Source organism: Lithobates pipiens, unplaced genomic scaffold (genome assembly GCF_037356315.1).
Source record: "Lithobates pipiens isolate NorthernLeopardFrog02 unplaced genomic scaffold, aLitPip1_a1.2 Scaffold_18, whole genome shotgun sequence".
NCBI lineage: Eukaryota > Metazoa > Chordata > Amphibia > Anura > Ranidae > Lithobates > Lithobates pipiens.
Window position 1 is genome coordinate 276,905,273 of NW_027507758.1, and position 72,089 is coordinate 276,977,361.

Consider the following 72,089-nt stretch of genomic DNA (forward strand, 5'->3'; position numbering starts at 1 on the left):
CACTCACAATTTAGCAAACATTGTTGAACAGTGGGGGGGGGGGGGGGGCATTCTTATGCCGCGCAAACACGACTTAACTAACTGGCAGAAAAGGTCTGACGGTCTTCCCGACGGACTTTCAATGGAGTTACGACGGACTTCCGAACCAACGGACTTGCCCACATGTGAACAGACTAAAGTCCGTTCGAAAGTCTGTTTGTTTTGAATGTGATGATGTACGACAAGACTAAAAAAGGAAGTTTAATAGCCAGTAGCCAATATCTGCCCTTGCATCATATTTGGTCCGTTGGACCAGCATACAGACGAACGGTTTTCCAGATAGGAATTGAGTTCGTCAGACAGATTTGAAACATCTTCTATTTCTACATGAAGACAGAACCGAAAAAGAGGGGTCAAAAATAAAAAACACCACATCCCAATAGCGAAATAGCAAAAAATGAATATGAAGATGCACATACATGAAAACAACCACAAATAAATACAAAAACAATAACAATAACAAAAACAAAAAAAAATAAAGAACCTTACCAGAGCCATTTATATATATATATATATATATATATATATATATATATATATATATATATATATATATATATGTATATATATATTTTTGGTTTAAAAAAAAACAACTAGAATATTCCCAGACTTAATGAAAAGCCAACCCTTTGTGTCTTCTCCTTTTGTATCGATATGCAGACAGGGACTAAAATGAATGAATTTTTCTAAATAGAAAAAAATAATAATAATGAAAATATTTTGCATATATATAAATATAAACATTTCCCTTTATATCCATGAACCTCAAAATAAATCAAATTAATGAATACCTTCAATATTCTCGGTTTAATTGAATCAATTTGTTCATAATGGTGGCATCTCTTCCTTTAAAGGGCGATCGAGACCCAATTCATATTTTTCTTCAGAAATTACCAAGCTGCGGAGCTATATGGCTCCAAAAACCCATAAAGGACTTCCTGAGCCTAAAAATAAAATAAAAAAACATGGCATATAATGCGATCATCTTTAAGAAGTAGCCACTAATCTGTTAATCAAACCAGGGGCCATTATGTTCTTACCTATTTTAATGATTTTGGGCCAAGAGGTAACGATTCTCCTCTGTATTTTCATTAGTGCTTTGGACAGAAAATGACGGACGCCACTTCCGTTTTATAGCCCTGCCCTGTCCGGATGTTCATAGGGGACTCAAACGCGCATGCGCGAAGATCTTCATGGCGTCGCCCGGTGGATGATGCAAATTGCATACATCCACCCAGGCGGCCATTTTTATTTACCAAAATCGCCCTGATCTTACTAAAACCAAGAGGGCAGGACTGGGTGACGCAGATTGCATGCAACCTCAGGCAACCATCTTGGGAATTACTTTGCCATGAGTGCAGTAAAGGGCGGGTGGCTAGGGTTTTTCTTTTCCTTATTTAAAAAAGAAAACCAAAACTAACTAAAAGACTAGAAAATTAACAAAACAAAAATAAATCTCCCCAATCGCAAAAGCACACTGGAGTACTCCATAGATAAGGGCAACACATAGAACAGGCTATTGATTAAAACCATATGTGTCCTTTGCGTCCATACATATCAGAAAGGAGAAATTTAACCACTACCTAGGGAGGCTTAAATGATAAATTTTGTGTATTAAACAAATTGTTTTACTAGTCATATTATAAAAATTATTATTATGAACTTGAAAAATTTACATATAAGTATGAATTTATTCTCTGGGATTATTCTAATTTGATTGAATTAAATAGATTAAACACATTTATGCTCTGGTTCTTATTCATGCAAATTCATAATTCTATTGAATTTTTAACAATAATTGTACAATTACTTCGATGCGTATCATATACTTAATCAAATCTATAAATTATAATCTGAATTATCATAATTATCAAATCCATGAAAAACAAAACAAAAAAAAACACCAAACCACTAGAATTTCATTTTTAGATTCCAATGAGTATTGTAGACTTTTGGATGTATATACATTGCTATAATCTACAAAAATGGCTTAAAACTTAAAGCGTCATTTAGACCTGGGTATTTTAAAGCACCCAAATATGAGATCCATTTTTCTTCGCACTGGAAGAGAACCTTATCGAAATCCCCTCCCCTTTCATTAGGGGGGATATGTTCAAGAGCGAAGAAATGCATCATTGCGTCGTCAAAGGAGTGACATGGACCTATCTGACGACTGATTGGCGTATCCGTCCTTTTCTTCAGCACCAGGGAGACATGAACCCTGATGCGGTGAAAGAATGGGCGTTTTGTTTTTCCTATGTAGAATGCATCACACCCACACTCATCGGGTATACCACCCCAACCGACTGACATGTTGCCAAAAATTTAGGGGCATACAGGCATCCGTAGTCCTCCCCAACGGATGCCTGCATGCCTCTAAATTTGCGCGTTGGAGTCCCCTATGAACGTCTGCGGCGTGGCGATGACGTCAGACGTCGCCGCGCCCGACAGGGCTATAAAACGGAAGTGGCTTCCGTCATTTTCTGTCCAAAGCACTAATGAAAAGACAGAGGAGGATCATTACCTCTTGGCCCAAAATCATTAAAAACGGTAAGAACTTAATGGCCCCTGGTTTGATTAACGGATTAGTGGCTACTTCTTAAAGATGATCGCATTATATGTCACGTTTTTTATTTTATTTTTAGGCTCAGGAAGTTCTTTATGGGTTTTTGGAGCCGTATAGCTCCGCACCTTGGTTTTTCTGAAGAAAAATATTAAATGGATCTCTATCACCCTTTAAAGGAAGAGATGCCACCATTATGAACAAATTGATTCAATTAAACCGAGAATACTGAAGGTATTCATTAATTTGATTTATTTTGAGGTTCATGGATATAGAGGGAAATGTTTATATTTATATATATGCAAAATATTTTCATTATTATGATTTTTTTCTATTTAGAAAAATTCATTAAACTTAGTCCCTGTCTGCATATCGATACAAAAGGAGAAGACACAAAGGGTTGGCTTTTCATTAAGTCTGGGGATATTCTAGTTGCTTTTTTTAAACCCAATATATATATATATATATATATATATATATATATATATATATATATAATTGGCTCTGTTAATGTTCTTTTGTTTTTTGTTTTTGTTATTGTTATTGTTTTTTATGTTTATTTGTGGTTGTTTTCATGTATGTGCATTTTCATAATTTATATCAATTTAAGTAACGATAAGTACCATAAACATGTTGAATAATTTTGTGATTTATTGATTGAGCATTCACTGAACCTTTTGTTGCTTATAGCTTTATAATCGAAACACAATATCTCCTGAAGAAGCTCCATAGAGCGAAACATGTTGAGAGAAGAGTGGTATTATTGATATATATCCATGTTTGAAAATGTGACAGTAGATTTTGTAAATTTAGAATTGTCTCATGTATTTTTTAAATAAATGTTGTAATATAATAAAATTTATATATGATATTTTTTTAAAACAATGCTATTTGTGTCTATACATTCAAATATAACAAATACCTAAAAAGTCCTGAGGTTTGTGACCTCAAGCCCCTTTTTCGCCCTTTTTTTGCATGTTCTATTTCTAGGTCCGTCTGAACTTTTTAAAGAAAAACGATCGTACTATCCAACACACGATCGGACTATCCAACGGAATGATTCCGTCTGACCTATTCTGCCAGAAAGTCCGGTCGCGTGTACGCAGCATTGGGATATTGTGAACACATAATTAAAAGAATTGCCATTTTAGAAGGGATGGAAAGAAAGGAGGGAGCTCACATCCTCACATACTGCACCAGATTCACACAGTTCAAACAATGATTAGACATTCAGTAGATCATAGCAGTGGTACACTATTTAGGGGCAGGTCCAGCAGTAAGATTTTAGTGATTGTCCACCATTTCTGTGCCCCAGGTGTCTATCCTTCCCGACCATATTTTGTCAAATTTGCCAGGACAGTTTTGATTGGCATAAATAAGCTTATAGAGTGGCAGTAGCGAGTTCAGTGTCAGGTGTCATGAGGACACCCTGGGGGGTGTAGCTTCTTTCCAATGTAGGAATATCTCTCTGCGGGCATAAAAAGTAGCGTAACTCAGAAAGAGTCTGGGCCACTCATCACCTGACCCCGCCCCCCTCTGATGCAAGGGGAAACCCAGGCTTCCCCAGTGATGTATGGATGACCCCACCCCCTCTGATGTAATGCAGGTTGTCGTTACATCAGAGGAGGGTGGGGTCACCCGCACGTCACTGGGGAAGCCTGGGTTTCCCCTTGCGTCAGAGGGGGGTGGGGTTAGGTGACAGGTGGCCCGTCCTCCTCAGCTAAAACCTGTCAGGCTGCCGAGATTCCCACTGTGTCTTCGGTGGAGACAGGATGGATGCGCTGTGCTGGACCCTCGGGAGAGGTCACCCATCGCTGCACCCCGGAGAAGAGATCAGGCATCGCTGGACCATAGAGAAGAGATCAGCCATCGCTGGATAGCAAGAGTGAATTACCACCACTGGAATCTTTTTTTTTTTTTTTTTTTTTTTTAATAAAGGACTTTTCCCAATGGTGTGCGTGTGTTTTTTAACAATTTTTTACACTTTCTTTGTGAAATGGTAGGGGTACTTTTGTACCCCCTTACCATTTCAAACAGGGGGGGCCGGGATCTGGGGGTCCCCTTGTTAAAGGGGGCTTCCAGATTCTTATAAGCCCCCCGCCCGCAGAACCCCACAACCACTGGCTAGGGTTGTGAGGATGAGGCCCTTGTCCCCATCAACATGGGGACATGGTGCTTTGAGGGGTCACAGACCCCAAAGCATCCTCCCAATGTTGAGGGCATGTGGCCTGGTACAGTTCAGGAGGTGGGGCACTCTCTCGTCCCCCCTCTTTTCCTGTGGCCTGCCAGGTTGTGTGCTAGGATAAAGGGTCTGGTGTGGATTTTTGGGGGGGAACTCCATGCCCTTTTTTTTTTTTTGACGCGGGATTCCCCTTAAATTACACTTTGTGCAGGGACAGGTCTAAGCACAGGAAATATGTGCCCCTTTACAGGCATACTATAGACACCACCCAGGTATGAAATTTAAAGGAATATTACACTTTTATTGTTTCACTTTAAGAATTATTAAAATCACTGCTCCCGAAAAAACTGCAGTTTTTAAAAGTTTTTTTTGCATTAATACATGTCCCCTGGGGACAGACCCAGGTCCCCAAAAACTTTTTATGAAAAGAACTTGCATATAAGCCTTTACAATTAGCACTTTAGATTTCTCCCATAGACTTTTACAGGGTGTTCCGCAGCTCTTTGAATTTGCCGTGAACACCCCAAATTGTTTGCTGTTTGGCGAACAGGCAATGTTCGAGTCGAACATGAGTTCGACTCAAACTCAAATCTCATCCCTATTTGGCAGTAAGTAGTCCCTCCACAGAGTCTGATTTCAGTATGAGCTGCACTGGGAACTGTTTCCTATACGCATGGCGAAGCTGGTAATATCGAAACAGCATCCATCCCGGCAATGAGTAGGCATTTTTAAGATCAGAAAAGTTTCTCAGTTTACCCCCTGTAACTATATGTTTCAATTTGACTATACCCTTCTTTGCCCAGATTTGGGGTTCTGGAACTGTGTCCATGTGTGATAGGTTGGGATTTCCCGAGAGAGGGATGTGGGGAGAGAACGTCTCAGGGGAGCTAAAGCATACCCTGGCTTTATTCCATATATTAATGGTTGTGCACATCAGCTCCATGTTACCAGGGTGAGATCTCGACCCCCTGAATACTATGTTGCTAAGGGAGGAGTATTAATCCATTATGGCTGCCTCCAGGGTCACTGCAAGGTTGTCCCGTGGTTGGGAGAACCACCATCTGACTGTCACAAGGACAGTGCCCCAGAAGTGGATCTGAAAATCTGGCAGGGATAGGCCTCCCTGGGTGACCAACAACTGAAGGGTGGCAATGGCCAGCCTTGAGGGCCTTCCATTCCAAACAAAGGAAGATATTATACTTTTTATTTTGGCGAAGAATGAGGCTGGGGGGATCAGAGGGGCAATTCGAAAAAGGTATGGGAATTTGGGGAGATAGACCATCTTGACTAGATTTACCCTACCTATTGGCGATAGGGGAAGGGTCCTCCAGGCTGCACATTTCTGTAAGAAGTTTTTTAGTAATGGTTAAAGATTCAACTTGTGGTATGAGGATAACGGAGTCCCAATCCTTACTCCTAGGTATTTGAATTCAGATGCCCAGTTTAAGGGGGTACCTGTTGGTGGGTGATGGCCCAATGCAGTTAGTGAAAAGAGGATGGATTTCCCCAATTAACTTTAATGCCCGAAAATGAGACAAATTTGTCTATTTTTTGGAGTGCTGACGGGAGGGAGGAGATATCTTGAAGAAAGAGGAGGGTACCATTGGCATATAAGGATATTTTATCTGTTATTACACCGACTTGGATTCCCTTTACCAAAGGGGCGGATCTGATGCGAGCTGCCATGGGTTCCATGGCTAGCGCAAATAATCCAGGGGATAGTGGGGAGACTTGTCTGGTGCCCCTAGACAGGGGAAATGGCATGAATTGTGTATTATTTGTTCGTATATGGGCCATAGGGTTGTGGTATATCATTTGGACCCAGCTGATAAAATGAGGGCCAAACCCGAATTTATGAAGGACCGCCCAGAGGTAGCACCACTCAAAAGCTTTTTCGGCGTCTAGAGAGGTGACTACTTCCGGGCTGTCCCCGCCCACTCTGGAGAGATGTGTAAGGAGGCGTTGAATGTTTGTCTCTGTCCCTCTGCCCGGCATAAATCCGGACTAATCTGCGTGGACCAATGCCGTAATAACAGTGTTCAGTCGGCCGGCCAGCACCTTGGCCAACAGCTTGGCATCCACATTAAGGAGGGAGATTGAGCAGTACGGGGAACACTGTTCGGGGGGGTTTGCCGGGTTTAAGGATGACCACTATAACAGCCTCGGCCATTGTCGGAGGCAGCAGCCCCCCCCTCCATGGCTTTTTGAAGCACTAATTTAAACAATGGTAGTATTTCCTCTGCATACGTTTTAAAGAATTCAGCAGGTATTCCATCCGGGCCTGGCGTTTTTGCTATTTTGTAAGGAGACTACTGCCCTCTGTAACTCCTCCAGCCGGATAGGGCCATCTAAAGCTTCTCTAAATGTGGGTGTCAGGCAGGGGAGCTCCACCCGATCAAGGTATGTCGTCAGCTCTTCCTCTGTGCACCCAATTCAAGAACCATACAGGTCTCGATAGAACGAGGCAAATCTGTCATTAATGGATGAGGGATCTGTAAGAGTCGTGCCATCCAAATCGCATATATGTTCGAGATCGTCACCGGGGAGGAGCTCTTCCTCACCAGCCATGCCAGCATACTACCAGTCTTTTCCCTGTGTTAAAAGATCCTTTGGGACTGATGTAGAAATTTAGTTTCGGTGGCTGATAATCGCAGCAGGAGAACATCCCTCAACACTGCCTGGAAGTTAGAATATGCCCTTGGAGTCCCCGACTCAGAGTATTCCTCCTCTAATGCTGCCACCCTTTCCTCAGCCTTTCGGGTCTCCTCCCTCAGATCCTTACGGATCTTGCGTATATGTGACTGCAAGCTACCCCTAGTAAAGGCCCTAAATGTGTCCCAAGATGTGATTAGGGACACAGATTGATCCAATTCCCGCCAATACTGCATCGCCTCAGACCTATATGGTTCAGATATTCTGGAGTCAGCCAACCAGAACCTGGACAATCTCCACAAACTCTCCCCCGGTGTACTGGACACGCTCAGCTTCAAAGCAAGTGGGGTGTGATCATATATGTCACGGGGGAGAATGGTGATATCCCTGACCCTGGGTAAGACAGACCCCCCTGCATAGGCAAGGTCTATGTTTGAGAGGGTTTTGTGCGAAGCTGAGGGGCATGTATAGGCCCTCCGAGAGGGGTTACGCCATTTTGTGCTTTTTTTGGACAAGGAAGTGAGCCAAATGAAGAAAGAAGGTCTGTGTGCTCGATTCAAAAAATTGTTTATAGACATATACATGGTCTACTGGTCACATGTGTTGAATTCCTCTGAGATCCATGCCTCATTCATTTTTAGAAATGTGAAGTAGTTAACACTGTCATGAGCTAGGCGAGTACGCTTATCGGTCACGATCCCCCCTGCTGCACTGAACGTCCTTTCGGACAGGACACTGGACGAGGGGCAAGCCAACAGTTCGATTGCAAATTGGGCAAGCTCTGGCCAGAGGTCAAGCCTTCCCACCCAGTAGTCCAGGGGTTCATCACTCCTCAGAGCGTCCACATCGGCCGTTAACCCGATGTAGTCGGTCACCTGACGGTCTAGGCGTTCCCTGATGCTGGATCCGGATGACACCTGTCGATGGGTCGGCTGAAAGAATGACCTCATATCCGAAGTCACCAACACATCTTCAAACTGGCCTCTTCTTGCAGGCGCTGTTGGATTGGTACCCGCAACTCCTTCTCTGGGAGTGGGAATTGCTCCTCTGCCAGCGCACGCAAAAGCAGAATGCAGCATTTCTCGAAGCAAGGCCTGGAAGTGCTCCATTCTGACAGCCGTTGGGCAAGAGGGTTATCCGGCGTCATCATTTTTTTTACGCTCGAACATTAGGCCCACAGAAGCCTGCCTTTTTGCAGAAAAACGTGAGCTTGGCGTGATGGAAGGTGGAGTGGAGGACAATTGTGAGGAGAGAGGAGAAGGAGAAGTAGAAGGCGAGGCTGGACGATGAGAGCCTGGAGTGTGGCTTTGTGTGTTCCGTTGCTCCCACTGGGCTCGGTGATGGCTGCTCATGTGCCTTCTTAAGGCGGTCGTCCCTAGGTGAGTGTTGGGCTTACCGCGACTAATGCGTTGACTGCAAAGATTGCAGATGGCAACGCTATTGTCAGCAGCGGACACGTTAAAAAAGCCCACACTGCGGAGCCATGTGCCGGTGTCCTGGGAGCGCCAGATGTGACCGTACATGGTCGATCACTCGCTCCTGATACATTTGCAGTCTGCTTTGTCCATCCTGTGCAATGTAAGTTATTCCTGCTTCTCCTCCCTATCTGCTGGTCCATATCTCCCTCTGAACTCCCCTCCTCTTCCTCTCTTGTGGGCACCCACGTGACATCACTAGACATGTCATCATCAACGTCACCTTCCCCACCGCTATAAGTAGAGATCTCGGAGTAGGCAGCAACACCGGGGACCAACCTCCTCCTTGGGCTGATCTGGGTACTGTCGTCAGACTGCTGAGTGGCGGTTGTTGCTACCTTCTCTTCCTGATCCAATACCAAGAGTGGCTGCGCATCAGAAATGTCTTGATATGGATCGGAAAATAATTCCTGTGACTCAAGCGGAAGGTATGTGGTGGTGGTGGTGGTGGTGTTGTTGATGGTAGTGTCTTTGGGGGTGCACATAGCAGAGAGTGAAGAAGAGGGTGCAGATCGAGAGGATGAGGAGGGTGCAGAAGAGTAAGGCTGAGTGAGCCACTCAACCAAGTCTGGTGCGTCCTTTAAAGTAATTGAACGCACCTTCTGCAACTTCCCACTTTGGCTCAAGCCTGTTGCTCCTGCCCTCCCCCTACCACCCCTGCGGACCCTGTGACAAAACTCTCAGTCCCTATACTGATAAAGGACTACTGCAGCAGTAGGGCAGCAGTCAGCAGTAGTGCACCTCAACCCTATGTATTGTGGACCTATACCAGTCCTTAAGGAATAGCAGACTGTACCTCACTCAACCCTATGTACTGTAGTACCCTAGACCTTACCAGTCCTTATAAGGACCTTTGCGGAACAAGTAGGTTGTGAATGATTAGCAGACTGTACCTCAGTCCCTAAACTGATAAAGGACTACTGCAGCAGTAGGGCAGCAGTCAGCAGTAGTGCACCTCAACCCTATGTATTGTGGACCTATACCAGTCCTTAAGGGATAGCAGACTGTACCTCACTCAACCCTATGTACTGTAGTACCCTATACCTTACCAGTCCTTATAAGGACCTTTGTGGAACAAGTAGGTTGTGAATGATTAGCAGACTGTACCTCAGTCCCTGTACTGATAAAGGACTACTGTAGCAGAAGGGCAGCAGTCAAGTATAATATTCTTTCTATATTTGGAAGAAAGAATATTATACATGTACAAGCCTATTACCATACCAGTCCTGAAAAGGTTTTGTGGACCTAATAGTAACAGCTACTGATTAAACTGACTGTCCCTCACTGCCTCACACACAGCTTGCTGCCTGTCCCTATATAAAATGACAAAACAGAGGCTCCTGGAACAATAACTTGAATAGCACTTTTGTGGACCTAATAGTAACAGCTAATGATTAAACTGACTGTCCCTGCAGCACACAGCGTCCTGTCCCTTTCTCTACACTGACAAAAGACACTCAGGCTGCTGCAACAATCACTAGCACAGCACTGCCTCAAACCTATATCCTGAACTACACCTAACACCTATACCATGATACCAGTCCTTAAAAGAACTTTTGTGGCAATAATAGATAGCGATTTGGGTCACTGAAGTCTCTCTCTGCTCCACACAGCAACCTCTCCCTATAGTGACAGAAGAAAGAATGTAAAATGGCCACCGGATCGGGTCTATTTATAAGTTAGGGGGAATTTCAAACTGTCCATGTGCTGTAATGTCTCAATTGGCTGTCCTGTACCCCATGATGGATGTGTCATCATAGGTCAAAGTTCTTTTACACAGTAAACACGGAAGTCCGCCGGGCGAACGGCGGCAATAGTCCGCCGATCGGGTGGACGGCGAACAGCCGAAATTCACTGCGAAATGACCGCCGGGCGAACCATTCGGCCATCCCTACTGGGGACCCACATGGTTAAAGGATTGGCCAAGTTGGCCAGTTAAAGAATTCCACAGTACACAAAACCAGAAGTAAATATATATAATTATGACATCTGTGTTGTTACAGGTGATATAGGCAGAGTACATTAATGTAATTTTGCATTCTTTGATGCTATGCTTTATCTTTTTGCACTTATATAAGAGAAATTGGGCAGAGACAGACACAAGGATACCTGTACATGAGAGTACACGTGAGAAAGCTTTACAGGCAGTGAGCATCCCTTTTTTGTCTGTACATACAGTGGATATAGAAAGAATCACCCCCTTTAAAATATTCATATTGTGTTGCTTTGCGGCCTGAAATGAAGACAGACACAATTTTTTTTTAATCCAGTTGTATTTACTCGGTGCAACTTATAACGTCCAAGTGAAAGATATAACACCAACATGTCAGAAAAAAAGCAAAAATAGAATCACTGATTTGGAAAAAGGATCACCCCCCTTGTGACAGTACTTTGTTGAACCACCTTTTTCTTTAATTACAGCCTTTAGGCTGTAGGGATACAGTGCCTTGTAAAAGTATTCACCCCCTTGGCTTTTACCTATTTTGTTACATTACAACCTTTAGTTCAATGTTTTTTTTTTTTGTAATCTGAATTATATGTGATGGATCAGAACACAATAGTCTAAGTTGGTGAAGTAAATTTTAAAAATTATACATAAAACTATTTTTTTAGAAATAAAAAACTGATAATTGGCATGTGCGTATGTATTTATCCACTTTGTTATGAAGTCCATAAAAAGCTCTGGTGCAACCAATCACCTTCAGAAGTCACATAATTAGGAAAATGCTGTCCACCTGTGTGCAATCTAAGTGTCACATGATCTGTCATTGCATTTACACACCTTTTTGAAAGGCCCCAGAGGCTGCAACACCTAAGCAAGAGGCACCACTAACCAAATACTGCCATGAAGACCAAGGAACTCCAAACAAGTAAGAGATAATGTTGTTGAGAAGTGCAAGTCAGGGTTGGGTTATAAAAAAAATATCCAAATCGTTGATGATCCCAAGGAGCACCATCAAATCTATTATAACCAAATGGAAAGAACATAGCACAACAGCAAACCTGCCAAGAGACTGCCGCACATTAAAACTCACGGCCCGGGCAAGGAGGGCATTAATCAGAGAGGCTGCACAGAGACCTAAGCTAACCCTGGAGGACCTGCAGAGTTCCACAGCAGAGACTGGAGTATCTGTACATAGGACTACAATAAGCCATGCACTCCATAGAGTTGGGCTTTATGGCAGAATGGCCAGAAGAAAGCCATTACTTTCCGTCTGATGAGACCAAAATTGAAACATGGTGTTGGCAGCATCATGCTGTGGGGATGTTTTTCAGCAGCCAGCACTTTGAAACTGGTCAGAATTGAGGGAAAGATGGATGGTGCTAAATACAGGGATATTCTTGAGCAAAACCTGTACCACTCTATGTGTGATTCGAGGCTAGGATGGACATTCACCTTTCCCCTAGGACAATGACCCCATACTGCTAACACAACACTTAAGTGGTTCAAGGGGAAATATGTAAATGTGTTGGAATGGCCTAGTCAAAGCCCAGACCTCAATCCAATATCCAAAGGGACTTGGAGCTGTGATTGCTACAAAAGGTGGCTCTACAAAGTATTGACTTGGGGGGGGGGGGGGGTGAATAGTTATGCACATTGACTTTTTCTGTTATTTTGTCCTATTTTTGTTGTTTGCTTCACAATAAAAAAAAACATCTTTAAAGTTGTGGGTATGTTCTGTAAATTAAATTATGCCAATCCTCAAACAATCCATGTTAATTCCAGGTTGTGAGACAACAAAACAACTAAGCTATGCAAGTACATTCACCTTTTTCTCCTGCAAAATTCAGCCAAATTCTTGAGGAAAACCTGTTGCCCTCTGCCAGAAAGTTGTCAATGGGAAGAAGGTTTACCTTCCAACATGACAATGATCCAAAGCACACAGCAAAATTAACCACACAGTGGTGGAGGGAGAGAAGGTGAATGCAATTGCATGGCTTAGTCAGAGCCAAAACCTGACCCCACTGAAAATCAAATGACTTGAAGACTGCAGTCCACAAATGGTCCCTATCAAAATAAACTGAACTTGAGCATTTATGCAAAGAAGAGTGGCCAAATATTGCAAAGTCTAGATTTGAAACATTAGTAGAGACATATCCCAACAGACTAAAGGTTGTAATTAAAGTAAAAGGTGGTTCAACAAAATACTGACACAAAGGGGGTGATACTTTTTCCAACTCAATGATTCTGTTTTGAATTTTCTTTTTCTGACATGTTGGTGTTATATCTTTTACTTGGGTGTTTTACGTTGCACTAATAAATACAGCTGGATAAGCACAAACTGTGTTTGTCTTCATTTCAGGCTGCAAAGCAATATAATTATTTTAAAGGGGTGATTCTTTTCTATACCCACTGTATATCTAAATGATGTTTACTGACTCATAGAAAACAGTCTTAAAATTCAATTCTAATAGGCAGAAAGACACAGAGTTTAAAAACAGCAACTACCCTGGTGCCATATTGTTTTTTAATATTATTTGGTGCCATATATCTGACCAAAGTGTTTTTTTTAATTATCAACACTCAAAATTTTCTGTCCCTTACTTTGTAAATATATGATCCAAGTATCTGCCAAGTCAGACAACAGCCCAATTTATTTAATAACACTAGTTCTGACATATTTAGTAGACAGCCTTCACTGGTAATGTTAGATGAAAACAAACACATTCCTTTGTGTTTAGCAAATATTGTGGAGACATTTACAAATGTAGCTCTTTAGATAAATGAACCTAAGAAAGCAATATGTGTCTGGAGCTAAGGGACAAAGTAAAATGCTATTTGTATGCATGTCTAAAACAATAGCATGGGGGCGTGGCTACCGCGCGCTGGTGGATGGCAGCATAGGAGAAGAGCTCTGCTCCAGCGACCGGATCTGATCCTCATTGTGGACTCCCTGAGCCGGCGAACATACGTTACCTTACTCCGGAAAGCCTCCTCACCCTCCGGAGATGCCAACAAAGCGGAGAGGGTCCGGGCAGCCCAAAAAACTGCCGGATTTCTTCCCGCCCGCGGCCCGCGAATCTGGCCAAGATGGCCCCGGCGGCATCACGCGCTCCTCCCCGGGTCGTTCTTTGGCCTCCTCGGGGAGCCCGACACCCTTAGACGGACAAGGAAGGAGATCGCCAGGGACGTCCACACCGATCAGCAGCAGCCCAGCGAAGTCCAGACCAAGACTCTCAGGAGAAGCATTTCAGGTGAGCGCTGAACAAAACTCCTCTGCTGATACCAGAGAACTGCATGGATACATAGCTGAGTTCCCTGCCACTAACCAGCCTGTCTCTGAATCTACCCTGAAGGACATGTTAGTTTCTCTGCGTGCCTCACTTCAAAGACTTTATGCAATGTGTCAGCAACTTTAAAGCCGAAGTGGGTGTATTGGGAGGCAGGTTAGATCATGTTGAGCAGAAAATGGGGGACTTTGCGGTTGCTCATAACAATCTGGTTGATGCGCACAACGATCAGTCTGAGGACATTGCTTGGCTCAAATCCAAGATGGCCGACCTGGAAGACAGGTCCAGGCGCAATAACATAAAAGTCAGAGGGATCCCTGAAACTGTCCTCCCTGCCCAGTTGGCCCAATACATCCAGGACCTCATGAGAACCCTGCTGCCCGATCTGTCGGATCAGGATGTGACTATTGATCGTATCCATAGACTGCCTAAGCCATCCCACTTGCCTGACAATATTCCGCGGGACGTTCTCCTGCGGATTCACTTTTTCCATGCCAAGGAGCAACTGCTTTCGGCGTTCAGGAAGGAGACCCGGCTCCCAGAGAGATTCTCCCACCTGCAGCTGTTCGCTGATCTCTCCCAGTTTACCCTTCAGAGACGCAAAGCTCTTCTTCCTGTCACTAAAGCACTGCGGAACCATGGAATTCCATACCGATGGGGATATCCTCTGAAGCTTCTTATTACCCATGAAGGTAAATCCTCGGTGGTCTCTACACTGCAAGAAGGGCTAGATCTACTTCGTTCCCTCGACATCATCCCTGAGGAGCCGGTGGTTCCGTCGGCATCGTCTCCTCCCGGTTGGCTGGAGAATCAGGGAGACTGGCAGGTGGTTCAGCGGAGACGCCGGAAGAAAACCAAAGCAAGAATCCCCTGAGAACTTTGCTGCAACCTACTACTTGATTTTGCTTTCCCGGTCGCTGGAGGTCATCCAGCGCTCTTTTTTTCCTCCTTTACCCCCCAAGTAAATGGGCATTTATAGTGCCTTCGGATCTCACCAGAGATTCCCTTTTTTATTGACCTCTGTTCTGTTTTTTTGGTTCTTGTTTTATTGTTTTTATTCACTGCACTGTTGCAGCCCTACCTCGGTCTGTCATCACTCGCATGGCTTTGCATCGTCTAGCTCTGACCCATGTGTGCCCTACCCAGCCTGCCCTTGGAAGCCTGTCTCACCGGGAGCCCCGAGGTTCCATTGTGTCCCTGGTTGCCTCCCCTTTCATTTGCACCTAAGTGCTGCCTCCAATGCCGCTTAATTTTGTCTCTTTTAATGTTCACGGCCTCAACCATCCAGTCAAGCGGAATTCCCTGTGGAAGGAAGCTCAGAAGTTGGATGCGGACGTTCTTTGTGTTCAGGAGACTCACTTTCTCGACAAAGCCAATCCATACTTCCTGCACAGGAACTACCCGTACATTTTCCTGGCCTCTGCCTCCGAGAAGAAAAGAGGGGTGGCTATTGCTATAAGGGACTCGGTAGCTTTCTCCCTCACTGACGCTATTATGGACCCTGATGGGAGGTATTTGATACTACTAGCTGTACTGAACAATAGGCCTTACACCATAGTTAATCTGTATGCCCCCAATGTGCATCAGCTGAGGTTTCTGAACAGACTTTTTTGTAAAATTAACAAATGCCGTAAGGGGTCTCTAGTGGTTTGTGGGGACTTCAACGTAATGGTCGACTACGCCCTGGACACCACGTCCAGGGCGAGTCGGCCTTTGCAGAGGCTCCAACCTCTACTTGCTGCTGAAGATGTTTTTGATGCATGGAGATGTCAACATGCGAGTGAAAGGGACTTCACATTTCACTCTGCGAGACACAACACCTACTCTAGGATAGATTTGATCCTAGTAGACAGGTTGCTGTTGCAGGCAGTGTCTTCCTCCACCATCCACGATATTTCTTGGTCGGACCATGCTCCTGTTTCTATTGAGGTGGTGGAGGAACACACCCCGCGCTCCGCCTTTGTTTGGAGGGCAAATTCCCAACTCTTTCAAAATCCCTCGCATGTTGCCACTATTTCCAAAAATCTGACGGAATTTTTTAAACTGAATGCCCATTCTGTACAGAGTCCCACTACCCTCTGGTGTGCCCACAAGGCCTTTATGCGGGGCATAATGCTCCAAATCTCATCCAGGGATAAAAAGGCTAGAACCCAAAAGCTGAATGACGTTCTGGCGGATATTCGGTCTTTGGAATCTTCCAACAAGTTGGCGCCGGACTCCAACACGGCTCACAGGCTTACTCAGCTCCGTGTTGAAATTTGCCGCCTGTTACTGGCCAGGTATGATAAATATGTATATGCATTAAAGCTGTCACACTACTCTTCCAGTAACCGTGCTGGAAAATACCTTGCCAATAGAGTAAGGGCTGCTAGAATTAAAGCTAAGATCCCCTATGTTTACCACCCCTTGGATAAACAGAAAAGGATTAACCCGCAAGAGATTGCGGATGCCTTCGCTGCTTATTACTCCTCTTTGTACAACTTGAAGCTTGATTCCAAGACGTCCCAGCCCATGATAGAAAGTATACAATCCTTCCTTTCCTCTATCAATCTACCCTCCCTTACGGAAGACCAATTGGCGCCCCTAAACCTACCGATCTCACCTGCGGAAATTACAAAATGCCTCCAATCCCTACCTTTGGGCAAATCCCCGGGACCAGACGGCCTGACTAATGATTACTTTCGTACGTTTGCAGACCTTCTGTCTCCGGTGCTTTCGGAAATCTATGCGGAAGCGTTTTCATCTGCCTCCTTTCCCCCGGAGATGCTTAGAGCCTATGTGGTTACGATTCCCAAGCCTGGTAAAGAACCTAACACCCCCACCAACTTTAGGCCCATATCCCTTCTAAACACCGACGTCAAAATCTACGCTAAAATTCTTGCCCAAAGACTCCTCCCCCTAATCCCCCAGCTGATCCACCCGGATCAGTCGGGATTTACTCCCGGCAGGCAAGCCTCAGACGCCACTAGACGTGTCCTAGGAGTCCTTCAATTTGCAGAGGCCCGTCTAACGCCTTCTCTGCTCCTCTCCTTGGATGCAGAGAAGGCGTTCGACCGGATCCATTGGGGATACATGGACGAGGTCCTTCGGAAGTTTGGCTTCAGTGGACCGTTCTTGTCAGCCATCCTTGCCCTATACTCGGCTCCCTCAGCGCAGGTCTTCACCTCCAATATGCTATCATCGCCCTTCGCCATTTCTAATGGCGCCAGGCAAGGCTGCCCACTGTCCCCTACAATTTTTAATCTTCTTATTGAACCGCTGGCAGAAAAAATTTGCTCCCATCCCCTAATCACAGGCGTATCTACACAGGAGGGCCCTCACAAAATCAACCTCTTCGCGGATGATATCATTCTTTTTTTGACCTCCCCAACCTCCTCCCTACCACAGGCCCATCAGATACTCCATGAGTTTAGCTCAATCTCCTACTATAAGGTGAATTTCTCTAAGTCAGTAATACTAGATACAGGCCTCGGCTCTTCTCTCCGAGCAAGACTGATGGCCACATTTCCATACAAATGGAGTGACTCCACCATCCCGTACCTGGGCATACACTTAAGCAAATCTGCGTGCCGACTAGCGGAGGCTAACTTCCCTCCTCTCATTGACAAACTCACGACAGAGGCCAACAGGCTAGCTAAGTATGAACTCTCTTGGTCGGGACGACTGGCCTCTTTCAAGATGCTATTACTCCCCCAAATTTTGTACACATTTAGAGCATTACCTGTCCCCCCTTCTAGGAAACACCTCCTTGATCTCACTCTCTTGATGAATAAATTCATCTGGAGCTCTAAAAAACCTAGATGTTCCAGATCACTTTTACTAAAACACCGGTTGGCTGGGGGTATGGGCCTGGTGGATCTCAGGGACTACTACCTTGCATCCAGGCTGGCACAGATCTCCCATTGGTTTAACTCGGCCATAGAGCCGAAATGGTGCTGCCTAGAACGAGCCCTTAACCCCACTCAAGACCTAAAACTTCAATTAAACCCTGGCCTCTCCAGTCCCTCCCTCTCACAGTTCGCGCTTCCCTGCAAGCCTGACGAGATCTTCTTAGGTCCACGCCCTCGTCCTATAAATCGGTCCCTCTGCCCATTCCCCTACTATCCTTAGAATTCTTAATTCCCGATCTCTCCATCAAAGAATGGGTCAAGAAAGGGTTGCTGTCGTTGCAAGATCTTTTTCAAGGACCTTCCATGATCCCGTACCAATCTCTGAGGACACAATTCCACTTAAAACCTACTGACATATACAAATATTACCAAATAGCCCATTTGCTCCGAGGTGGTGGAGTCACCAGTGTTCCGGTGGCCGACTCTCTTTGGCGCTTTCTTGCTGCTGACCCCCCCCCCACCTAAAGGTATATCCCTATTTTACAACTTTCTACAGCAAAAATGTGTTTTTAGCAAATCTCGTCCCTTCCTGCGCTGGGAGGAGGACTTAGGCTGCGCCTTTTCTGAGGCGCAATGGTGTCAGGCACTCAAGGCTAATTATAGGGCCTCCAGGTGTGTTGGGCACTGGGAGCTAGCCCAGAAGATAGCCCTACGCTGGTACCTCACTCCCTTTAGGATCTCTAAATTTGGCCTGGCAGAGTCCTCCCCCTTGTGCTGGAGGAACTGTGGGGAGGTTGGTAATTTACTTCATATGTTCTGGTCCTGTAAACATCTTCGAAGCTTTTGGAACGCTATTTTCAGAGCTATTTCCGATATTACAGGTTTCCTATCTACCCCTGAACCAGGCTTGGCAATTCTTAACTTAGGTATTGATAGATATCCACCTGACTTTAGAATTGTCGTTTCCCACATCCTCCTGGTGGCTAGGTCACTGATAGCCAGATTTTGGAAGAATGACCAGGCCCCCAGTGTTTCTGAGGTATGGTCGACTACCTCCCTACATTATTCCTATGAGCGGGCCCTGGCCCTCAGGATGGGGAAAAAAATTCAGTTTGATAACAAATGGCAAATTTGGAACACATGGTATCAGAGTACTCACCTGCCGTGAACCCACACCCTAGTGCTCAGCTTTTCCTGTTATAATGTAATAATCTTTCTGTGACTTGCAATACTGCTATTATGCATATAGGCTTCCTCCTTTGGATATATGACAGACCAACCATTTCCAGTTCTTTGTCGTTTTGTTTAATGTTTTGTTTCTTTTCGTTTTACAGTATGTCCATCAGATTGCTCTTTCCCTCTCCCCACCGCCTGATTGTACTATGCTATGTAATGTTGTGACAGCATGGGGGAGATATTTGTGACTATTCCCTCATTGTACTGTAAACTTTTGTGAAAATCTTTCAATAAAAACTATTTACAAAAAAAATAAAACAATAGCATAATGTTAACTTTATGATAACTTCAATTGGTATGAGTCAATGATAATAATAAGCATAATTAGTTTTTTCCAAAAACGACAAACCCACCAATGCATCAGAAAAGCCACTATCTGGCAAGTGTGAGAGAGTCTAGGGCATTGTAATGACTGTGGAAATCACATTTGAGAACAATAAACTAAATATGAAAGTGCATTAACATTAAGATCATGTTGCGATAGCATTAAAATTAAATCCTTAAAACCTACAGAAGAGAACTCTATGTTCTTACAGTAATTCAGTAATCAAATATACAGAGAATCAAAACTTTTCTGCCTTTTAAATACTTTATATGGTCTTTCAGCAAACAGAGCTTAGTGTCATCAAAAGATTACAATTCAGGAATTATGTTATAATGTAGCTCATTTAAAACATTAGGTGCCTTTGTCCCCATCAATTATTTAGCAGGGTTCTTAGGACAGACAAGCAGCTTTGTTCCTGCATATTTAATTTAGAGTGTGTTTTATAGCATACCTATCATACAGTCATTTCATATCACAGAACTGGTGATGGGAGAGAGCGGAGAACTGCTGGCAACCTCACATCAAAGTTGAGTAATGAGTTATGCTGCCAGTAAGAGACAACATTCTTAATAATAAATTAGCTATAACAAAGCTGGCAGACTACAAGATGTTTTTTAAGTCTGAGGTAGCAGCCAGCTCTGAATGCTCTTAGAAGCCAAAGTTTCACAGACAAATAAAATTGGATGAAGCAACATTAGCTGTAAGACATCTGCTGTTCCGTGGTGTCAACATACTTGTTATCTTACATTATTTCAACCTGTAGGTCAAGACAATACCAGCTTGACTGACTTTAGAATGTACTTTTTTTTTTAAATCGTTTTTATTGAAGGATTTTCAAGAGAAGATACATTTAGTACAAAATAAAGAATGTACAGAAAAATATATATATTCATCTAGTTGCAGTAATGGAAGTATCCCCTATTATTGCCAACTAGTTGAATGCATATGTTACCTCAAACAATATTAGGGGGATAATAACCTAAGAAAGATCGATATTAACAACCAACTGGTTAGCTGTCAGAAAATAGTAGCTGAGTATATTTGAGTTTATATTGCATAGAGAAAACGGACTTTAGTTATAGTGCAAGTTAGGGTGGTAAGTAAACAAAAATGAAACAGGAATAAACATAAACATTTGGTCTGACCTGAGTCCGGAAGAGGGTAACTATGATGCATGTTATCATCAAGAAACAAAGAAGAAAACTAGTTTTTCCATATTTTCCAATACATATCACATTTTTCCTAGAGCCACCCCTGCTAGCTAATAATAATTTGTAGACATAGTGTGAGTAGATAGTTAATAGAACCTCTGAAGCTTTCAGTGCCTCAACCTTTTTCCAATGCTTTGCTATCAATGTTCTAGCAACTAAAAGGATATGAGAAATCACAACCCGGAAATCAGGGGGAAAGTTTTTAATACCAATGTATAAGACTGCCAGGACTGAATTAGGGGGAGTGAGAATACCTGTAATATTTGAGATAGAGCTGAATATGCTATTCCAAAAGCTAGTCAAATGTTTACAGGTCCAGAACATGTGGAGAAGGTTGCCCACTGCACCAGTTTCTTCAGCAGAGTGGGGAGTTAGTTTGGCCAAACTTAGAGAGTCTATAGGGTGTGAGATACCATCTGAGGGCAATTTTGTGTGCTATTTCCCAATGACTGACACATTTAGAAGCTTTGTAGTTAGCTTTAAATGTGTGTTGCCATTGTGAGTCAGTGATAGTTATTCCTATGTCAGATTCTCATTTCAGGTACGGGTAGGATTTAATAAAGGTACGTTTTTGCTGGAAAAAGTTGTAGAGTAAAGATATACCCTTAGGGGGAGTGGGGATGTGGTGTAAAATCACCATATTTCGGCTGCGAGAAATATGCGGTGAACTTTGTTAGATGTCAGAAGATAGAAAACTTGGTTATATTTGTATGTGTCAGTAGGTGCTAAGTTGAATTGTTTCTGGAGTATTGGGAATAGTATGAGGGAGTCATCCTTGAATAGATCAGCTAACCACTTTATGTCTCTGTTAAGCCACTCTGCGGTTTAAAGGTTTGGAATCATGTGTTCCAAAATATTGAGGGGGATAGGAACATCTACCATGGTTGAAGTCTGTGGTGTTAGTTTGTGAAGGTCTCTCCAAGCTAACAGAGAGGCTTGAATAGTGACTGAGAGTTGTTGTATAGTGAGAGGGTGTAGTGTTTCCAAAAGTAAAAAGGAGCATAGGTTTTTGGTTGGGCACAGGGCTTGTTCAAGGCTGCTCCACAGGATATTTGGGGAGGGATTAAACCAATGCTTAAATTAGGTAAGTATAGAAGCTCAGAATTAGTCCTTGATATCTACCATTCCCCCAAAAGTCTGTGTTTGACCAGAAGAGCTTTGCATCTTATTTTTTGGAACACCAAATTAATTGTGCCATTAGTGTATTTAATGATTTGAGATAGTTACTGCATAACAGAATGGGCAGTGTTTGGAAGATATATAATATTTGGCGCAGTATTAGCATTTTGAATGAAGCTAGACGACCTGACCAGGACAATTCCATTTTGGCAATTCTTTTGGTTTCTTTAGTCAGTCTATCAATTAAGGGTAGGTAATTGGCATCCGCTAGTTCCTTAATATTTGCGGTAAGTTGGAGTCCTAAGTTTGATATATTACTCCACGTGTAAGGAAAGCCTTTCTTGTGGTTGGGTACATAGAAGGAGTGGAACACCTAAGTCCAGTATGAGTGATTTCATGAAGTTAATTTTAAAAAAGGAGATTTGGCTAAACACACAAAGTATGCTATGAGCATGGGACAATGCGGTCGCAAGGGAAGTGAGAAACAAGATGATATCATCCGTGAATAAATTAATGTCATGGGGTCTATCCTGAAGAGGAAAACCTGTTATTTTAGGGTGGGATCTAATCAGGGGCGTACCAATATGGGGGCGGGGGGTGCGGTCCGCCCCGGGTGCCACACTTTGGGGGGGTGTCAGTGGCCAAGTGACTTTGATATGGGGGTGAATTCCGCACCCAAGTCGGGGTGACACCGTCAGATCATCTCAAGGGCATCCCTGCTGTCTCTGGTTGCTCATTTTCACTTTCGTTTTTTTTAGAACACCCCCGTGCCATAGCCACAATGGACTGTTCCAGACTGTTCAGTGAGTGACTGTATTCCCTCCTGCTAGCTCCGCCTCCACCCACCACTGCTGCTGCCTGTGTGTGTCTGGCTCATCTCTCTCCGCTGGGGTGGCTGCTTCCACACAGTGAATAGGAGTCCTCCCTAGCCGACTGAGAGCCCGAGGTGGTGAGTGGAGGGGGGGATTGATGTAAGAAGAGGCTGCAGCCTGCAGAATTGTGTCTACCCCTGTGCTGGTCTATGGTAGGGGGTCAGTGACTGTGATTGCTATATCCACCACTCCCTCTCCCTGCCATGTGTATTGTGTAGCTGTCTGACCTGATTGGGGGGGGGGGGGGGTTGATGTAAGAAGGGGCTGGAGGAGTGTGTCTACCCCTGCCATGTGCTGGTCTGGGGGGGGGGGTCAGGGTGATTGCTGTGTCCCCCTCCCCCCTGCCATGTGTATAGTGTAGCTGATGGGGGGGGGGGGGTTGATGTAAGAAGAGGCTGGAGTATTGTGTCTACCCTGTGCTGGTCTGAGGGGGGGGGGAGTCAGGGTGACTGCTGTGTCCATCACCCCCTCCCCCTGGCATGTGTATAGTGTAGCTGACCTGATGGGGGAGGGGGGATTTCAGAATGCAGATATGTTCTATATACAGGGCGCAGATATGTCCTATATACAGGGCGCAGATATGTCCTATATACAGGGTGCAGATATGTCCTATATACAGGGTGCAGATATGTCCTATATACAGGGCGCAGATATGTCCTATATACAGGGCGCAGATATGTCCTATATACAGGGCGCAGATATGTCCTATATACAGGGCGCAGATATGTTCTATATACAGGGCGCAGATATGTCCTATATACAGGGCGCAGATATGTCCTATATACAGGGCGCAGATATGTTCTATATACAGGGTGCAGATATGTTCTATATACAGGGTGCAGATATGTCCTATATACAGGGCGCAGATATGTCCTATATACAGGGCGCAGATATGTTCTATATACAGGGTGCAGATATGTCCTATATACAGGGCGCAGATATGTCCTATATACAGGGCGCAGATATGTTCTATATACAGGGTGCAGATATGTTCTATATACAGGGCGCAGATATGTCCTATATACAGGGCGCAGAATGCAGATATGTCCTATATACAGGGTGTAGATATGTCCTATATACAGGGTGCAGATATGTCCTATATACAGGGCGCAGATATGTCCTATATACAGGGCGCAGATATGTTCTATATACAGGGCGCAGATATGTCCTATATACAGAGCGCAGATATGTCCTATATACAGGGCGCAGATATGTCCTATATACAGGGCGTAGATATGTCCTATATACAGGGCGCAGATATGTTCTATATACAGGGCGCAGATATGTTCTATATACAGGGCGCAGATATGTCCTATATACAGGGCGCAGATATGTTCTATATACAGGGCGCAGATATGTTCTATATACAGGGCGCAGATATGTCCTATATACAGGGCGCAGATATGTCCTATATACAGGGCGCAGATATGTCCTATATACAGGGCGCAGATATGTCCTATATACAGGGCGCAGATATGTCCTATATACAGGGCGCAGATATGTCCTATATACAGGGCGCAGATATGTCCTATATACAGGGCGCAGATATGTCCTATATACAGGGCGCAGATATGTCCTATATACAGGGCGCAGATATGTCCTATATACAGGGCGCAGATATGTCCTATATACAGGGCGCAGATATGTTCTATATACAGGGCGCAGATATGTCCTATATACAGGGTGCAGATATGTCCTATATACAGGGCGCAGATATGTCCTATATACAGGGTGCAGATATGTCCTATATACAGGGCGCAGATATGTCCTATATACAGGGCGCAGATATGTTCTATATACAGGGCGCAGATATGTCCTATATACAGGGTGCAGATATGTCCTATATACAGGGCGCAGAATGCAGATATGTCCTATATACAGGGTGTAGATATGTCCTATATACAGGGTGCAGATATGTCCTATATACAGGGCGCAGATATGTCCTATATACAGGGCGCAGATATGTTCTATATACAGGGTGCAGATATGTTCTATATACAGGGCGCAGATATGTCCTATATACAGGGCGCAGATATGTCCTATATACAGGGCGCAGATATGTCCTATATACAGGGCGCAGATATGTCCTATATACAGGGCGCAGATATGTCCTATATACAGGGCGCAGATATGTCCTATATACAGGGCGCAGATATGTCCTATATACAGGGCGCAGATATGTCCTATATACAGGGCGCAGATATGTCCTATATACAGGGCGCAGATATGTCCTATATACAGGGCGCAGATATGTCCTATATACAGGGCGCAGAATGCAGATATGTCCTATATACAGGGTGTAGATATGTCCTATATACAGGGTGCAGATATGTCCTATATACAGGGCGCAGATATGTCCTATATACAGGGCGCAGATATGTTCTATATACAGGGCGCAGATATGTCCTATATACAGGGCGCAGATATGTCCTATATACAGGGCGCAGATATGTCCTATATACAGGGCGCAGAATGCAGATATGTCCTATATACAGGGTGTAGATATGTCCTATATACAGGGTGCAGATATGTCCTATATACAGGGCGCAGATATGTCCTATATACAGGGCGCAGATATGTTCTATATACAGGGCGCAGATATGTCCTATATACAGGGCGCAGATATGTCCTATATACAGGGCGCAGATATGTCCTATATACAGGGCGCAGATATGTCCTATATACAGGGCGCAGATATGTCCTATATACAGGGCGCAGATATGTTCTATATACAGGGCGCAGATATGTTCTATATACAGGGCGCAGATATGTCCTATATACAGGGCGCAGATATGTCCTATATACAGGGTGCAGATATGTCCTATATACAGGGCGCAGATATGTCCTATATACAGGGCGCAGATATGTCCTATATACAGGGCGCAGATATGTTCTATATACAGGGCGCAGATATGTCCTATATACAGGGTGCAGATATGTCCTATATACAGGGCGCAGATATGTCCTATATACAGGGCGCAGATATGTCCTATATACAGGGCGCAGATATGTCCTATATACAGGGCGCAGATATGTCCTATATACAGGGCGCAGATATGTCCTATATACAGGGCGCAGATATGTCCTATATACAGGGTGCAGATATGTCCTATATACAGGGCGCAGAATGCAGATATGTCCTATATACAGGGTGTAGATATGTCCTATATACAGGGCGCAGATATGTCCTATATACAGGGCGCAGATATGTCCTATATACAGGGCGCAGATATGTTCTATATACAGGGCGCAGATATGTCCTATATACAGGGCGCAGATATGTCCTATATACAGGGCGCAGATATGTTCTATATACAGGGCGCAGATATGTTCTATATACAGGGCGCAGATATGTCCTATATACAGGGCGCAGATATGTTCTATATACAGGGCGCAGATATGTTCTATATACAGGGCGCAGATATGTCCTATATACAGGGCGCAGATATGTCCTATATACAGGGTGCAGATATGTCCTATATACAGGGTGCAGATATGTCCTATATACAGGGCGCAGATATGTCCTATATACAGGGCGCAGATATGTCCTATATACAGGGCGCAGATATGTCCTATATACAGGGCGCAGATATGTTCTATATACAGGGCGCAGATATGTCCTATATACAGGGTGCAGATATGTCCTATATACAGGGCGCAGATATGTCCTATATACAGGGCGCAGATATGTCCTATATACAGGGCGCAGATATGTCCTATATACAGGGCGCAGATATGTCCTATATACAGGGCGCAGATATGTTCTATATACAGGGCGCAGATATGTTCTATATACAGGGCGCAGATATGTTCTATATACAGGGCGCAGATATGTCCTATATACAGGGCGCAGATATGTTCTATATACAGGGCGCAGATATGTTCTATATACAGGGCGCAGATATGTTCTATATACAGGGCGCAGATATGTCCTATATACAGGGCGCAGATATGTCCTATATACAGGGCGCAGATATGTCCTATATACAGGGCGCAGATATGTTCTATATACAGGGCGCAGATATGTCCTATATACAGGGCGCACATATGTTCTATATACAGGGCGCAGATATGTTCTATATACAGGGCGCAGATATGTCCTATATACAGGGCGCAGATATGTCCTATATACAGGGCGCAGATATGTCCTATATACAGGGCGCAGATATGTCCTATATACAGGGCGCAGATATGTCCTATATACAGGGCGCAGATATGTCCTATATACAGGGCGCAGATATGTTCTATATACAGGGCGCAGATATGTTCTATATACAGGGCGCAGATATGTTCTATATACAGGGCGCAGATATGTCCTATATACAGGGCGCAGATATGTCCTATATACAGGGCGCAGATATGTCCTATATACAGGGCGCAGATATGTCCTATATACAGGGCGCAGATATGTTCTATATACAGGGCGCAGATATGTTCTATATACAGGGCGCAGATATGTTCTATATACAGGGCGCAGATATGTTCTATATACAGGGCGCAGATATGTTCTATATACAGGGCGCAGATATGTCCTATATACAGGGCGCAGATATGTCCTATATACAGGGCGCAGATATGTCCTATATACAGGGCGCAGATATGTCCTATATACAGGGCGCAGATATGTCCTATATACAGGGCGCAGATATGTTCTATATACAGGGCGCAGATATGTTCTATATACAGGGCGCAGATATGTTCTATATACAGGGCGCAGATATGTTCTATATACAGGGCGCAGATATGTTCTATATACAGGGCGCAGATATGTCCTATATACAGGGCGCAGATATGTCCTATATACAGGGCGCAGATATGTCCTATATACAGGGCGCAGATATGTCCTATATACAGGGCGCAGAATGCAGATATGTCCTATATACAGGGTGCAGATATGTCCTATATACAGGGCGCAGATATGTCCTATATACAGGGCGCAGATATGTCCTATATACAGGGCGCAGATATGTTCTATATACAGGGTGCAGATATGTCCTATATACAGGGCGCAGATATGTCCTATATACAGGGCGCAGATATGTCCTATATACAGGGCGCAGATATGTCCTATATACAGGGCGCAGATATGTTCTATATACAGGGCGCAGATATGTCCTATATACAGGGCGCAGATATGTCCTATATACAGGGCGCAGATATGTCCTATATACAGGGTGCAGATATGTCCTATATACAGGGCGCAGAATGCAGATATGTCCTATATACAGGGCGCAGAATCCAGGCATGTGCTGTATACAATAAATATTCTTGAGAAAATGGAAAATAAATTGTGGGTGTTTTTTCATTTTAAATGGGGGGGGGGGGGGGGTGCCAGATGTAGGATCCGCCCCGGGTGCCAAATGCTCTAGGTACGCTCCTGGATCTAATCCTCTCCGCCAACGGCTCTATGAGAATATTGAAAATCGATGGGGAGAGGGGGCATCCCTGCCTCGTACCATTAAAAATGTCGAAGGGGGATGATAGCATATTAGATGTATAAACCTGTGCGGAGGGAGCTGAGACGGTGGAGAGGTTGGGCCCGTAAAGCCAAATTTTTGTAACGTGCATGTCATGTAGCCCCAATGTATCCTGTCAAATGCCTTCTCCGCAACCAAGAAGGGGACCAGAGAAGGCACCCGACAAGTTTTAGCATATTGTATAATATTGCTGACTCGTCTTGTAGCGCCAGTAGCTTGCCTACCTGAGGTAAAGCCTGTTTGGTTGGGCTTAATGAGGTTGGATAGTATAGGAAGCAATCTGTAGGCCAATATTTTGGCATAAAGTTTGATGTCTGTATTGAGTAAAGAGATAGACCTAAAATTGGAAGGAGTAATAGGTTCTTTACCAGGTTTAGGAATATTGACCACATAAACTCTAAGCATCTCAGGGGGAAATGAGGCAGAGGACATTGCTTCACCATAGACCAACCTCAGCATTGGGGAAAGGATATTTTGAAAGGTTTGATAGTAGTCATTTGTTAGCCTGTCTGGCCCTGGTGATTTGCCCAATGGGAGGGTTTTTATCGCCTTTATGATCTGAGGTTCTGTAATAGGGGCATTGAGCGAGGCTAGTTGTGTCTGCAAAAGGGAAGGAACGCTGATATTTGAGAGGAAGCATTGTATATTATCATCTGTAGGTTGCAGTGTGTTGGGGTCTAATTCAAGGTTATACAACAAAGAGTAATATTCAACAAATGAGTCTGCTATTTCCTTTGGGTTAAATCTTTTATTGTTGTCTAAAGGGTGGATTATATAAGTGATTTTGGTTTTGGTTCTGGAGATTTTAAGCCTTTGAGCAAGAAATTTACCTGCCCGATTGCCAGATGAATAATGAGTTAGCCTGAGTGAGTGAACATGATGGCTGAGATCAAAGCGAAGTTGAGAGAGTTTGTTAGCAATACATGGGTCAGCAATGTTTTTGTTTAAGGACTCTAAGTACTTAATTTCCCAGAGGATACGGTTCAGTTTCTGTGTCCTCTGCCCTTTTTCCCGTGAACATAATTGTACAATAATCCCTCTAATAAAGGCCTTATGGGCACCCCATAGAGTAGTATATGTTGCCACAGAGCGATCATTCAGTGAAAGAAATTCAGATAGATTTTGGATAATAGTGGCAACATGAGAAGGTATCTGAAATATATACGTGAATTAGTGTGTCATAAGTAGGCAGGACTTGGAGTGTGCCCTTCCACCACCGTTGTAGAGACAGATGCATGATCTGACCATGAGATGTCATGGATGGTGGAGGAGGACACTGCTTGCAATAACACCTTATCTACTAAGATTAGACTGATTCTAGAATATGAATTATGCCTGGATGAGTGGAAGGGGAAGTCCCGTTCACTAGCATGTTGGCACCTCCAGACATCATAAACATCCTGGGAGTGTAGGAGAGGTTGTAGCTTGGGCAAGGGCTTCCTGGATTTAGAGGTAGTGTCTATTGAATAATCAGCCATCATATTATAGTCACCACACCTAACCAAGGAGCCTTTTTTCGGATTTTGGCTATTCTGTCTTTTCAGAAAGCGAATTTGGTGGGAATTGGGTGCGCACAGATTCACAATCATATAAGTTGAGTTCACCTGTTAAGATTAGATAGCACCCATCTGGGTCAACCTAGGTTGCTTCTAGGGTAAAAACGACAGAATACTTTATGGCAATGACGACTCCCTTCTGGTTTGTTGGGGCAGAGGCCAGAAAGATGTTGGGGAATTTTTTATGATAAAAGACAGCGGTATCAGAAACTGAGAAGTGGGACTCCTGTATACATAGAACATTGGCCTGGAGTTTAAGCACCTCTCTCCAAACCGAGGTCTTCTTAGCAGGGTGGTTTAAACCATTAACGTTAAAAGAGACAAACTTGAGTGTCATATATACAGGGTGAATAAAAGGATTGATAGTACCTTGTATAAGTTCCGCAAAGTTCTTGTGAGAAGGACTCCCAAAGGGTGGATGTATGGTGAAGATCCAGCAGCCAGATGTCGGTGAAGGTGGAAATCATCAGATACAGGTCAGACCAGTGAAGGGGAAGAGAACATAGGGTAAAAGAAAAAACAAAGTCAAATAACCAATAATAATAATAATCCAAACGAAGAGGGTAGTAAAAGGTAGATTTTAACAGGAATCTGGAGGCAGGACAGCTGCCCATTTCTTGGGGGGGGGGGGGGGGGGGAGTGAGCACAGTGGTGCTCCTTATTGCTTCAGGGATCCAGTAATTGCTTAGTTTGCAAAGGGGTAATTATGCATTATGTTTTTTGTTCTTTTTCTTGTGTGACACCGTTTTCCAATCCTCCTGAGTATTCAGTCGCCCAGAAGGGGAGGGAATTTCAGCGGGTTGATCAGACAAAATGTCTAGTAGAGTAATGCCAGTAATGGTAGTATTCCTGTCATGAGTGATTGTTAATTTCATCCCCCTTTGTGAATGTACTTTGAAGGGAAGGGCTTCGCTGTGCAGACATGCACTAATATACAGTATTTACAGATTTTTCTGTAAAATAATTGTTTAAGGACGAGCTCTGGGTATCTCCAAAAATAAACATTTTTGAAGTTCAGTACCCTAGTCAGGATGGAACAACCATACTGCAATATTAGGATAACATCTTATAAGGAAATATACTTATGTCCTATTGGACAAAGACATTGCTGCATTGTCACTCCTGTGTGAATCAACATCCTGGTTAGAAAATATTATACCACCATATTAGGATAACCCCTTTGTAAGGGAGTATGCTTCTTCCTTATTAACAACATTACCATTGACATTGCTGCATTACTATGCCTGTGTGCAATCAACATTCTTTTTTTTTTTTTTTTTTTTTTTTTTTTTTAAAGACAATTTTTATTGAAAAAAGAAATAGTAGGCACAAAAGTACAAACGTACAGAGAGATCCCCAACAATTGGAGGGATAAGATGCCAATAAACTTACAAATAAAACATCAAATAAAACATGCAATGAGTTTGGTAAGGCTGTGCACGTAAACATTCTCAAACTGAAAAGACCATAAGGGTGTGGGATGTATAGATATATTCTGTTAGGTACAGGTCAGCTACCAAGAGTGAGAGGGGGGGGGGGGGGAGTAGACATTGAGAGGGGCATAAGAAGGGCTTGGAATGGTCCGCAACATGAAGCTAAGGGGATAGCTGCCTTAGTCAGATAAGGGGATCCATCCGAGGGATAAAGTCTGGGTCCAAGGTATGAGGGGATGGATCCGCTCCAGAAAAGTCTAGGGGTAAATGATAGGACAAGTTAGGTAACAGACTTCCTAGGTCGCATCATGTAGTTTCCTGATAGAGTGCCTTGGGTAAAGGCTGTATTGGTAGGTTGTTGGGGGTCCGTGTCATTGGAATGTAGTGGTATGTGTGTGTGCCTAGGTTGGGATGTCAGGGATGAGGAATAGTTCAGAGGAGGGGGGCAGAAGGGGGTGGGTGTAGAAGAGATGGGAGAGGGAGGAAGAGAGAAGAGAGGGGGGGGAGAGAGAGGACAGTGGGGACGAAGGGTAGACGAGGGGGGCAAAGGTACAGGAGAGACTGGAGCTGTCTGGAGTCCCCTTCCCCAAGGCCCCCTGGAGCATGTAGACTGATATGTAGGCAAACTTCTTGTTCGCCTTTCGAGCTTGGTGATCTCCAATGTCAGTAAGTACCAGGGTGAGGAGATCTTAACAGCAAATCTGCAATGCAAAATGTCCCTATCTTTATGCATCCAAGTAATCGGAAGTGGTCTGGAAGTGTTTCCAACAGGCCCATTTTGTGCTGAATTTAGAGGGGGTGTCTCTGGATATATGAATCAGCTCTTCCATTTCAGCTGTTTTGTTGATTCTGGTGAACCACTCTTTCATGGAGGGAACTTTGGAAGTGCCCCAGTGAACAGGGATGCACTGTTTAGCTGCATTGAGCATGTGCATAGCTAGAGAGCCATGATAAGTTCGTCTCGGTAGGGGCGAGAGATGGAGGAGGCATTGGGTTGGGGTTGGATCAATGTTGTAAGTGGTAATTTGGGTGGTGAGTCTGCACACTTCTCTCCAGAAATTATGTAGTGAGGGGCACGACCACCAGATGTGAAGTGGTGTTCCCCTGTCTTGGTTGCACCTCCAGCAAGTGTCAGTGGTGTTCGGGGCAAATTTGTGTAGTAGAGAGGGTGTACGGTACCATCTCGATTGAATTTTATAGCCGTTTTCTTGAGCGCTGACATTCAGTGATCCCTTATGAATGGTATGAAAGATGGCATCCCATTGCTCATCACTTATTGATAAGGCAAGATCTTCCTCCCACCGTTTACATGCAGTGGTGGAACCGGGACGCTCTCCATCAAAGAGCAAGTTATGGGTGAACGCTATTAGATGCCTTTGAGGGGTGGATTGGGTGCATAAATTTTCGAACGGGGTTAGTGCCCTAGAGCATTGCGAGTTTGTGTTCAGGGATCGCAGGTAATGAGCGATCAATAGGTAGGTCCAAGGAGGGATGGGTGGTCTATTCAAGTTACTGGCGATGATCGAGGCGGGGATGAGTGACCCTCTCTCGAAAAAGTGGCAAGCGTTCAATCTGTCTCTTGGCCAGTTGTCTGACAAGAAACCCGGGGATACGCCAGGCGGGAAATCTGGGTTACATTTAATCGGGGTTAGGGGTCCCGGGGTTGAAGAGATGTTCGTATGGGAACAGATTTGCTGGAAGCATTTCAGCGTAGGGCGTATGAGGGGGTGGAGGATGGCGGGGATGGGTACATGAGATGGTTTCATCCAAGGTAAGGAGGCGAGTGGAAGGGAAGAGAAGGAAGCCTCCAGAGAGACCCATTCTTTGTAGGGATCGCGAACATTCCAGTCAACTATTCTAGTTAAATGGACTGCTCTATAATAATTGAGTATGTTCGGAAAGCCCAGTCCCCCAAGGTGTTTAGGGCGTGATAGGGTCTTAAGGGAGATTCTAGGTGTTCGGCTTCCCCATAGGAACTTAGAGCAGATGGCATTATACGTTCTGAAGAATGTTTGAGGAACCTGTATAAGGACTGTTTGGAGAATACACAGCAAACAAGGCAGGATATTCATCTTAAGAACCGCGATTCTGCCGAACCAAGAGAGGGTTTGTTTGTTCCATCGTTCAAGGTCGGCCGTAAGGTTTTGGAGGATGGGGAGATGGTTTTTAGCGTATAGGTCGGCTAACTTTCTAGGAATTTGTGTGCCCAGGTAGGTAATGGAGTCGTTCTTCCAGCAGATAGGGAAGTTCGCTTCACATTGTGCTTGGGTCGTCTCTGGGAGGGAAATGTTCAGGGCGTATGACTTGGAAAAATTGATTTTAAGGTTGGAAATGGCTTGAAATTTTTGAACTCTGATAGAATGATTGGGATTGTAGTAATAGGATCTGAGAGGAACATCAATATGTCGTCCGCAAATGCCGCATATTTACACTCTTTAAGTGGGGTGAGGATGCCCTTAATATCATTATTTAGTGTAAGGGTCTGGAGGAGGGGTTCTAGAGTTAGAATAAACAGAATCGGGGAGAGGGGACAGCCTTGCCTTATTCCGTTTCCGATGGGGAAGGCGTCTGACAGAGTACCATTGACCCGCACCCTCGCAGAAGGGGTAGAATATAATGACATGATCATGGTCATCATGTGAGGTCCAAGACCCAGATTAAGGAGCACCGCTTCCATGTAGTCCCATGCCACTCTGTCAAATGCCTTCTCCGCATCCAGAGACAGGAAGAAGGCCTTCTGTTCAGTTTGTGTTATCATGTGATGAATATTAATAGATTTCAGGGTGTTGTCCCTGGCTTCACGCCCGGGAACGAAACCTACCTGGTCAGGGGAGATGAGGGTTGGAATAAATGGTAGAAGTCTGTTGGCTAATATTTTGGCAAATAGTTTGATGTCTACATTGAGTAGGGAAATTGGTCTATAGCTGCTTGTGATTGTTGGGTCCTTATCGGGTTTGGGTATAACGGTGATATGGGCTTCTAAGATACCGCGGGGGAGGGATTTGGATGTTGGGACAGAGTTAAAGGCCTTAAGAAAGGGGGACTGAAGTGTCTCAGCGAATAATTTATAATAAGCAGAGGTTAGCCCGTCGGGTCCAGGGCTCTTGCCTGGTTTCAGTTGTTTAACGGCTTGAAGCCATTCTGCCGCCGAGATTGGTGTTTCCAACGATTGAAGGGCGTCAGAGGAAACATTTTGAAGAGGAAGCCTAGAAAGGTATGTATGAAAGTCATGCAGACGCTTTTGGGGATCTGGAGGGCGTGGGCAGTCGGAGTTAAGGTTGTAAAGGGAGGTGTAGTAGCGTTCAAATTCCCAAGCTATTTCTGCGTTCGTTTCAAGGGTGGAGCCAGTAGGGGAGTGGATATGGTGTATCGTCTGTTTGGCCTTCTTGGATCTTAGCGCGCGCGCCAATAAGTGACCGGATTTGTTCCCATGTTCGTAAAAGAATTTCTGTGAGAGGGCAAAGGATTTTCTCGTCTGGTAGCCTAATATGTCTTGGATCTGGGTGCGGGTATCCATTAACTCGGTATGGGTGTCCACCGCTAGGGTTTTCTTGTGCTTTGTTTCAAGGGATCTGAGCTTCGCAAATAGGGCTGTCAGTGTGGCAGCTCTCTCTTTCTTGCGGGCAGAAGCAAGGGAGATAAATTTGCCTCTTACCACGCACTTATGTGCTTCCCATTGCGTGAGAGGGGAAACGTCCGGTGTGTCATTGTCTAAGAAGTAGTGGGATAGACATTCCCTGACTTCCTTAACTCTAACTTCGTCTGTTAGGATATTCGCATCTAATCTCCATATATTGGTTCGATCAAGCCGTTCAGGAAAGGTAAACAGGGCCGTGATAGGGTGATGGTCAGAGATCGTCATGGGTTCTACAGAGGCCTTGGTTAGATGGTGTAAATCCTGCTGGGAGACCATGAGGTAGTCGATCCGTGAGTACCTATTGTGGGGGGCAGAGAAAAAGGTGAAATCTTTGTCTCTGGGGTGAAGTGTTCGCCACGTGTCATGCAGTAGTAATTCATGGAGGCTTTTCTTGATCTGTTTAAGTAACGGTAAGCTGGAAGTCCCGGAGTAAGTGTCTAGTAGGGGATCTAAGGGGGCGTTAAAATCGCCACCAAGGATCAGCATCCCTTCAGAAAAAGAGCTTAGATGGTGCATTATCCTTCGGAAAAAGGATACTTGGGAGGTATTAGGGCTGTATATGTTCGCTAGCGTAATCTTTCTATTTTTAAACGTACCCTTGATAAGTAAGAATCTGCCATTCACATCTGCTAGAGTGTCCAGAGTTTGGAAGTCAAAGTGTTTGGAGAGAAGTATGGAGACTCCTTTACTTTTAGAATCGGGGCATGTTGCGTGAAATTCCACTGGGAAGGTGTGATTGGACAATTTGGGGGTAGATTTAGAGCAAAAATGGGTTTCCTGAAGGAAGACAACATCTGCCTTCAATTTCTGCATCATCAACCGTGTCTGATGACGTTTCTCCGGGGTGTTTAATCCCTTTGCATTTAGGGAGACAAGCTTCAGGGACAAGTTCGCTGTTCGTTGCATTGAAGGGGACATTTTGTTGGAGATCAGAGGCAGGAGTCGTGGACAATGCTTGAGAGAGGGGGGCCCCAGGAAGGGGGAAGGACAGCGAGAGAAAATGAAGAAGAAAAGAGAAGAGGAGGGGAGGAGGGGGAGGAGAGGGGGCTAGAGGCTGGTATACGTAGGAGGGGAGTCGGTACCTGGAGAAGTAGGGAGGGGGGGTGAGGGATGAGACCGGTGGTTGGGTTGAGCCTGTCAACCCTCCGAATACCGAAAAGGGCACCGGTTGGGTCAACACTGACTACCAGCGTCTGTTGCTTGGGGGTGGCGGACGGGGTTACACGAGATGTGAAGGGGCTCCGTCACTGCGAGACCGAAATGTGCAAGTGGAGGCAAGTGGAGGTGGTATATGGTATGGGCTCTAGAGAGATTAACAAAGAGTAGTAGCTTAAGAATATCATGACCTGAGTCACAGAGAGGGAGTGTAACGGATCGGTGGTCGCTGGTTCAGTCCTAGAATCCGGGGGTTAAGGTAGAGAGGTCAAGTTCATGGCCAGGAGGGAACAGGGCGTGTTCCAGACGAATGATGGTGGCCTAAGGGGGGCATGGTTGGGTATTTTGTAGGCCTAAGGAGGGTTACAAAAAGGGTAGCAGACATGACCTGTAAGTGAGAGGCCAAAAATAGTCCGGGTTGGTTATCACGGGGATGTCTAGGCTCTCGGGTCAGGCTGGGTAGAGTGGAGGAAGGGTTAAGTCAGGGGGATAACCATGTGGACAATACGTGTAAAGATAGGCATAGGCATAGGCCTTATACATGTCGAAAGGGTCAGGAACATCTAAACAGGTTGAGCTATGTGGAGGGAAAGCTTCAGATTGCAGTATAGAGGTGGGGAGCAATCCTAATCATAAACAATTAAACAAGAAATGACCGAGAACATAAATTCGAAATGGCACAACAGAATGCTTTAACATGTGAAACAGAGATGCAAGTATGCACAAGAAATAACAGCAAATGCTATACCTGGGAGACACATTACAGTTGTACAAATATATCTGTAGATACCTGTAATAATCGGAGCCGGGAGTGAGGAGATAGCTAATTGATAACTAAGTGAGCGGCAGGTGCATTTTTGATGGAGGGTTCTGTGTAAGTGAGTTGTCCCCACTCAAGTCGTTAGGAGTGCTGGTTTATCCATTCAATGCTTCAGCATTGCCGCTTTTAGGGAACTTTTCCCAGATAAGAAGGTGCGTTCTGTCCCCATTCACCCTCCCCCGCCAGGGCTCCCCTCTGCGAGTAATTTGAGTACTTGGCTATGGAAGTGTGTCCCTCTCCCTCTTCCCCCACAATACTATATATGTCGTCTATCCCTGCTCATGATGTTTGGGAGTGGCGCTAGTGCTTTCCAGTTACTGCGTGAAGTGAAAAATACATGCCTCAATTGCCCCAAAGGGCTAAAGGCTATTCTTACCCGACACCACACTCCCGACTCCTTTGTAGACAATAATGCGGCAGGAATCAGATCATGGGTGAGCTGCCGAGTCTATATACATAGAAATAAAAAGATAAACCAAGGGGATAAACAAAGGGGGGAGAGAGAGAGGGGGGGGAGAGGTGGGGGGGGAGAGGTGGAGGGGGGGAGAGGTGAAGGGGGGGGCGAGGGAAGGGGGGGAAGCTGGACGAGAAGGCTACAGCCTGGAACAAGTAGGTAATGTCTGTGGCAGACCAAGGCGGGCTATGAGAGACACACCAGGGGTGCAAGGGGTGAAAAAGGGGGGGGGTACCAACGTCTAAGGCACCATAGAGTACACATCTGTTTCTCAGGGCATCGTAGGGGATTCCAGTTAAGGGTATGTGGGGAGGGCCTTGAGATGAAAAGCGGTAAATCAGTAGTATAAGGTTCGCAAGATACGTAGAAATGGTCTTTCCTAGTCTGTGACGAGAGAGACCCTCGCAGGGAGAGAGAGAGTACGGTGACCCGCCTGGTGTGTGGACGAGGGCAGCAATGGAAAGTATCCAGGGGGTCGCACGGCGGATAAGCGTCTCTGGCAGGTGTTCGTGTTAGGTGGGTAGGTTAAGCGGGTATTGTTGTCTCCAGGTAAGGGTAATGTCCGTTTCAGCAGAGTGGCTGCAAAATGACGGCCAGCATTCGTAACAACAGGTGCCGGGCAGTTTATCGAACTAAAGAATTGTACCTTAGTTATGGCGGGGCCTGCGGTGAGCAGGTGATGCTGTGGGGCTACCATTTCTCGGCGGGGTGGCGTTCCTCTGAGGAGAGCGATGGAGAGGAGGTTGATGCACGTGTCTGCGGCGTCTGCCAAGGGCGTAGTTACCTGCTTCATCTACTCCCTCCATTGATGTTGCCCTGCGGAGCGTAGGAAATCTGAAGTCACTATACCAATCCGGCAGGTCCACGTGGGGCAGGTCTAGTGCAGTACAGAAATGGTCGAGGTCCTACGGGACTCTCAAATTTTCCGTGCGACCTTGATGGGAGACAGATAGGCAAAAAGGATACTTCCAACGATAAGGGATGGCTCTGTTCCTCAGAATTTCCAGTAGCGGTCGAAGTTCCCTTCTACGTTGGAGAGTGATGTTAGACAGATCCTGGAATATTTTAATGTTCACTCCTCTGTATATAATTTGGTTCCTATCTCTGGCCTTGCGAAGAATTTCCTCCTTCAGGGGGAAGTCTATCAGGCAACAGACAACATCCCTCGGGGGGTCAGTGTCGCGGCCCCTGGGGCGCAGAGCTCTGTGAATACGTTCAAACACAATCGGGGTGTCCGGGGGTCTTTTGAGGAGGTCATTAAAGATATTAATTACCCTCTGGGTTAGGAGACCAGGGTCTAGGGTTTCAGGAATACCTCTCACTCGTAGATTTCGACGTCTCCCCCGGTTATCAAGGTCCTCCATGTGCCTGTTAATGTCTCTTAGGTGGATGGCATGAGACTCAGTGAGCTGTTGTAACTGGCAGAGGGAGGAATCATGGCGGGCCTGTGCAGCTTCAATATCTTCCACTCGCAGTGTCATAGATTGAATATCCGTCCGGAGATCTGAGATAGCTGCAGAGAGGGTGTGCTTGATGTCAGCTGCGACATTGCGCAGGTCCTCTAGGCTGATCGCAGGTTGATCTCTGGCGTCCGCTTCGGGCCTGGCGCGGAGCGGGCTTCTGCTGTGGGACCGCGGCTTACTCGAGGCCGCGGCTCGGGTGCTGCCAGTAGGCCGGGACCTGAATATTTCAGGGATTTGTCTGGCTGGGGGAGCGTCGGGCTCCGGCGGCGACCGGGATCTCGCCGCTGACATGTTGCGGTAGTGTGGGGCTCAAAATCAAGGAGAATAACCACCGAGCACTTGCCTGATCGTTTGTAGCAGGGTCTCTTGGACGGGAGCTCCGGGTTCAGGCGGCCATCTCGGAACAGCGTCAAGCCACGCCCCCCGCAATCAACATTCTATTTAGGAAATACTGGGTATTTAGGGGAATGTAGTGATGTAGTATTTTTTTTTTCATTGTTGGGTGCAGCAGCCTGCAGTCAGCCTATCTGTATCTCTTTAGGAGTGTTCTTTAACCACTTGCTTACTGGGCACTTAAACCCCCCTCAGTCCCAGACCAATTTTCAGCTTTCAGCGCTGATGCACTTTGAATGACAATTGCGCGGTCATACAACACTGTACCCAAATGAAATTGTTATCATTTTTTTCCCACAAATAGAGCTTTCTTTTGGTGGTATTTAGTTACAGCTCAGAGTTTTATTTTTTGCTAAACAAACAAAAAAAGATGCAAAAAAAAAAAAAAAAAAAATCATGTTTTAATAGTTTGTTATACAATTTTGCAAACGGGTCATTTTTCTCCTTCATTGAAGTGCGCTGATTAGGCGGCACTGATGGCTGCATTGGTGGGCACTGATGGGCTGCATTGGTGGGCACTGATAGGCTGCATTGGTGGGCACTGATAGGCTGCACTGGTGGGCACTGATAGGCATAGTTAAGGCGGCACTAATAGGCACAGATAAGGCGGCACCGATCGGCACAGATAAGGCGGCACTGATGGGCAAAGATGGGCACAGATAAGATGGCATGGATGGGTGGTACGGATAAGTGGCACGGATGGGTGGCATGGATGGGCACTGATAGGTACCACTGATAGATGGGACTGATGGGCACTGATAGGTGGCACTGATAGGTGGCTCTGATAGGTGGCACTGCTGGGCACTGATGGGCGGCACTGCTGGGAACTGATGGGCGGCACTGCTGGGCACTGATGGGCGGCACTGGGGTGCAGCACCTTTAAGGAAGATTGTGGGCACTGTGGGTGGCACTGTTGGTGGCACTGCTGGATGGCACTGTGGGTGGCATTGTGGGTGGCACTGTGGGTGGCACTGTGGGTGGCGCTGTGGGCACTATGGGCACTGCTGGGTGGCACTGATGGGGGGCACTTACTTTCATTCAGGATGGCACTGCGGTGGGCAGGTGGGCACTGGCAGGAGGCAGGTGGTCAGCTGTAATGCTGGCCGTGATCGGGACTGATGTCCCGATCACGGCCGCCGGTGATCGGCTTTTTTTTTCTCTCCTCGCGCTGTCAGCGCGAGGAGGAATAATAGCCGATTACCGGCTCCGTTCTGTCACATGATCAGCTGTCATTGGCTGACAGCTGATCACGTGATAAGGGGTCGGGATCGACCCCTTGCACGGATCGGTGATCAGGCGAGTCTCGTGGACTCGCCGATCACAGGGCGCGCAGGCCGCTCGTAGCTGGGACGACGTCAATAGACGTAGTCCCGGAAAAGTAGATCCGCGCTTATGCCGTCATTTGGCAATAGCGCGGATTTCAAGTGGTTAAACATTAAGGCTACTTTCACACTGAGGCACTATAGCGCTAAAAATAGCACCTGCAATGCGCCTGTAAAGCGCCACTCCGGTCACTCCCGTGGGCTTTCACACTGGAGCAGTGTGCTGGCAGGACGTTCCAAAAACTCCTGCAAGCAGCTTCTTTGAGGCTCTTTAGAAGCGGTGTGTACACCGCTCCTAAAGCGCCCCTGCCCATTGAAATCATTTGTCAGTGTCGCTTTGCCGGTGCTTTTAACCGTTTTTCAGCTGCTAGCGGGGGTTAAAGGGGTTGTAAAGGTTCGTTTTTTATTTTCCTTCGATTTCCCTTCTAAATGTTTTTTTTTTCTTTGTTTTCTTTGTCTGAATTTCTCACTTCCTGTTCCTCCTCAGTAAGGTGTTCTGGCTGACTAAACACCGCTTGGATGAAGTTTACTGAGGAGAAACAGGAAGTGAGAAATTCAGACAAAGAAAAAAAACATTTAGAAGGGATATCGAAGCAAAAAGTAAGTGAACCAACAATGCACTAGCTTAAAGGAACCTATTTAGAAAATAAAAAACAAAGCTTTACAACCCCTTTAACTACTTGACCACTGGGCACTTAAACACCCTTAATAACCAGACCAATTATCAGCTTTTGGTGCTCTCACATTTTGAATGACAATTACTCAGTCATGCAACACTGGACCCATATGACATTTTTGTCCTTTTTTTCACACAAATAGAGCTTTCTTTTGGTGGTATTTAATGACATCTCGGTTTTTTATTTTTTGTGCTATAAAAGAAAAAAGAAGAAAATTCTGTAAAAAAATGAATTTTTCTTCGTTTCTGTTATAGAATTTAGCAGATTAGTAATTTTTCTTCATACATTTTGGCCAAAATTTATACTATTACATATCTTTGGTAAAAATAAGTACAAATTGGTGGATATTATTTGGTCTTTGTGAAAGTTATAGAGTCCACAAGCTATGGTGCCAATATCTGAAAATTGATCACACCTGAAGTACTGACGGCCTATTTCAATTCTTGAGACCCTAACATGCCATAAAGTTACAAATACCCCCCAAATGACCCCTTTTTGGAAAGAAGACATTCCAAGGTATTTAGTAAGAGGCATGATGAGTTTTTTGAAGTTGTCATTTTTTCCCACAATTCTTTGCAAAATCAAGATTTTTTTCCTTTTTTCCCCCCCACAAAATTGTCATATTATCAGATTATTTCTCACACACAGCATATGCATACCACAAATTACACTCCAAAACACATTCTGCTATTACTCCCGAGTACGGCGATACCACATGTGTGAGATTTTTACACAGCGTGGCCACATACAGTGGCCCAAAATGCAGGGAGCGCCATCAGGCGTTCTGGAGCACCCAGGACAATTTTGACATTTCTCTCCTACATGTAAAAATCATCATTTATTTGCTAGAAAATTACATAGAACCCCAAAACATTATATATTTTTTTTAGCAAAGACCCTAGAGAATACAATGGTGGTCGTTGCAAATTTTTATCTCACACGGTATTTGCGCAGCAATTTTTCGAACGCGTTTTTTTGGGGGAAAAAACAGTTTTGTGCTTAAAAAAAACCCAGTAAAGTTAGTCCAATTTTTGCATAAAGTGAAAGATGAAGTTATGCTGAGTAAATAGATACCTAACATGTCACTCCTCAAAATTGCACATGCCCTTGGAATGGCGCCAAACGTCGCTACTTAAAAATCCCCATAGGCGACGCTTTATTTTTTTTTTACTGGTTACATGTTTTGAGTTACAGAGGAGGTCTAGGGCTAGAATTATTGCTCTCGCTCTAACGTTCACGGCGATACCTCACATGTGTGGTTTGAACACCGTTTTCATATGTGGGCGGGGCTTACATATGCGTTTGCTTCTGTATGCGAGCACATGGGGACAGGGGCGCTTTAAATTTATTTATTTATTTATTTATTTTTTTGTTCATTTTACTTTATTTTAGTTTGACATTTTTTCCCCCAAAAATAAGTATTGCAGAGTATTGGTTAGTATTGGGGGGTATTGGCTAGTATTGGGGGGTATTGGCGAGTATTGGGGAGTATTGCAGAGTATTGGGGGGTATTGCAGAGTATTGGTGGGTATTGCAGAGTATTGGCTAGTATTGCAGAGTATTGGGGGTATTGCAGAGTATTGGGGGTATTGGCGGGTATTAGAGAGTATTGGCAGGTATTGCAGAGTATTGGGGGGTATTGCAGAGTATTGGGGGGTATTGCAGGGTATTGGCTGGTATTGCAGGGTATTGGCTGGTATTGCAGGGTATTAGCTGGCATTGCAGAGTATTGCCAGGGTATGGAGGAGTTAAATTCGGTGAGCAGCGATGTGGGCACTGCAGATGCAGCCCACACCGCTGCTGACACCGATCTCTTTCCTCTCCGCTGTACCGATCAGTACAGAGAGGGGAGGGAGGAACCGGCGTCATAACGGCGGTTTGTTTACAAGTGATCACTCCGTCATTCGACGGAGCAATCACGTGGTAAACAGCCGCGATGAGCGGCCATTTACCGTGATGCGCCGGGTCCTGTGGACACGGCGGTCGCGGATGCTCTCGTGTGCGCGCCCCAGGGGGCACGCGAGAGCAGAATTCTGGGAGGCCGTTAATTAACGGCCTCTCAGAGTTAAACAACTGCCCTGAAGCCGTTAATCGGCTATGGGCGGTTGTTAAGTGGTTAATATCGCTCCGCTAGCAGCCGAAAAGCACAGCTAAAATGACGGTAAAGCACCAACGCCCGGCAAGGCTCAGTGTAAAAGTGCCTTAGTGTATTTTTTTTTCTGCCTGGTGCTGTTCAAATTGTTCCAGCAAGCTGTATGTTAGAGGTTGCACCCTGGGTTGCAGCTAAAGTTCTCCCAGCAGATAGCTGGCTGGCTAAGAAAACCTTCTATACCTATATCCTCACTGTCACAGAGCTGCCAATTGTCTGCTAGACACATGCGATTAGTTTCGTACGATTCTCAAATTCGTACGAATTTCCCTAAATTCGTACGTTCGGGAGTATCCGAAATACAAATTTTGTACGAAATACGAACTTTTGTTTACGAATTTCGGATCAGTCGTCGTTGACGACTCATTATGCTTATTATGAGGGGCTCCCACCATCCCTGTGTTATGCTGACTTCCTCCTGGGGCTGTACCCCTGCTGTACTCATTATGAGGGGCTTCCACCATTCCTGTGCTGTGCTGACTAAGGATGAGCCGAACTTTAGAACCCTATTAAAGTCTATGGGATTCGAACGTTCACAATCTAAAGTGCTGATTTTAAAGGCTAATATGCAAGTTACTGTCCTAAAAAGTGTTTGGGGAGCTGGGTCCTGCCCCAGGGGACATGGATCAATGCAAAAAAAAGTTTTAAAAACTGCAGTTTTTTCAGGAGCAGTGATTTTAATAATGATTAAAGTGAAACAATAAAAGGGGGGCCGGGATCTGGGCATCCCCTTGTTAAAGGGGGCTTCTAGAATCTGATAAGCCCCCCGCTCGCAGACCCCCACAACCACCGCTCAGGGTTGTGGGGATCAGGACCTTCTCCACATCAACATGGGGACATGGTGCTTTGAGGGGTCTCAGACCCCCAAAGCATCCTCCCAATGTTGAGGGTATGTGGCCTGGTACAGTTCAGGAGGGGGGGCGCTCTCTCGCCCCCATCCCCCTCCTTTCCTGCGGCCTGCCATGTTGCGTGCTCGGATAAAGGGTCTGGTATGGATTTTTAGGGGAACCCCCACGCTTTTTTTTTTTTTTATCAATGAATGAATTGTTGGCTAATACAGAGAACACTCATTGAGTGTTCTCTGTATTACGGGAGCCGACAATATAGCCGCAATATAGCCACAAGTGAAGACTTTTTTTCCTGCACAAATGACACTTTGTGCAGGGACAGTTCTAAGCACGGGAAACATGCGCCCCTTCACAGGCATACTATAGACACCCCCCAGGTACGAAATTTAAAGGAATATTACACTTTTATTGTTTCACTTTAATCATTATTAAAATCACTGCTCCTGAAAAAACGGACGTTTTTAAAACTTTTTTTTTGCATTGATCCATGTCCCCTGGGGCAGGACCCAGGTCCCCAAACACTTTTTAGGACAGTAACTTAGCCTTTATAATTAGCACTTTAGATTTCTCCCATAGACTTGTACAGGGTGTTCCGGCTTTTTGAATTTGCCGGGAACAGCCCAAATTGTTCACTGTTCGCTGAACAGGCGAACAGGCAATGTTCAAGTCGAACATGAGTTCGACTTGAACTCGAAGCTCATCCCTAGTGCTGACATACCGAGCAAAGCAGCGGATAAAAACCAAACTTCCATCAGCATCGACTGTCATATTGAGATATATATATTTTTGCCTTTAAATTCATCGTAAAGAACGTTCGTACAAGTTAACGTACCTAACGACAATTCATATTTCGTACGAATTGAAATTAAATTTTGGACACGAATTACGAAGTACGAATTAATTCTAATATGAACCATAACAGAACGAAACGAAACAAATTTATTGACAGCGCCAATGTCTTTTGTCTGCTAGCATTACTATTGCACCCCTTCCCCTTCATCCTCTCTCTTTGTGCATCCTCAGTGTATCTTTCAAATTTTGCATATGGTATGCTCCCATAGCAATTCTCAGATTCTTACCCCTCTATTTTGCAATAGTTTGTTTATTAGCTAAACAAAAGGATGAACTGAATATCTCATTTTCTGGGATAAGTTTACATTTTCTGAATTTTGGAGACATGTTTTTAAAACTTGCTAAAAATCAAACCTAGGCAGATTCACCCCCTACTCAGGAACTGCCGCACATAGCTCTATGATAAGCCCCTACCAGGAACTGTCACACTCAACAGTATGGTACTGCCCCTCCCTAGGAACTGTAACACACAACAGTGTGTTACTGCTCCACCCTAGGAACTGTAACACTCAACAGTATGGTACTGCCCCTCCCTAGGAACTGTAACACACAATAGTGTGGTATTGCCCCTCCCTAGGAACTGTAACACACAAAAGTATGATACCCCCCCCCAAAAAAAAAAGAAAAGAAATTAGGACTGGCATCCCTGCCATGGAGTGGAATCTTACCACAGAGATTTCTCATGCTAATACATATTTTACAAGGTGCAATATTTTACCCTAGTTTACAAATCTGATGGAGATCAGTAGTCTGTAAGAAGTTTTATGACTACAGCATCACTACAGAATGAAATAGATTTTTGTTAAAATTAATAGATTGAATATGTAATTTGATTGTTTTTACAGGGTAAAGATATTTTTGCTTCTGTACGCTATTTACTTGACATTTTCTTGGCTACAGGTGTGTTTGTCCTTCTCTGAATCAATTTATCTCTAAAATGAACCTTAATGACTTCTGAAAGCTCACAAATATTGTTTTATTAAAATTACACTTTATTTATAGCATGGTTAACAAACATAAGGACATTATCATGTTATGTTATTAACAAGGTTATATATATATATTTTATTATTATTATACAGGGGGCTACTACAGAGACTTGCAACATTCAATACAGCAGTAATTGAGGAAATACTTTAATGGTATTGCTTTAATCAGTGTTCTGCTTTATTTGATGCCTTAATTAAGTTCTGCTTATAACAATAAAAAGTTTCATATATAAAACTAGTACAAGGCAGTACGTCTCTAAAGCCATCTCATTTTAAATTGGATTTCTAAGGACATTAAAAACAACAAATGCTATGGGTAAAATTTTCACTAGTTTTGTCATACTGAAGTATGTGGGATGGTTTAAAAGTGCATTAAAAGGTTTTTCCAGGAAACTAGCATCCATGCAGGTTAGGAAAGATGAAGGAATACATACTACTTTATTTTCAGCATACTTGGTTTGATATGTGCGGGGGCTATATTTTAAAAATGTTTCCATGCTGCTTCATTATGATTGAATGTCCATAGAGGTTTGTGGTGATTTGTGTTTGAAAAATTGCAACACAGGGCTTCCAAGATCCCTGTGTATTCTTAAATGTGCATGCGTTTTGTTTTCCAGCTTTGAGCTACAAAAGCTGTTAGTCTTTCAATTAATATATACAGTGCCTTTATGAGTTATTTCTAGTCCTAACAATTTTTTTATTCAGACTTTCAAAAAACAATTGTCCGAAAAAAAAAAAAAAAAATGTCAGGAATGCTGAATTACATATGTACTGTGCAGCCATAGAAGGCCATCAGCTACTGCTAATACATGGATATGTTAATGCATAAAATACACATATTTGTTACAATTACAGGTACTCTCGACTTTTTTGTCTTTGTAGTATTCTTATATGTACACTGGGTATATATACTTGTTGAGCTTTCACATATTTTAAAGGTACTTGTCTAAAAGAGCTTTACTGATGTTTATGCAAATCAGAGAAATGCTTTGCCTTACTGTATTGGACTGCCTTAACCAATACATATGTTTATATGATAGCATTAGTAAAATGCAATCTGATGCAAATACTTTTAGGTAGTTGACAGTTGTTTTGCTGGCTGCTCCAAAATTTTTGCTCATGAGTCCCTAGATATAATTTAGAAAAACCCTATATCTTCCATTGGGGCCAAAGGAGAATTCATGGCAACAATAAAATATTGCTTAAAATTTCTACACACATATTGTAGAATGACACATGGGCTGTGAACCAATTTAGGAGTCATAAATTATTGCACACACAAAGCAGTTAACTCTTATACCAAATGAAGACTGTTATTTTGTACTGAAGAACCAGGCTTTAAAATTTAATGAACACTGCTTATTGCTGACAAACAACTTGGGAAATTAGAAATCGACAATGCATTATATTACTGTTTAGGTGAGTAAGACTCAACTGAACATAAATGTACCATTTACCAAAATAAAACTGATCATGATGACTACTAAAGATAGGTAAATAGAAAATATTTGACAAGATTAGCCAAATGCATTTAGTTAAAACCTTAATTTTCAGTGTGTAGGAACATTTGGCAAATCTATTGAGAACTACACCATTCATAAATATTGGCTGTTTGGATTTCCAGTAGATTAGACATATCTACATGCACATATTTAAGCACAATAATAATGTGTAATTTTTAAAAAATATGAGATTTTAAAGTTTATCTCTCTGTAACTGAAATTATTCTGTAATAGTTAAATATTCTATGTGGTCGCATCACCATTGATTTACATGTAGGATCATACCAAACCATCCAGATGTACTTCATCAAAGCCCATTAAACTCACTAAGGTTAACATAATTTAATCTTAAAAATGGTTTCACTTGAGCAGTGTTAATTTCTTGATGAAAACATTTTCGTCATCATTTTCGTCAGCGACATGTTTCCATGATAATGAAAACAAATCAAAATTGACCCCACATTTTCGCCAATTGATGAAAACTATAATGAAAATCAATTCCCATTTTTGTCAATAAATGAAAACAGAATGAAAATGTGAGGGAGGGATATTTCCGGTTTCCTCAGAGCTCCGCCTATAAAGCTTGTGACTGTTTCCCCTCCCAGCAAGCAAGGTAGTGACCGGAGCGTGCTTAGTGGCATGGCATGCTTAGCACTGTGCCGCATTTACAGGCCTCCTTAAATCCCTTCCAGAGCACTGTGCATTACAGGTCTCCTCTCACCACTGTCCAGAGCACTGTGTGCATTACAGGCCACCTCAGACCATCCAGTGCACTGAGTGCATTACAGGCCTCCTCAGACCACCATCCAGAGTGCTGTACAATGCATTATAGGCCTCCTCAGATCTCTGTTCAGAGCACTGTGTGCATTACAAGCCTCCTCAGACCACCCAGAGCACTGTGCAACATTTAAAGTCCTCCTCAGACCATTGTCTAAAGCACTATGCATTACAGGCCTCCTCAGTCCACCATCCAGAGTGTCTGTGTAGTTTGTTTAACCTCCCTGGCAGTATGATTAGTTCTGGTTTTAGGTGCTGAAAGCGGTACAATTATTTTGCATGGAAATTTGGCGTTTTATATTGTAGTCCTGTAATTCTTAGGAATAACTCTGTTAAATCTGTTCAAACCAGAGTCTAGCAGACATCCCGGGTATGATAAAGTTTATAATATAATAAAGAATAATAAAAATTATTCAATAATGTAATCAAATCCTAAAACACTGAAAAAGGGACACTTTGTGGTTGCTATGGACAATCTCCAAATTTCAGGTAGAAAAAAACAGTATTTATAATCTAAAAGTGCATGCAGGGCACTGCACAGACCACTAGGGACAAAGGGGGTGTGTAATTTTTTTATACAGTACTGTAATCTTTAAGATTACAGTACTGTGTGTGTTTTGTGTCTTTTTACTTTTTACTTTTTAGAATTTGGCGCCCATCTCCGCTCCCGTGCACCGTAACGTCGCAGGGAAAGGAGCTCGGTGGCATTCGGGCACTGTGAATCGAGCGGAGGACAGCTCGATCACACAGCGCGGAGGACATCGCTGGATCCAGGGGACAAGGTAAGTAACTCTCCCTGTGTCCTCCCTGTATCCAGCGATGCGATCCCGAGTCTGGCTCGGGTTACCGTTCGTGGAACTAAAATTCCAACCCGAGCCAGACTCGGGATCACCGCTAGGGAGGTTAAACCATAAATAATAACATGATATTAGATACTCCAGGAGCATAAATGAGTTTGGAAATCCTAGAGAAATGCTTAAAGAATTCACTACAATTTAAAGTGATACTAAAGTGTCTTTTTTTTAAATAGCAAACATGTTATACTTATCTGCTCTATGCAGTGTTTTTTTTTACAGAGCAGTCCAGATCCTCCTCTTCTTGGGTCCCTCTTCAGTGCTTCGCTGCTGTCTCAGCCAATGAGGAGGGAGAGTCCCTGGCAACTGCATCTCTTGTGCAACATCACTGGATCGAGATGGGCTCAGGTAAGTATTAGGGGGGCTGCTGCACATAGAAGGCTTTTTATCTTAATACATAGAATGCATTAAGGTAAAAAACCTTCTGCCTTTACAGCCACTTTAACTAAACCCATTAGATTTTAGTTAATTAAAATGTATTGGAGATTTTATTTAACTAAAATGTAGGATCAAGACTAAATTATGACTAAAACTAGAATGCCATTTTAAACAGTCCTCGAGATAAACCGCACTGATGTGCACTGATAGGCAGCACTGATGGGTAGCACTGATGGGTAGCACTGATAGGTGAAACTGATGACGAGACAATGATGTGCACTGCTGGGCACTTATTGACAGCACTAGTGAGCACTTATTTACAGCACTGGTGGGCACACATTGGCAGCACTGGTGGGCACTAATTGGCAGCACTGGTGGGCACACATTGACAGCACTGGTGGGCACACATTGGCAGCACTGGTGGGTACTGTTGGAACTGGAATGATAATCAGGACACTGATAATCAGTGCCCTGATTATTATTGTACATGTCCTTTTTAGAGAAGCCAGTTATTGGCTCTCTTCGCCTCTACTGCTTACAGCATGAGAAAAGGAATGGCAATAACAGGCTTCTATTTACATCCGTGATCAGCTGTGATTGGACACAGCTGATCACATGGTAAAAAGCTGCTGCTTGTCCTCCAGACACAGACCACAGCTTGCTACCCATGCCTCACAGCGGGCACGATCATGGAAGGCCATCATATGATGGCCTCCCAGAACTGCTGTAGCTGTCATTCGGCTTTAGTGCAGTCGGCAAGTGGTTAATAAGGATCTAATTTGAGAATCAAAAGTGTGATACGTGATAAATTGATGTTATAAACACAGTTATCAAATCAGTGCAATAATTTTCAAAAGCCCAAAAATTATGTGACACGTAGCGCTTGATAGGTGAATGCTTAACCTCACCCTAACTAAAAATAAAAGTACCAGTAACATTCACATGTATACCATTAAATATTACATTTGTTTAAGTAGAAGCTGAGGGTATAGGAGAGGGTAATAGTAGCGCAGTGGTGATGCACATTTTGGAGGGTATGTGAGTTGTAGGGATGAGCTTCGTGTTCGAGTCGAACGTACGTTCGACTCGAACATTGGCTGTTCGTCCGTTCGGCGAAATCCGAACTCTTGGTCCGTTCGCGTCAAAATTCGTGTGGCGCGCACTGCCCACAATGCACTGCGATGGCGCAGTGCATTGCAGGCTCATGATTGGCCAAGCATGCACTGTGACCCCGCATGCTTGGCCAATCGCAGCGCCAGCAGCGAGGAGAGCCATGATTGGCCACAGGCGCCTGTGGCCAATCATAGCTCAGGCTGTGTAGTGCACGCCCCACACTATATAAGGCCGCCTTTGAGGCGGCCTCGTGTAGTGTGTTGGCATCTGAAGCAGTGGGTGTTCTGTGTACCTTCAACACAGTTACACACCGATCGTTTTTGGCTGATTTCCTATCTTGCTCTTGTGTAGTGGTTATTGTCTGTGCCCTGCCCGCAGTATACACCACTATATTCACCTCACCTATATAGCTAGTGATCTATCTTTAATAATAGAGCTTGCAGTCAGTAGTGTTAGGAGATAGTGCGTGCTGTCTGCGTGCTCTGTACCCAGTACATACCGCTATAATCCACCTACATAGCTGTTCTCTATTTGAGCCCAATTGCCATCTGCAGGAGTTATTGGAAGTTGTTTGTGCCTCCAGCACAGCACAGCATACATCTGTATATACCCCTTTATCTCTGCTGTTTTCTGGTTATTGTCTGCGTGCCCTGACCGCAGTATACACCGCGATATTCACCTCACCTATATAGCTAGTGATCCATCTTTAATAATAGAGCTTGCAGTCAGTAGTGTTAGGAGATAGTGCGTGCTGTTTGCATGCTCTGTACCCAGTACATACCGCTATAATCCACCTACATAGCTGTTCTCTATTTGAGCCCAATTGCCATCTGCAGGAGTTATTGGAAGTTGTGTGTGCCTCCAGCACAGCACAGTATACATCTGTATATACCCCTTTATCTCTGCTGTTTTCTGGTTATTGTCTGCGTGCCCTGACCGCAGTATACACCGTGATATTCACCTCACCTATATAGCTAGTGATCCATCTTTAATAATAGAGCTTGCAGTCAGTAGTGTTAGGAGATAGTGCGTGTTGTTTGCGTGCTCTGTACCCAGTACATACCGCTATAATCCACCTACATAGCTGTTCTCTATTTGAGCCCAATTGCCATCTGCAGGAGTTATTGGAAGTTCTGTGTGCCTCCAGCACAGCACAGTATACATCTGTATATACCCCTTTATCTCTGCTGTTTTCTGGTTATTGTCTGCGTGCCCTGACCGCAGTATACACCGCGATATTCACCTCAGCCTAAGGCCCAATTTTTCTGCCCCTGTTTAACAGGGGCGTTTAAGTACAATTTTTGATGCAATGCTTTGCAGCAGGGCTAATTCCAGCAAAAAAACTAGAGTATATGGAAGAGGTTGCAGTGTGGTGGCACCAGCAGCAGTGCCTAAGGCCAAATTTTTCTGCCCCTGTTTAACAGGGACATGTAATTACAATTCTTGATATAATATTTCACAGGAGGGCCCCTTCCTGTGCCCACCCAGAGTAACGGTGAGGACTTATAGTGTTGTGGCACCAGCACCACAACCACCAAAGGTCAATTTTTCTACCACTGTTCAACAATGGCATGTAATTACAATTCTTGATATAATCGTTCACAGCAGGGCGCTCCAGCGCCCACCAAGAGTCACTTTGAGGGCTTACAATGTTGTGGCAAAACCAACACCTTGTTCCGCCATTTCTGCAGAGCATATAGGGCAGGCCCCTACTTTCAAACATCCAACTTACAAACATCAGACAGCAGCAAGTGAGATGAAAAAAGATGGACGACAAAATAAATTATACAGGGGTGATAACCCTTCCCTATGTTTTCCAAAAAGCTTAAAAATAGTTTTTTTGACTGGAGCTACACTTTAAAAATGTACCAGTTGAAAATTACAAACAGATTCAACTTAACACAACAAACCTACACAGTCCCTGTCTTGTTTGCACCGCCTGTATACTGCTGTTCTGAGTATATAGGGCCTGGGGGCCACACGCATTTCCTTTTTTTAATATGGGTACAGGGTTCCCCTTAATATGCGTACAAGACCCAAATAGGCTGGTAATGGGCAGGGAGGGCTACCCATGCCATTTTTCTCAATGATTTTCAACCATATTGCAGGAACCAGATATAACATTAAAACCGCAAGTAGTTTTAAATGGTGTTATTTCCGTTTAATGTCATTTTGTGCAGGGACTGTTCTAAACACGGGAAACACGTGGCACTTCACAGGCATACTATAGACACCCCCCAGGCACCATATTTAAAGGAATATTTCACTTTTTTTTTTCACTTTAATCGTCATTAAAATCAGTGCTCCCGCCAAAACGGCCGTTTTTAAAACTTTTTTTTGCATTGACCCATGTCCCCTGAGGCAGGAGTCAGGTCCCCAAACCCTTTTTAGGACAGTATCTTGCATATTAGCTGTTAAAATTAGCACTTTCCATTTCAAACGTTCGAGTCCCATAGACTTCAATGGGGTTCTAACGTTCGTAACAAACGTGGGGTCCGTTCGAAAGTTCTGGTGCGAACAGAACCGGGGGGTGTTCGGCTCATCCCTAGTGAGTTGATGCATCAATTTGGTTTTCATATAAACACAGTTAGTTTCATTCCTGCTTGTGCACAAATTACATGTCTAGTCAAAACTTTTTTTTTGGTCAACTCTTTATTGTTCATAAACCAAACAACATTAAAAAAAAAATGTAACTTAGGGCCCTTTCACACGGACGTATCTGTGTACGTTCTGTCGATCCCCGCTGAGCAGGCAGATGATAGGTCTGTCTCTGAGCACTGTGCACGGACCGACCTGTCAGAGCGCCGCTCTCCTCTATGAGGGATCGGATGAAAATGGACCGTAGAGTCCGCTTTCATCCAATCCAATCCACAGACGGATGGAAAAATTGGATTTTCCTCCGTCACACTTTAGCGGATAGGAGCAGCTCGGATGTCAGTGAACATGTCACCACTGACATCCGTCGCTCCATAGAGGTCTATGGAGCATCCATTCAGGTCCACCTATAAAACTGACAGGCGGACCTAAATGATCCGCCCATGTGAAAGGGGCCTGCTGTCACAGATTCTGGTTTTGTTAATAACCATATTCTTTTCAACATGTGCTAATACTGTAAAATATTTGTTCCAGTTTATGTGGTAGTACAGGACGGTGATTGTTCATTACTGTACTGCTCACTTTATCTCTCTACAAGTCTTATTAGGTAGGTAAAATTCTATGGATGGAAATCCTTCTTTAGTGATCTGACTTTATGCATTTAGTGCACTATTGTGTTATTTATTTTCCTTCACTGGTCATTTAGTCAGGATACTGACTTTACTGTCAGCATTCCTTTCTCAGTAGAATGAGCATATACATTTGGCAATTCCTTGATATACAAACAGATCATGAGGGCAGATTCCTCTTGCTCAGTGGGAAGCTACAGTCACATACCTTCACACTGGCAAATGTTTATTTGCCTAACTCTAACCATCTCTCTTTTCTCAAAACTTCCTTATCTTCCCTTGAGAGCTTCCTGAAAGGGACCATCATACCTAGAGGTGACTTTAACTTAACTCTAGATCCTCACAAAGACACCTCCGCCGGATCCTCTCCCCCTTGCTGTTACGCTTGCTCACGGCTAAAAAAACTGCTGCATTCATACCAACTTATAGACATTTAGAGGATTCTACATCTTTTGGAGAGCAGTGCATGTTTCTTATTCTAGAATCAACTCATTCATAATGAAACACTCCTCCATATCTAAGGTCTCTAAGGCAGATATAAGTCAAATAGCTCTGTCAAACTATGCCAACCCAGAAGCCATCTAGAATACCTACTTTGCATCTCAATGAGATGCTTACAACAACCCAAGGTCAAAGCAAATGTCGTCACTTACTTTGACATCAATAATAATTCCATAAACAGCCCTCTTTCCCTCTGGACTGTTTACCAATGCTATATAAGAGAAAACAAAACACTCACTTGTTACTCCTTCTACCGATTCTGAAAGGATCTTTGACAGGGTGGACTGAGACTTTCTTAGTGAAACTCTCAAGTGTGTAGGGATGCCCACACTTATTTGATCTTTGATAAGTACTCTTTATTTCATCCCATCAGCCACTGTTATAATCAATGGTTTTGACTCCAACCCATTAGCCATTCACTGATTTTTGTGCTCAACCTAGAGCCATTTGTACAACACTTAAGGTACAATCTGAACATTCAGGGTTTACAAATTAGTGGCTACCATCAAAAGGTTGCAGCTTACACTAAATGTCTCCTACTCTGATTTTGTCCTTGCTTCTCTACACCCCCATTTCCATTTTGTACTAAACTCTCTGAATGTTGACCTGGAGAAATGGAATACACTGGCCCTCTCATGGTTTGGCAATGTAATGTTCTCAAAATGATGATGACGATAATGCATTGCCTCTTATTCCAGTTACAAACATTACTTATCAGAATTCCTTAAGCCTTCTTCAGACCTGTAGGGTGGCGTGGCGTTTGTCAAATTTTTATGGCAAAGTAAAGCATACTCTTTTTGAGTTTGGTTGTTAGTAAGATAGCTCTGTTAATACAGAGCTATCTTACTAAGATCCAAACGCAAGGGGTGGATGGGATTCCCAGATTCTGCCATATACTATAGCACAGTGAATATGATGAGAGTAGTGAATGCAGACATGTGTATCAAAAATTATTGGTAGAATCCACACCCACTCCCCTTGATGGACTCACTTGGACAGGTAAGCAGCATAACAAAGATGCACATAATAGGTCACACAGGGATCTCCCCAGGGCTGTCAGAAAGGGTCTTCAAACTATGGTCAAATACAACTATGTCTATCATTGCTAATTGCCACATATTATGTATCTTATCAACATTTTAAATTTAGATGTAAGCCTTTAAATTTAAAAAAAAAAAAAAAGTAAAAAAAAAAAAAAAGAGGACGTATTAAATAAAAAAAAAAATCCACATGCCAAACTCTTTTTTTAACATTACTGTATCACCAACAAAACATGGCTGTGTGTTGAGTTATTTTAAGGGGACAGCAAATTTACACTATTATAAAAGCTGTACACTCACTACTTTACATTGTAGCAAAGTGACATTTCTTCAGTATTGTCACATGAAAAGATTTAATGAAATATTTACAAAAAATTTGAGGGTTGTGCTCACTTTTGTGAGATAATATATATATGTCGGCTTACTGATCAGTATGGACTTATTACTTATACTTTTACAATGCTGACCAGGATTTTTGGTTTATGTACTCGTGTCAGTTTTCTGTGTTTGTTATTCCATGTATTAACTGTTTCTATAAATAAAAGACATTTTATGGAAAAAAAATATATATATATGTCACCAAGTCTTAGCTGGTTTTCAACTTCAACTCCAAAAATAACCCTTTTATCAAGTTATCCATAAACTTGACTATTGTAGTCCTGATAATATTACCAGTATATTATATGTTTTCTTGTGTTGAAATGCCTAAAAATACACAGTGAAAACTTTGCACTGACTATTGGTGCCCAGAGATTCATCAGCTACAAGATAAAAATAAAATGCTCCAGCATGAGAATGAATGTTTTTTTTTTTCCTTGATAGGGTCATACCATATAGAAATTCTTTCTATCATGTTACATTACTCATCCAATCCACACGCATGCTCCTGAAGATTGTGCTTCATTTAAAGTCCTGCTTCCTTAGCCCCCCTTTTTCAACTTAGATAGGGATGGAGGCACTGGACCTTACCAGGTCACCGCCTCATTTAAAGTCCCAAATTGTTCTTCTCTTTCTTTTCAAGATTAGGTGTGCATTCATACACTTTTTGTTTTCTATAATTGTATATTTATTTGTTTATTTCTTTAGTTAAACAATACAGAGATGTTGTAATAAATCTTATACGAAAAATAGCTTATACGAAAAAGAGAAACATGTCTTAGCAAATGGGAAGATATACATATGACAGTCTCTAGACAAGGTACAGTCCATCAAATGTGAAATTTGTATAACATTTAAAAGAACTGCTATTGAGGTTAAGGGTAAGGCCCATGTAGCCGAGTAATGTAGCCATTGGAGCCTCTTTTCGTTCTGTTATTACTCCTTTGTGGGCCCATGGAGTGCAATCTAACGATGGGCTAAGACATTGCAAATTAACAAAACAAAAGAAAACAGTAGAAAAAAGAAACAGGGGGGGGGAGGTACACCATGGGTTTCAACATTGTATGCATACATTAATAGGAATAGGATTAGACCATTTGAATGTGTAAGAACTGGCTATGCGTATGGTATTTGATCAGAGGTATGGGAAGTTGTCTCTAGATTGAATTGAGAGTTATCCCAAGGATCCCATATCTTTGAGAATTGAGGTAGGGAATCATGGATCACTGCTGTCATATGTTCCACTCTACGTATCTGTGCTATGGTCAGTATCAACTGAGGCTGTGTAGGAGAATTTGAGGATAGCCAATAGGTGGGAATTACGCTCTTGGCAGCCAGTAGGATATAGGACATCAATTTCTTAGCGTGTTTAGGTATTCCAGGAACTGGGAGGCTCAGTAGATAATGGAATGGGTCTAATGGGAAGTCCATCCCTAACACTGTCTGGAGTAGAGTTTGGACCGAGATCCAAAAAGGTAGGATTAACAGGCATCCCCAGAAGATATGATAGTGTGTTTCTACATTTGGTAGGCATCTCCCACAATTCTGGGATACAGAGTATTTATGAATAGCTTCTGGGGTCCTATACCAAACATGAGGACCTTGTAAGCTGTCTCTCTCTGCTCCACGCATCTGGAAGCTTTCGATATGAAGTCCCAGATCTTTTGCCATTGAGGGAGAGAAACAGGAGTTTGAATTATTTTGGCCCATTTCCACATATAGACATGAGAATTTATCGTAGGTGAGTTTGATTCATGAAGGATTTTGTATATAGAAGATATGAGGCCAGGTTGGTAAGGGCCTTGGGCACATAGTATTTCAAAGGCATTAGGCTTTTCTAAGGATAAAGAAGGTGATATAGAGTGAAAATAATGTTTAAACTGAAGACAAGAAAAAAAAGAGCTTTTTGGGGATTTCTCATACACTTTTTTTAAATTAACAAATAATTATATATACTTACTGCACTATGTTTTTTTTTTTTTTGCACTGGATTTCATTCTTGTTTTTTGTATGTGGAGTACCGTTGTCTACACTGTAGGCAGTGTGTTTTCAATAAACACTAGTTTGCATATAAGATACACTGTTCATGGGCCTATGCAGCATATTCAAATTTAAATATGTACACTAGAGATGGACTGAACACCCCCCGATTGGTTCATGCCAGAACTCTCGAACATCCCAAAAGTTTGGACATGAACGGTGAACCCCAAATGAAGGTCTCTTAAATTCCTTTAAATATAGTGCATGGGTCCCCCTAGTCTGTCTGTAAAGTGGCACATCTGTACCATGTATAGAATCTGCTGCAGCAAAACTTACATTTATAAAGAAAAATATATTACATTTCAATAGATTGTCCGTTCAAGCTTGCATTTTTTTGTAAACAACAGCTGGGAAGTCAGTCTGTATGATGAGATCACAGTTTAGTGCAATTGGTACAAGATTAGAGATTATTTTTTGATTAATTCTGGTATCTCTTTAGCAAACTGGGTGGAAATAACAGATTTTTGCACCACAGTGAGCTAGCCTTATGTGAAATAACCAAATTATAGTAGACTCAAGCCAAGAGTAACAACCTTTTTTAGATAAAGTCTGGTGTCTCTTTGGCAGATTTTGGCTAGAATTAATAGGTGTGGAAAAAAATGGTCTTTGGGTATTCTTGGTGCCTTCACCCTGTAACCTTCTAGAGGTTCTCTTAAAGAAAACAAGAATTGGCTTTGCTGTAAAAATGTAAATTTGACCCCCGTGTCAAACAGTTGTGGAAAGATTTGTCTTTGGGTGTTGGTGGTGCCTTCACTCCATAACCTTCTAGAGATACTGTTAATGAAAACAAGAATTGGTCTTGATGTTAAAAAAAAATTATAATTTGACGCCCCTCTCCCACAGTTGTGGAAAAAATGGTCTTTGGGTGTTGGTGGTGCCTTCTCCCCATAACCTTCTAGAGGTACTCTTGATGACAGGAAGAATTGGCCTTGCTGTACAAAATTTAAATGTAATGCACCTGTCAAACAGGTGCAGAAAAATTGGTCCTTGGGTGTTAATTTTGCCCATCAAACCTATACCAAAATAATACTTCCAGATGAAATCAACACCCACAAAGCTAGGCTGCCCAGATAGTCTAGCAAATATTTGAGATCACAATAACACTTAATCAGCAGCATCAGCATCAGGGGCTTGATATCTGCTGCTAATTCAGGACTGTTTCATTTTTACAAATGTCAGCTGGTCAAATGAGTCTGTGGACAGATACGCTCTTCTATCTGTTTCAAAACCTCCAGCAGCACTGAATGCCTGTTCTGAAAGCACACTGGATACAGGGAAGCCCAGCAGCTCAATTGCATATTGGGCAAGATCTGGTTAGTGATCTATTCTCATGACCCAGAATCCCAGTGGATCATCCACTGGAAAGCTCTCCATGTCTGTTTTCACCCCTAGATAATCTTCCACCATATGATGCAGATGCTGCCAATGTGATCTTGAAGCTGACAGCCCTAGGCACCAAGGACTAAAAAAAAAATAGAAATGCATCACTGAGGCCCCCTTCTCCACTGCTTCTTCTTTGACCAACAGAAGCCTCAAAACTAGCTTTTCCATGAGACTGTAACCTACCAGATTCTGGAAAGGTGTTACATAAACTCCTCTTTAACCACTTCCTGACCGGCGCACAACGATGTACATTGGCAGAATGGCACGGGCAGGTAAGTTGGCGTACATTTGTATTTGCCGCCCCCTGCCATCGCATGCACGCCACCAGCGGTGCACACACATGTTGGTCGGGACCCCCGGGACCGGACTCGTGTCCCGCGGACTCGATCGTCGCGGAGATACACGTGATCGTCTCACGGGAGGCTGAATGGGAAGTAAACAGCATCTCCCCATTCTGCCTAGCAACAAGTGATACTGATCTCTGCTCCATGTCATTGGAGCAAAGATCAGTGTTCACTAACACACAGCCCAGCCTCCCATAGTTAGTAACACACCCCTAGGACACACTTAACCCCTACACTGCCACCCCCTGGTTAACCCTTTCACCGCCAGTGTCATTTACATTGGAATCAGTGCATTTGTAGAGCACTGATTGCTGTATAAATGACAATGGTCCCAAAAATGTGTCAAAAATGTCTGATGTGTCCGCCATAATGTCGCAGTCACAATAAAAATTGCTGATCTCCACCATTACTAGTAAAAAATGTATTTAAAAAAAAATGCCATAAAACTATCCCCTATTTTGTAAACGCTATAAATTTTGTGCAGACCAACCAATAATCACTTATTGCAATTTTTTTTACCCAAAAATATGCAGAAGAATACATATTGGCCTAAAATGAGGAAAACATTTTTTTTTTATATATATTTTTGGGGGATATTTATTATAGCAAAAAGTAAAAAATAATCTATTTTTTTTTTCAAAATCGTCGCTCTATTTTTGTTTATAGTGCAAAAAATAAAAACCACGGGGGTGATCAAATATTACGAAAAGAAAGCTCTATTTGTGGATAAAAAAGGACATCAATTTTGTTTGGGAGCCATGCCGCACGACCGCGCAAATGTCAGTTAAAGCGACGCTGTGCCGAATTGCAAAACGTGGTCTGGTCTTAAGCCAGCAAAATGGTCTGGTCTGAAAGTGGTTAAAGGTGTCCTCAAAATATTTCATCCTGTGCTCCCTCTGCAAGGGCAGGATGAGTTTCAAGACTTTACCCTTGTAACGCTGGTCAAGGAGGGTTGCCAACCAATAATGATGCTTATGCTTGATGCCAGAAATTCTCAGGTCCTTTTGCAGGCTTTCAAAATAAAGGACCTCATGCGCCGCAAGTTAGCAGAGGCATGAGAAGCAAAGTCCTTGGGGTCACTGAGGATTACAGTATCTGGAACTGCCTCTTCCCAAACATGTACTACTCCCAAGATTTCTGGGGAATGAAAACCATCTCTTAAGGTTTGACGTATGTCTTCCTCTGCTTCTATGCCTCTAAAACTAACAGAATCCTCCTCCTCCTACCTCTCCTCTTGTGTATTCTGTGGCATCACAAGAATGGCGTCTGCATAAAGCAGGCCTTGAGAGGAATGGAAGTCCTCCTCTTCTCCGCTTCTCTGCCCCAAGTGCCCTGTCCATAATGCCATGAAGAGTTTGCTCTAGCAGGAACACAAGAGGTATTGTGTCAATGATGCATGCATTGTCACGGTTCACCATCCTTGTCACTTCCTCAAATGGTGACAGTACAGTGTATGCATCCTTTATCAGCAGCCATTGGCATGGGGAAAAAAGCAGAGCTGCCCTAAGCCTGTCCTTGTGCCATACTCACACAGGTATTCATTGACGGCCCTCTGCTGTATGTGCAGCTGCTGCATTTGCAGCTGCTGCAGCATTGTCAAAGTTGAGTTCAACCTGGTGGGTATGTCACAAGTCAGGCGGTTTACAGTCAGGTGAAATTCTTGTTGAATTCCAGCCAACCAAACACTGGCCGTATGGGACCTCCTTAATGGCTACAGACTCTTCTAGCCTGCTTTAGAAGATCTTGCAAACTTGGGTACCTGTTTAACCACTTCAATACAGGGCATTTCCCCCCCTTCCTGCCAAGGACAATTTTCAGCTTTCAGCGCTGTCACACTTGTGAGGAGGAGAAGAATTGTGTCCCTTGTGTGTGGCTTTCAGGTGCTCTTGCCAATGGGGTGAGTGGTGGGAGGTTAAATGCCTTGTCAAGTGTGTGGTACCCAAATGGCTGGTGTTTTTGCTACGCTTAAACTGCTTGTGGCAGAGATTGCTGCACATGCTGCACATGTGCTAAAAAAGGCCCACACAGCTGAGCTGTGGGAAGTGGGCAGGAAGATAACAGCTCCACAATCTGAATAGGATGGCTGCTCTCTACTCTTTCATGATGGCTGCTTCTCAAGGACACCCTGCATCGCTGGGGTTGTTTCTCCCCTTCACATTCCTCCTCTGCTCTATCTGGCACCCAAATCGTGTCAGTGACCTCATCATCATCATCATTCCAACATCCTCATCATCATTGGAGCCAAATGGGCAATATGCTGCGTCTGGGGGAACATTACCGCCAATTTGTTGTTTATCAGTGTTCTCCCCTCTCTGTAGGCTCATGTTACTCCCTTCCCCAACCTCAGAACCAACATCAGAATCAAGTAACGTCTGTACATCCTCAGTAAGCAAGTGGCTGATGCCTGCTATGGCAGGAGTCATAGAGGATGAGGAGCAGTGCTGGGACAAGGCCATCCAGCGCCCAGGGCAAAAACAGCAAACTGTGCCCCCCCCTCCCCAGATTGGGCCAGTAGTGGTGTAAGGTCTGTAATGTTTGTGACATGCACTGAAATAGTACTACCAGTGTTACATTGCAGCAACCTGGAGAGTTTAAATTCGGTGCACACATATGGGGTAATGGTTGGTGGTGTCACGGGAAGGTAAAATGTCCCAGCAGTGGTGGTGTCCTTGGAGAAAATTGTCCCTGCATCTGTTGTATCACTGGAAGGATAAAATGGCCCTGTGTTGATGGCATCACTGGGAAGGAAATATGCCGTTATGTTGTTGGTGTCAGTCTGAGGAGGACTGATTGGCATCTATGTCAGTGGAATGAGGGAGGGGAAGTGGACTCTGAGGGGTGCATGGTCCTAAAGGGCTCTAGGGGGGCTCTGAGGGAGTAAGGGGGGCTGAAAGTTCTCTAAGGGCTTGTTCAGACATGTAGCTATCATTGCCGGTGTTTTGACAGGTGGTAAGGGGGCCATATGTTGCTACCACCGGTTTTAACCCTAAAAATGCTAAGCTAGAGTATGTAGTACATGCCATTTCAATTTTGCCATGTGTACAGCCCTGCCTGGAATTATCTTATTTTTCAGGTGGGTGGTTGGGGCACTAAAACACTTACCTTCCTCCCACCTGTGTGAATGAGCCCCAATACCTTGCTTACACTTATGCTTGAAAGGGTCATTTAATAAGGTGGTTGTGCTGCAATTTTACTATCACCACCCCTTTAACCTCTTCCCGACCAGCCGCCGCAGTTATACTGTGGCAGGTTGGCATAGCTGCGCAAGCTGTCATAGCTATACATTGGCTCTTTAATACGCTGTAGCAGCGTGTCCTCAGAGCTGATACGCATGTCCAGTGGGTGTGATGACTGCCGGGTAGGGATGAGCCGAACACCCCCCTGTTCGGTTCGCACCAGAACCTGCGAACAGACCTAAACTTCGTGTGAACTTTAGAACCCTATTAAAGTCTATGGGACTCGAACGTTCACAATCTAAAGTGCTCATTTTAAAGGGTAACCTGCGTTACATCAGAGGGGGCGGGGTCACCCACACGTCACTGGGGAACCCCTGGCTTCCCTCTCCAGCGTCAGAGGGGCGGGGTCAGGTGACGGGTGGCCCCGCCCTCCTAATATAAGAAACGTCAGCGCTGGGATCTCTGCAGTGTCTCCGGAGTGGAGACAGAAGAAGGATGTATGGACAGCGCTGGACTAAGAGATCCCCCGTCGCTGGATATGATCATCCATCGCTGGACCCCGGAGACCCGTCGCTGGATAGCAAGAGTGGATTAGCACCGCTGGAATATTTTTTTAATTTTTTTTATTTTTAATAAAGGAATTTTTCAAAAGTGTGTTTGTCTTATTTAACCATTTTGACACTTTCTTTGTGAAATGGTAGGGGTACTTTTGTTACCCCCTTTCCATTTCAAACAGGGGCGGGCGGGATCTGGGGGCCCCCTTGTTAAAGGGGGCTTCCAGATTCTGATAAGCCCCCCTCCCGCAGACCCTCACAACCAACGGCCAGGGTTGTGAGGATGAGACCCCCAAAGCATCCTCCCAATGTTGAGGGTATGTGGCCCGGTACGGTTCAGGAGGGAGGGGGGGCGCTCTCTCGTCCCCCCTCTTTTCCTGCGGCCTGCCAGGTTGCGTGCTCGGATAAAGGGTCTGATATGGATTTTTAGGGGGACCCCCACGTCAATTTTTTTTTAAATTTGATGCGGGGTTCCCCTTAATATCCATATCAGACCTGAAGGGTCTGGTTATGGATATTTAGGGGACCCCCACGTCAATTTTTTTTTTAATTTGACACGGGGTTCCCCTTAATATCCATGTCAGACCTGAAGGGCCTGGTAATTGAATTTAGGGGAACCCCCACGCTTTTTTTTATTTTTTTTTATTTTTTTTTATCAATGAATGAATGAATTGTCGGCTAATGCAGAGAACACTCATTGAGTGTTCTCTGTATTACGGGACCCGACAATAGCCGCAAGTGATTTTAAAAGACTTTTTTTCCTGCACAAATGACGCTTTGTGCAGGGACAGTTCTAAGCACCAGAAACATGCGCCCCTTCACAGGCATACTATAGATACCCCCCAGCTACGAAATTTAAAGGAATATTACACTTTTATTGTTTCACTTTAATCATTATTAAAATCACTGCTCCTGAAAAAACGGCCGTTTTTAAAACTTTTTTTTGCATTGATCCATGTCCCCTGGGGCAGGACCCGGGTCCCCAAACACTTTTTAGGACAGTAACCTGCATATTACCCTTTAAAATTAGCACTTTAGATTTCTCCCATAGACTTGTATAGGGTGTTCCGGCTTTTTGAATTTGCTGCGAACAGCCCAAATTGTTCACTGTTCGCTGAACAGGCGAACAGGCAATGTTCGAGTAGAACATGAGTTTGACTCGAACTCGAAGCTCATCCCTACTGCCGGGCACCCGCGAACACTCATGACAGAACGAGAACCGGTATCTCTGTGTGTAAACACACAAATCATGGTTCTGTCAGGGGAGAGGAGACAGATTATATGTTCCTACTAAGTAGGAACAGCAATCTCTCTCCTCCTCTAGTCAGCCACATTCCCCCCACAGTTATAAACACACATAAGGAACACAGTTAACCCCTTGATCACTCCCTAGTGTTAACCCCTTCCTTGTCAGTGGCATTTATACAGTAATTAGTGGCTATTTTTAGCTCTGATTGCTGTATAAATGTCACTGGTCCCAAAAAAGTATCAAAAGTGTCCAATCTGTCCGTCACAATGTTGCAGTCCCAATAAAAATTGCAGATCGCTGCCATTACTAATAAAAAATTTAAAAATAAATAAAAAAAACTTAAATCTATCCCCTATAACTTTTGCACAAACCAATCAATATACGCTTATTGCAATAATTTTTATTTACCAAAAATATGTAGACGAATACATATCAGCCTAAACTGATGAAGACATTTTTTTATTTTTTTATTTCAATATTTATTATAGCAAAAAGTACAAAATATTGTTTCTTTCCAAATTGCCATTTTTTTTTGTTTATAACACAAAAAATAAAAACCGCAGATGTGATCAAATACCACCAAAAGAAAGCTCTATTTGTGGGGAAAAAATTACATAAACTTTGTTTGGGTACAACATGGCACGACTGTGCAATTGTCAGTTAAAGCGATGCAGTGCCATATTGTAAAAAATGCCCTGGTCAGGAAGGGGGCAAATCCTTCTGGGGCTGAAGTGGTTAAGCTTCAAACGTAGCCATATGGAGTTATGCACATGATGCAGCTATGATGCTATGTATCTCCAAAAAAATTATCCCCCGGTCACATTTGATGGGCAGTACTGCCTGCTGAACATGATCCATTTAAATAAAGTCCATGTTAATGGAATCATGACAGAATACACTAAGGACTTGTGTTAAGGATTCATAGATATGTCGGATGCCCTTACCTACTTCAGCCCCGGAAGGATTTACCAACTTCCTGACCAGACCAATTTTTATCGCTTTAACTGACAATTTGTGGTCGTGCAATGCTGTACCCAAACAAAATTGACACCCTTTTTTCCCCACATAGCTTTCTTTTGGTGATATTTGATCACTTCTGCTTTTTTAATTTTTTTTTGCGCTATAAACAAAAGAAAAACGTCAATTTTGAAAAAAACACAATATTTTCAACTTTTTGTTATAATAAATATCCACCCCCCCCCCCAAAAAAAAAAGATTAATCAGTTTAGGCCAATATGTATTCTGCTACATATTTTTGGTAAAAAAAAATCATAATAAGCGTATATTGATTGGTTTGTGCAAAAGTTATAGCGTTTACAAAATAGGGGAAATATTAATGGAATTTTTAATTATATGTATTTTTTTTACTATTAATGGCGGTGATCAGCAATTTTTAGTGAGACTGCAACATTGCAGGGGACAGATTGGACACTTTTGACACTTTTTTGGGACCATTGACATTTATACAATGATCAGAGTTAAAAAAAGCCACTGATTACTGTATAAATGTCACTGGCAGGGAAGGGGTTTACACTAGGGGGCGATCAAGGGGTTAAGTGTGTCCTATGGAGGTGTTTCTAACTGTCAGGGGAGTGTACTGACGGGGATTAGAGAGGGATCGCTGTTCATGATAACTAGGAACAGCAGATCTCTCTCTACTCCTTTGACAGAATGGGGATCTGTCTGTTTACATTGACAGATACCGTTTTTGCTCTCTGAGGAGCAATTGCGGATCACCGCCGGCAGACAATGAGGCCGCCGGCCATGTGCATATGCTCCAGCATGGGCGCCTGATATAGGTCTTAAAGCAGTCACTGTATAGCTACGGTGATTCGCACAGCAGTGCCAACCATCCGCTGTACAATGACCGTGGCTAGTCGGCACGCAGTTAAAGAAGAGTTCCAGCCGTTTGTTTATTAAATGTCAGCAGCTACAAAAAGTGTAGCTGCTGACTTTTAATAAACAGACACTCACCTGTCCAACGGTACAGCGATACAGCCGCCCGAGCCCTTGGTTCTCTCCCCGCCTCTCCCTGGCGCCGGCATAAGTGTGGGCACCTGGCTTTGACAGCTTGCTTAACAGCCAGGTGCGCACTGCAAATGCGCAAGTCATGCTGCATGTCCTGAATGGCTGGGCAATCTTCTGGGACTTCCCAGAAGATTACAGGAAGGCAGGGGAAGAGGAGGACTTCCGCTTAGGCCACCTAGGCAGCCTGAGTGGAAGTGTGAGCTGGATACCTCTTAAAACTAGGTACCCACTCCCCCCACCAAAAAAATTACATGCCAAATGTAGCATGTCAGGGGGTCAGGAGTCCTTAAAGCAGAACTTTCACTTTTGGGTGGAACTCCACTTCAACTATAAATGGCACTGCTGTGCATCTACTAAAGGACAGTGCACTTCTGTGTTTGTCAGGAAAGACACCATTTTGTGCACATTTTTGACATGTAAGCACATGAACCTAGCCTTACAGTGGGTTTGTGCAGCTTACCTGCAGTTTTAGGTGTGCTCCTGATGAATTCTATTGAACTGTGCATTTTCTGAATGTGCTTCAAAGATGCAGCATCCAAGACTGTGATTTGCTTTCATGAAAACACACAGCCTAAAAGAATTTAATGAAAGTGCACCAAAAACTGTGGATAAACTGCACATACAATCGTGCTGCGGCTAAACCACAGTCCACCTGTGTGAATTTGCTATTAGGAATAATAAAGGAACAAATTGGTTAGGAGGCTAGGGTGGTAAGAGAAAAGTGATGGTGGAGTGCAGAGAATGTGCTGGGCTACATGATCGGGACAGGACAGTTACACTCCAACACAATGCAAAAGCTTCCTATGGGAAGTTACCTTTTATAGTGTGAGGTGGGACCTAAAATGCACTGTGAAGTGTGCAGCGCAATGTGGGACCCGCAAATTCAGGTGTTCGCCGAACTGGTAAACAGGTGATGTTCAGGCCAAACTTTTGCTTAGTTCAAACTTTTTGCCCAATACTAGTGATGACATATTGTTTGTTGGAGTTGGTATATCCTATCTATGTTACTGGGTTATTAAAGAGTGATGGAAGTTCACACAGCTTATACGTTTGTTGTTACCTAAATAAAATGAGTCCACATTTCCCCCAAATATCACATTTAGCACAATAGCTATCTCTGCAAAATATGCAGACATATTTTGTCCTTGACTCTTTTACTTCATTCAGTTCAAGAACCAATTAAAGATGATGGATGTGTGTCAAATAAATTTGATTAATGCCTTCTCATGTTAATATTCTATTTGGAAAATAATAAATGTGCACTATGTATTAGCACAACTCACTGTCAAGTCTATGTGTGTTTTAAAGATTGTAAGGTCTACTCAGACTTCAAAATGAATATCAGAACAGCACTCTGGGTGGTGAACAGAACACCCACATCACCCTGGCCCCAACCAGTTTTTCTGGACAAGTGGGCTGACTTCATTATGGAACCAATATGTTTTCCTCTAAGAATCCTCTGGTATAGTTCTTAATATGATGATTCTCTGTTAGAATCAGTAATCAAGAATCTGAAAGCTTCACAGTAGAGACATTGAGTATGTGGTTTTCAAACATCAGAGTCCAAACCTTTTCGATACTAAAGCCCCATACACACTATCAGATTTTCTGCTGATTTTTTCCTTCAGATTTACCAAAACCATGTAGTAGAAGGGCCTGCCTGATTGCATACAAATTGAAACTCCTAAGGTTTGACCTCATATTATATGCTTTTGGTAAATCTGAAGGAAAAAAATCTGCAGAAAATCTGATAGTGTGTATGGGGCTTTAGAAACAAAGCAGTAGGAAAAGTTAAAACATCACTATCACTTGATATGAAGCCACTCTACTCTTTTGCCAATATGACTGTTGCCCAAACACAAGTCTTAAAGCGGTTGTATACCCGATGACACTTTTTTTTCTTAATACCCCTATAAGGCAAAAGGAATAATGAGCTAGTATGCACCGCATACTAGCTCATTATGAAATACTTACCTCACCTGGTCCACACCGAGGGAGATGACATATTGCCTTGGCGTGTCTTCCGGGTATCATGGCTCCAGCTCTGTGTGTGGTTGGAGCCACGATGTCATCACTACCCCGCATGCACACAGGAGACTTCTTTCCAGCAAGGTCCGGCATCTGCCAGGGCTTTCAGCCAAGAATCCCCTGTGCGAATGCGCCGCTGCAGTCAGTGGCTCATTGCAAGGGGAATATCTTATCTTATCTTAACCTTATTATATTATATTATATTATATTATATTATATTATATTATTATTATAGGTAAAAGTTATATATTATTATATATTATTATAGGTAAAAGTGTAGGTAAAAGGTAGGTAAAAGTAAAAAAAAAAAAAAAAGTAAAAGTTAAGGTAGGTAAAAGGTAAATGGTAGGTAAAAGTTAAAAAATAAACTATACAACCAAATGCCAGCACAGCCTTTTCAGGATAATTTTCTTTTTACATTTTAATTTCTTGCCTTTATTCTTTTACTTACCCTTACAACCACTGCAACAAGACAAGGTAAAATAAAATAAAGTTTAATCCTGCAAAAACAAAATATTAAAGATAGTACAGTTTCTTCAAACACTGACATAATATAATTTGAAAACATGTTGGTTGAGAAAGGGACTTTAAGCTTAACAAAGATCGTTTTAAACACACACACTTTTCTTTGTAACAAGTAAATGAACAACGATAAAAGATATAAATAATAGAGGGATTTAATTATATAAATTACATCTTTTATTGTGGTGAATCCAAATTAAATTTTGCTAATATATTAAATATCATGTCTTGTAATTACAAGACATCCAATTAAATCTTGGTATGAGATAAAGTATATCCTAGCTGGGTGATAGATATTAAATCATATCTCCCAGCTAATTAGGAAATGTTCATTACATAAGGGTTTTGGGGTATTTTGAGCATACTATTTGCAGCTACATCAACTTTTCTAACTGACTGTAGCTTATTGTAATGTGTATATACTTTAAACTGTATTCTACAGCTGTTGCTGCCATGCCATATGTTTTTGAATTGTTTAGTTGCTAAATACAAATATACCTGATGTATATTTTATGTAGATATGGATATGGAAGGCCTGTGAAATCTTTGTTTATCTATACAGCTTGCTGGTTCCAATGGTGTTTCAATCATATATAGCTGTTTTATGATGGGAATTATGTTTAAATTAAATGTTTAGGGGATGTCTTATCCTATAAATATATTAATATTTGTCCTGTGGTCGCGGTCGTTCATAGGAGAGCTAATCAGTAATAGGGATGAGTCGAACACCCCCCTGGTTCGATTCACACCAGAACTTTCAAACGGACCGAAAATTTGTACGAACTTTAGAACCCCATTGAAGTCTATGGGACTCAAACGTTCAAAATAAAAAGTGCTAATTTTAATGGCTAATATGCAAGATATTGTCCTAAAAAGGGTTTGGGGACCCGGCTCCTGCCCCAGGGGACATGGATCAATGGCATTTTTTTTTTTTTTAAATGGCAGTTTTTTCAGGAGCACTGATTTTAATGACGATTAAAGTGAAAAAAAAGTGAAATATTCCTTTAAATATCGTGCCTGGGGGGTGACTATAGTATACTTGTGAAGTGGCACATGTTTCCCGTGTTTAGAACTGCACAAAAGGACATTTAACGTAAAAAAAAGTCACTTAAAACTGCTTGCAGTTTTAATGTAATGTCTGGTTCCGACAATACGGATGAAAATCATTGAGAAAAAAATGGCATGGGTAGCCCCCCCCTGCCCATTAACAGCCCCTTTGGGTCTTGTACATATATTAAGGGGAACCTCATACCCAAATTAAAAAAAGGAAAGGCGTGGGGCCCCCAGGCCCTATATACTCAGAACAGCAGTATACAGGCGGGGCAAACAAGACAGGGACTGTGTAGGTTTGTTGTGTTAAGTAGAATCTGTTTGTAATTTTCAACTGGTACATTTTTAAAGTGTAGCTCCAGTCAAAAAATCTATTTTTAAGCTTTTTGGAAAACATAGGGAAGGGTTATCACCCCTGTATAATTTGTTTTGCCGTCCGTCTGTTTTCATCTCACTTCCTGTTGTCTCCTTCCGTTTGTAAGTAGGAGACGTTTGTAAGTTGGATGTTTGAAAGTAGGGCCCTGCCCTATATGCTCTGCAGAAATGGCGGAACAAGGTGTTGGTGTTGCCACAACATTGTAAGCCCTCAAAGTGACTCTTGGTGGGCACTGGAGCGCCCTGCTGGGAACGATTATATTAAGAATGCCATTGTTGAACAGTGGTAGAAAATTTGGGCCTTTGGTGGTTGTGGTGCTGGTGCTGGTGCCACAACACTATAAGTCCTCACAGTTACTCTCGGTGGGCACAGGAACGGGCCCTGCCGTGAAATATTATATCAAGAATTGTAATTACATGCCCCTGTTAAACAGGGGCTGAAAAATTGGGCCTTAGGCACTGGTGCTGGTGCCACGACACTGCAACCTCTCTCATATACCCTAGTTGTAGTGCAGGAATGAGCCCTGCTGCAAAGCATTGCATCAAAAATTGTAATTAAACACCCCTGTTAAACAGGGGCTGAAAAATTGGACCTTGGGCACTGGTGCTGGTGCCACGGCACTGCAACCCCTCCCATATACTCTAGTTGTAGTGCAGGAATGAGCCCTGCTGCAAAGCATTGCATCAAAAATTGTAATGAAACCCCCCTGTTAAACAGGGGCTAAAAATTTGGGCCTTAGGCACTGGTGCTGGTGCCACGACACTGCAACCTCTCCCATATACTCTAGTTGTGGTGCAGGAATGAGCCCTGCTGCAAAGCATTGCATCAAAACTTTTAATTAAACGCCCCTGTTAAACAGGGGCTGAAAAATTGGGCTGGTGGCATCACCCAGAACCAGAAGTGTTCTTCCAACATATCAGCGGAGGAGGAAGAGGATAGACAATCAACATAACAGGGCAGTCACTCAGCATCAGCATAGGCAGTCTTGAAGGGATGTGATATTTAAAAAAAAAAAAATATTCGGTTACATCAGCTTCAGTTGCTTGGTAGCTGTGGGTGATCCAAGACTGATTCATCTTTATAAAGGTCAGTCGATCAACCGAGTCGGTGGACAGGCGCACCCTGTGATCAGTAACAAAGCCACCAGCACCACTGAAGGTGCGTTACGAAAGAACGCTGGATGCAGGACAGGCCAGAAGCTCAATTGCATACTGTGCAAGCTCTGGCCAGTGATCCATCCTCAAGACCCAGTAAGCAGGACGATTTTCGATGGGAAAGGTCTCCAAGTCTGACCTTGCCCCTAGGTATTCCTGCACCATGTAAATCAGACACTGGCGATGGTTGCTGGAACCGATCATACCTTGGGGCTGCGGACTAAAAAATTGTCTGAACGCATCGGTCAGACGGCCACCTTCTGTCAGCAAAGGTTCCCTCCACTGGTAATATCGATCATTTGGCGTGCAGTACTGAGATCCACCAGCAGGTGTCTCCTGGCAGTTTGGAGCTGTCAGAGGAGCTTTTCCCTGCTGGAATTATGTAATCTTTGGTCCGCAGTACTGGCGTCCACCAGCGGAGGGATCCTGGCAGTGTGGAGCAGGTATTACCTTCTGC